This window comes from Protopterus annectens, chromosome 17.part0 (assembly GCF_019279795.1).
Source record: "Protopterus annectens isolate FY-2018-M chromosome 17.part0, PAN1.0, whole genome shotgun sequence".
Lineage (NCBI taxonomy): Eukaryota > Metazoa > Chordata > Ceratodontiformes > Protopteridae > Protopterus > Protopterus annectens.
The window spans coordinates 210,956,049-211,028,137 of record NC_056751.1 but is presented as its reverse complement, the minus strand read 5'-3'; positions in this window follow the sequence as shown (position 1 = coordinate 211,028,137).

Genomic DNA, 72,089 nt, shown 5'->3' with positions numbered 1-72,089 from the left:
CACTATTTGTCTTCCAGCCAGGATGCATCATATCTGGAATCCCCCATAGAGCACAGCAGAAACCACTGAAATTGTAGAATTCTTAATACAGCACTACAACATGATGTTTGCATGCAGCCAGGAACATCTGTGTGAGTGGACCACCCTGTGGAATGGCCTAGTCCACAGGGTAAATAATGTCGGCCTGCACACAAGAACGTATGAGCAGGTCTGGCATCATGCAAACGACCACCTATGTAATGCCCAGTGGTGGGCTGCTGCCATAGCCAGGGAAGTAACAGCCACAGGTGGGGGCCCACTCATGTAGCCCACACTTACAGCAGAAAAACAGCTCCTTGCCAACCTTGGGGAACCCCCCCCCCAGAGCAGAACATCTCCATGAAGCAGCAGTGTGGATGTGGGTGCCCCCGACACAATGGATGAGGAGCATGCAGGTGAGGCCCTAGTGTACATTACTAGATTACTTTAGCATACATAACCTGTATCTGTAGAGTATCTACAGGCATATGTCAGATAAGATAGTAGTTGTGGATGGGGTTTGGTAATGCACATAAGTGCACATCTATGGTGATGTGCAGCATATTTTGTATTATTGGGGGTTGTATTGTTAATGTGCAGAAATGCTGCTACCCCCCCTGTACCAAGGCCACATGCTGACAGTACCTCTCTCCCACATGTATTTAGCTTCCTCTGGTCTACTGGGACAGCAGCCTGTAGCTGGTGAGTATGTAATTTTTGTTTGTGCTTTGCCAATACATACCTAGCCATATTGCCTGATGTCCATGTTCACTTGTAGTGGTGTTAAATACAGTGGATCACAGTGGTCACCATATGGGCCTATCTGAGGGGTAATGCAACATCCCAGTAGTGTACCTCACAACCTGTCAGTGCAAAACATGTGGACACAGACCAACAAACTAGGGGGACAAATGGGCTAGGGTAGGGATATGTCTGAAACATTAATCCTATACAGTGGATACCACAGTGTACACACCCCTGTAAGGATGCTAAGTGTTTCTGATATATACAATGAGAGATCATAATATTACATTCCACACCTTTTCCAACCTGTAATGTGACCATAACATGAACAATTAACTTGTAAAACCAAACAATATATCCACGATTGGATTGCACAGTTCATATGTCACATTTAAGGTGGATAATGTTTTTGAATACAGTATTGTGGTCTCATTTTATATGCTGCAAGAATCTGCCATGTTAACAGGGGTGTGTACACTTATCATATGCAGATTAAGCTTAGAAGGTTGTTGGTGCAACAGGATTTGTTTGAACATACATTCACTGCTGGTGATGTGTGCAAATTGAATGTATGTCATTAATTAGTGACATCAATCCTCATATGATCCCAATTATGTATCAGACAAACACATAGAGGTTGTGAGGGACAGGCCAAACATATGTGTCAGACATCTACATGTTCTTCAATGATTTGTATAGTTGTGAGGTATGGTCTATAGTAGTTGCTGCTGTGCTATACAGGTGAACAGCAATTATGTGTACATGGGTGCAGTGTGTGATAGGTAAATGGATGTCACCTACTAACAGTACTCATGCATCCCAGACATGTACATTGTTAGTAAAAAGTATTGAGAATGGCTGCAATGCATGATGATGAGGGCTCTGTGTCTCATGCATGTCACGTTTTGGGTAATGTGAGGCTTGTGTAGCTTTGTGCCAAGTCACCTGTAAGTGTCTGTGTGTGTCTGTATGCATGGCAGCCAACCATAATGTACAGCTATTAATTTACATTTATTGACTTCCGCTCACAGGTGGTAATGGAGGTCTGGGTCTCTCCCACTTGGGAACTGATGTCTGTATCTGCAGACTCTGAAAATGATGATAGCCATAGTGCAGCACAGGCTGGATTGTCAGGGGCTGAATCTGTGCCATTGGTTGGCATCCCATTCTTGTCCACCTCATCCCCACACACAGACACAATGCCCACACATACCCAATCACCAGTGGCCATAGATGATGGACAGTTGGTGGGTAGTGGCATGGGGCAGGCAAGTGTGGTGACTATGGCAAGTGTGTCTGTAGATACCAGCCATAGCCAGAGAACAGGCGAGGTCCCACACAGGTGGATGAGCAGGGGTGCTTGAAGGAGGCCTGCTGCCCAACATACCCGTGTCAAAAGTGCCACAGCAAGTATCACCAGACAAATGTTTTGGACCATCATGGAGGCAAGGGCACATAGTGAACATAACACCAGACAGCTTCTTAGGGCTGTGAATGCTACTATTCCTGCTATGCATGACAACCTCCATAATCTTGCTGATGCCCACTGTTATTATGCTGAGGTCATGGATAGATGGTTGGGTGAGATGGTGTGAATCCTCGACTGTAGCATGTCAATCCTTGAACATGAAATGTCTGTGATAGAGCATGTGCTAGGAGTTGGCTGTTGGCCACGTGGACATGGGAAAGCACCACAAACAGCTGAGTGTCCACATGGTCATGCAACTTCTCATCCCCATAGTGGCAGTACCTGCAGCACAACTGCAGGGGGGGTCGCTGTCCACACCATGATGCAGCAGGCCATGGGCACTTGGTTCTGTTTGGTCCCAACAGGGACAGAGATCCAGAGATAACAGTCACCATCGGAGAGAAGTAGTGCATCTGGCCTTGGGCCTGGTGGTGCCCGTGGGTCCCCTGGCAGGCACAGTTCCCATGTCTGTGGCCAGAGATGGTGAACTGTACACCCTGCCATGTATGGTCCACAGATGTCCAACATACCCCTGTGTAGGGCAGCCACATGGCGTGACTGTGTGCATCCATGCACACACACATCATTATAACAGCAAGGTAACCTCCAGACTTACAGACACCACCTCTGCATGGCCAATCTTACATACAACCCCCAAACACACACACATGATTTCAACCAAATGGCCCAGCCTAGGCCTCTGGCAAACCCACACCACACCCTGTGCATATGATGATACCTGTGCAACATCCCTGTCATCCATACCATTGATGCAGGGACATGCTAATATGGTTCTGATGTACAGGGAGAACTTAGAACTTAATACAGTTTAGCAATGTAATGCTGCGTAATGTTGACAGCCAGCATGTTTAATGGTTACACATCAGAGTATGTAGCTGTCAGCCATGATGCATTATTGTTATTAATGATGACTGCATATGGTCTCCATAATGTATTCTGTTTATCTTCTAGGTGTCTGTGTATCAGCAGGATGTGTTCATGCAGACTACAAGGGGTATGGCAGTGTGGTAACACATTGAGTGTGTCATATCCAGGGTACAGATGTACACAATTGACAGGTCTGTATAACAGTTTTTGTATGTGCTATGTAGCTTTTGGGCTGAGGGGTGTACACAGATGAGTGTATGGTGGCTGACATCAGCACCTCTTGAACAGTGGACTATGGTAAGTGTAGTGGGTGGAACACACCTCAGATTTGTAATTTACACACACACAGAGGGTATTGTGTTCATCCAACACACATAGAATACTGTTCACGGACACAGAAACACACAATCACAATTGCCAGTGTTGGGTTTGAAATCTCTACTCATCTAGTTAGTGGTAGTACAGTATTATGCAGTCATCACAGGAGGCACGTAGCTCATAGTGTGAGTTTCCATAGTACGTGTATAGTGAGTAACATGACATGCCCTCTGTGATACTGTTGTTCACACATCTCCATGAAGTCCCCCTCACAGGCAAGGTAAAGGGGCTACACCCACATGAAGGACCTAGTTATAGCAGTGTGCTGCCATGCCATTGTCTATAGGAATAATGACACAGCTGTTCTGCATGTAATTAGCAAGTGTGGGACAATAATTGGTGCACAGGCCATCAGCTGCTCATGAGCATTACCTACAAAAGGCAAGCTGCTGCCTATGCAAAACAGATGTACACCCTACATGTGTGGAAGAGGGAGAGTGAGAAACTGAGGAAAAGAAAACAAATAACAGCATATAACCACCTACACTTGGAAAAATACAAAGACAGGTATGTCAAACAAGTAAACATGTAATGGACTGCAGTAGAGAGTATGTACAAATAGGAAAGAGGAAGTTTAACATACATGTCTCAACAAAGCTTGCTGTATTAATATATTGCTGATCAGAACCTATGGCTATAGCATCTGGGTCTGTCTGCAGTGACATAGATCATAGGTAAAGCCCCAGGAAAGGATGGCTCACATATGGCTAATACTGGAATGTGTATTGAACAATACTGATTTTGACAATGCTAGACCAGCTACTGGGATGTTGTACATATCCATATCTTACTTGTGAATACAACTAGGATATACTTGTTTGTCTCAGAAATGTGAGACATCTATACATGGTATTTGCATAGCAATGTCCTGCTGCAGATGTGTGTGTTGAACTGCATGTTATATACTGAGCTCATACCATTCAAATGTCCAGTGTTCTGCACACTGACCATCTGTGTGCATCATATTTGTAGACATTTACCCACAGAGTTGTGTTATGTCTGTCAAATCCTTGCCAAATCTGTGAAGACTGAGATTACAGTATACCCCTTCATTTTACTCTGGCTTTTCCCATTCGGGATTGCCGCAGTAGATCATCTGTTGCCATTTCTGCCTGTCCTCTGAATCTTGCTCTCTCACACCAACTACCTGCATGTCTTCTCTCACCACATCCAGAAACTTTATTTGAGGCCTTCCTCTCTGCCTGTTACCTGGCAGCTACATCATTACCATCCTTTTCCCAATATACTCAGCACCTCTCCTCAGCACATGTCCAAACTGATGTAATGCTGCCTCTCCAACTTTGTTTCATATCCATCCAACATGGCCTGAGCATATCATATACATATTGCTAAACCTGTGCACCCATGTCACACCCAGTGCAAATCATAACATCTGTAACTCTACCATGTGCATCTCTGACTCCTGCCTTTTTGTCAGTGTCACTGTCTCCAACCCATATAACATAGGTTATCTCACTACCCTCTTGTAGACCTTACATATCATGTTTACTGGTACTCTTCTATCACATATCACTCCTGACACTCTTCTCCACCTTCTACATCCTACCTGTACTCTCTTCTTCACCTGTTCTCTATAGTCCTCATTACTCTGAAATGTTGATCCCAATTATTTGAACACATCCACCTTTGCCAACTGTACTCCATGTATCCTCAACATTCCACTATCCTCCATCACATTCACACACAGATATTCTGTCCTAGTGCTGCTGACCTTCATTCTTCTCCTCTCTAGAGCATATGTCCATCACTCCAGGGTCTCCAAAAGCTGTTCTTTGCTTTCAATACAGATCACAATGTCATCTGCAAACAACATAGTCAACAGGGACTCCCGTATGATCTTGTCTGTCAACCTGTCCAACACCATTGCAATTCAGAAAGTGCTCACAGCTGATTTCTGATGTCATCCCACCTCCTCCTTAAACACATCCATCAATCCCAATGCAGACCTCGATGCTCTCACACCACCCTTGTACATATCCTGTACCACTCTTACATATATCTCTTCCACTCATGACTTCATCATACAATACCACAACTCCTGTCTAGGCACCCTGTCATATGCTTTCTGTAAGTCGAGAGAGACACAGAGCAACTCCTGACCTTCTCTGTATTCCACCAGTAACAGTCTCAGAGCAAACATCACATCAGTAGTGCCCTTTCTACACATGAAACCATGCTGCTGACCAGTACTCCTCACCTTCCTGTGCAACCTAGATTCCACTACTCTTACCCATAACTTCATGCTGTTAGTGTTCAGTGTTATCCCTCTGTAGTTATCACAGCTCTGCACATCAACCTCATTCTTAACACCCGTACCAAAGCACTTTCTCTCCACTCCTCATGCAACCTCACACTTCCCAAGATATCAGTAAACAGTCTGGCTAAAACACCACTGTCATTTCCCCTAAACAACCCCATGCTTCCACAGGTGTGTAATGTGGACTAACAGGCTTGCCAGTATTCATCCTCTTCATAGCTATCCTTACATCCTCCTTGTTAATCCATTGCACTTCCTGATTCACCATAACCACATCATCCAACCTTTTGTCTCATTCTTTTCATTCATTAGCCTCTCAAAGTACACTGCCCATGTGCTCAACACACTCTCCTCACTTGTGAGTACATATACCTCATCATCCTTTATTACCCTTATCTGCTGCACATCTTTCCTAGCTCAGAGCATCTGTCAAGCCAATTGGTATAATTCCTTTCATCCCTCCTTAGTGTCCATCATGTCATAGAACTCTTCATATGCCCATCCTCAGCTTTTGCCACCTCTCTTTTTGCCATGCACATCATCTCCTCATATTCCTGCCTACTTTCCTCATCTCTCTGACAATCCCACTCCTTCTTCCCCAACCTCTGTCTCTGGATACTGTCTAGTACTTCCTCAGTCCACCAACAGGTGTCCATGTACTGCTTCCTCCATCCACATGTCACCTCAAGCACCTTTCTAGCTGTCTCCATTAGCAGTTCTGCTGTACTTAACCAGATATTTGTTAGATTGTTACTGCCATTCAGTGCCTGTCTCAACTCTTCCCTGAAATCCTCCTCACAATCACCCTTTACCAATTCATACCATTTGATCCTTAGGTGCTGCCCCCACACTTCTCCTCTTCTCGATCACCATCATCTTACATACCAGCATTCTCTGCTGCCTAAATACACTTTCCCCTGTCACCGCTTTACAGTCTCCAATCTTCTTCAAACTGCCCCTCCTACATTGGATATATTCCACCTGTGTGCATCTTACTCCACTCTTGTATGTCACCCTATGCTCCTCCCTCATGTTATAGTACATATTCACCACAGCCATGTCCAGCTTTTTTGCAAAATCCACTACCATCTCACCGTCTCCATTCCTTTTAATACCATGCATACATATCTATCAATTCCACATCCCCTTTGTTCCCTTCACCAACATGCCCATTGACATCTGTTGCAATGACCAGTCTGTCACGCTTGGGTACAGTCATCACCACATCATCCAACTGACGTCACATTTCTCTTTCTCATCCATCGCACAACCAACTTGCATAGCGTATGCACAAATAACAGTCATCATTACACCATAAGCTTACAGCTTCATCCTCCAAAAACACTCTTGGCATACTGTTCCTTCAGCAGAAGCTCTACCTCCTTCCTCCTCCAGTCCACACCATGATGGTACAATTGTGACCTGCCTACCATATACCCAGCCATAATCCCCTTCCATGTGGTCTCTTGCACACACATACAATATATCAACCATCCCTGGCCATCATATCAGATAGCCTGGTCCCTATACAAGTCATAATGCCAACATTAACAATTCCTACCATCAATACCACCCTCCTAGCCTTTCTCCTCTCTTCCTGCCATATGACTGTTGGACATCCTCCAGGGGATGCCTGTCAGTGCAAAGGCTACTGTGCTATTGAATGACTCAAGTATGTTACAGCAATATTGAGACACTGTCACTGATTTTGTCCCATTGAACCCATGCATGCATAGCATCCTACAGATATCTTGCTGTAACAGGTTGAGAGGGATGACTGCGCAACAAGAGTGTGAATACAGTGTGCCATACTGACATAGAACAGACATGTATGTGAGGTATTACCTATGCACATGTCAGTATGAGTAGGTGTTTGTGTCCACCTCATGAAAACAGACATGGGACGCAAAATGTCAGTTAAAAAAGTTGTACATGTGTGCAATCATAGTTACTGTGCACCCAAAACAGTGACATTTCTACAGCTACTGGTTGTTGCATTGCCCTGACACAGCCATGGTTACTACAATAAGCATTATTATCATTACTAAATTGGAGAGGTGTCCACCTGTGTTATGACTTTGTGGCCATGCTCACTACAAACAACTGATTGAGCACATACATAGCTGTATGGACTTAGCAATACCTTACTTGTCATACCTGCCTCCACCAAAGTAGAGTAATCCCCTTTGCTGGATAGCAGCATTACACAAACCACAGACTTGGTCCCTATAGTGGCTGTACAGGGCAAAATAGGGGCAGGAACCAACCTGGCATCAAGTCAGCCATTGTCTGAATAAGCATATAAGGTCACAGGTGGATTACTGTAAGGCCAACTATGAGTACAAATTGGAGACATCCACCAAGGACAATCACAAGGCCATTTTCCCATATGTCTGCAATCACAAAGGCAACAAACCAACCCGATCTGTAATGGTGGGCAATCAGATCACATACACATGCAACATAGTTACGGGCAACCTGCTGCAGATAGGATTAGGGCAAACATCACACCCTGGCTCAGCATTGCCATAGGTGGATATGTACTGCACCCACACCCCTCCCCTCATCACCAGTAAGCAGGTACATACTGCCTACTGAAAGGCAACAAATGTAAGTATCCATGGGATGTTATATCATCCCTGTCTGCATCAGACATGAACTCAGGCATGTGCTCCCAGCTGCATTACACACTGGAGTCACACCAAGCCGCAGCACCATCAGCACACCATCCACATGGAAGATGGCTAATGTCATCCATTTACACAGACCTGAATGAGGAATGACAGATTATGCAATCAACTTGGCCTTACTGCGGGCAAAATGACTCATCAGGACCAGGAGTGTAATGCAAACTGATACTGTGCTGATAGATTACAGGGATATGGTGTGGTTGTGAGTGTTAGCTACTGGTATTCAAGGTACATGTGTGGGTACTGGACATACTGTTGCCAAATGTATGGAGTCCTGTGATGTGTTTCCCTGTTAGTGTCTACCAGGTGCAATGTCATATCACCATCAGGAAACCTTTTCACCAGCGAAATACAACCTGATAAGGGAAGCCATAATACAGAACCACACAGTACTGTTGGGCCTAAGGCAGCAACATCTGCGGGAGAGAACGGGATGACCCTGTCCACAGGGTAAATGAGGTGGGCCTGCATACATATACATATGAACAGGTGCGGCATACATACACCATGCCTGGAACGGGCTGCTGCTGTGGCCAGGGACCCCACAACCACAGGTGGGGGTCCAGCCATGCAGCCCCTACTGACACCAGTTGAGGAGCTCCTTGCCAAGCTTGGGCCACCCCTCACAGTACAACACCAGGGTACAAAGCCCCACTTGCTGGAGGTGGGTGGCACCCATACAATGGACAAGGAATGTGCAGGTAAGGTCCCAGTGGGGATTAGTAGACTACTGTATGAGACATACTTGTATCTGTACAATATCTACATGCATGTGCCAGGTCAGATTGCAGTTGTGGATGGGGATTTCTAATGCACAGAAGTGCAAATCTATGGTGAAGGACAGCAAATTGTGTAGTATTGGGTGTTGTACTGTAAATGTGCAGACATGCTGCATCCATCCTTTACCAAGGGCACATGTGAGTCTGCTGACAATACCTCTCTCCCACAACTACATAGGTCACTCTGGTCTGCATATGGGACAGCAGCCCAAAGCTGGTGAGTATGGAATTGTTCAGTTGTGCTTTGGCAATACCCCAGGCATGTGGAGGGCATGCAAGTTGCCATGCACACAACTATGACTAATAGCCATATTGCTTTATGTGCATGTTCACTTGTGATGGGGTTAATTGCATTCATCACAGTGGTCACCACAGGGGCCTATCTGAAGAGAATATAACCTTCTTGTAGCATACCTCACAACTTGTCAGTGCAAGACATCTGGACAGGCACCAGGAACATGTGTTGGACAAACTGACTAAGGTAGGGACATGTGTGAAACATTACTGCTTTACAATGGATATAAAATGTATACACACACCTGTTAAGATGCCATTTGTTTCTGATATATACTGATTGAGACCACAATATGTCAGTCCACACCTTTCCCAACCTTTAATGTAACCCATGACATGAACAATTCACTTGTGAAACCAAGGATCTGGACTCATGTATTGCACCTACAAGCCTGGACAAGTGTGAGGGTAGCAGATGCTGTATCAGTATGCTGTTTCAGTCAGGTATGATACCTGATGCTGCCATATGTGTCAGTACACTCACTGTGGCCTATTTGGCAACAATATCACATACATGGGCATTGTTAAGGCAGACAGAGCACTAATAGGTTCCAAACATCTGGATGTTCCAGACATATCTGTACAGAGGACTGGTATGGCCTAAACAATGGTTTCACATGCTGCATGTGAGGCAGATGCCATTACCACGCTATATAAAGTAATGGCATCAGGAGGTGGTCACCTGTCAGAAAGTTTGTGGTCTGCACTGTAGTGCAATACCTGTGGATCCCTAGTGATATCTGCATTGCTTACTGTACTTATTTCCTTGTTTCATAAAAGTTAAAAGTTGTTGTTTTGTTTTTCATTAAGTTGTTACCTGTAACACATTGCATAAGATTACCTGGTACTACTTCACTAAACAATTATATATATCAGCACTAAAAAAAAAAAGCACTACACTCTAAACTCCCTGAGTACATTGTTCCCACCCACCCTTTTTTCAATTATAAAAGGAATTCCCAATACTATCCTAGCATGTCCAAGGTCAGTCCAGTTGTCAGTCTCTGGTGCTGGTGAATCTGGGAATCTTGAGGCAATGTTACAACTGCCTCATGTACACAGACAACCTCTCCTCCTCCCCAAAAAATTCCAACATATATAATAGCCAAAGCTCTCTCTAACTCATCTCAACTCCATGTAATGTCAGTCCAGTCAGGAGGAGAAACACACACCACAATTCCCAGACTCTATCGTCAGGCACTGATGATGTCGCTCACAGGCTGAAACAGGAGAGGTCACCCAAGGCAAGTACAAATATGGCTCAGTCATTGTCCATGCTGGTGTGTGACCTGACTAGACGACTACCTCCCTGGAAACATGCAAAAAGGACATGAGCGACTGTGGCCCCAGGCGATTATGACTCCCTGACCTTGAGTATCTTTACCCTCACCAAGAATGATGCCATGATATGAAGACAAGACAAGATTTCAAATATTGGCTTAAAGTATTTAGTTCAAATTTGATTCAATCAATGTCAGAACAACATGACATGGTCAACAAGCCAGATGGCTTGCACCTGTCACCCTGGGCTTTCAGATCTACCCCATAGTGCCTTTTTAGGCAGGGGCTCAAAGACAACCCCACCTCCATAGGTATCACAAGGATAAGAGAAGAGGAAGTAATGCTAATGCCAGCCAGAGTCTAAACCTCAAGATGCCTCAGAAACTCTCCTCTTAGCATGTAGTGGCAGAAACCTGGTTCCAGAAAGCACCCACACACCCAGGTTATACCTCATTCCATGCTTTTATTTAAACTTGGACGAACCACAAACAAAAAGGAGGGAATATTAATCAAAAATAAAACACCACAAGGTTGGGTTGGTGGCACAAAACATCAGAGAGAGACTATCCATGTGCAACAGTGGGTGGCACTGACCACAGTTTATAGCCTGCTACAGACCACCAGAGCCTGCTACAGACCCCCCTCCCCCTTTCAGGAAACCCTGGAGAATACTCTTTCTGATCCAAACACCATTATATGATTGGACTTCAAACACAAACATAGACTGGGAGCATTACTCTGGCTCAACACCTAGCCAAAGGTTTAAAGTAGATAAACTCAAAAGCTATGGAGGTTCTTGTTGCCACTCCACTCCACTGAAAACAAACTGGACCTGATGGATCACAAACATGGGAACTCTATGCTCCAGACAGAGTGCATCTCTCACTGGACAGATCAGACCATATACTATAATCACTTCTCATTCACATCCCAGCCCAACCCCATGAAAGCCTACAGTGGCGTCTCTAAACCATTCCACCTCCTCAAAACCGAGGTGAAAAACAAATCAGCCCCGGACACCACACGGGCCCAAGCCTCCACAGAAAAACTGTTGATAACACCAATCCTTTATAAAATATGAATAAATGGACAGAATCATTCCTCCAAAGACGTCCTGTCTGGACCCAACCATAAATCAACTATATAAATGAAGGAGAAGCTACTAAATGATGAGACAAAAGGCCAAGGAAGGCGGGTGTGAGGGCCATTAGCAAAAAAAATATATGCACTCATAAAATCATCTAACTGGAACCGATAAATCAAATCCCACTAAAAATAATCACAAGGCTTTCTAGCAGTTATGTTAGGATGTGCACACTCAATTCCCAGATATGCTCAGGTGGTGGGAAATGACAAAAATACACACCAAACCTGGGAATGACCTAAAATCTGAATTAACCCACAGACATTTCCATAATTCACAGCTGAAACATTTCATACAAAAATTCACCCAAGGCTGCCAAAAACATCTCAGATGCAGCACTGGTCCTGCTACCCTCTCCAAAGCAAAACACAACATCCTCTCCAAGCAAAAAACAGCCCTTCCTAGATCCTACATGAACTCAGACAGAGCTAAACCCTCTCCAAAAAGCTAAAACAGAAGCTCAAAAACTGACAGAAAAAACCAAAAAGAAACTGTCCTAGATTGGACCGAAAAAAAACACCCAAACCACTCCAACGATCATAAAATCACCTCTACTTATGAGGACATGATCAAGAGAAACTAAGCTTCTGATCGCCATATTCATAGTGATATGTAATAGAAAGCGCGGTATACTCTTATCTACGATATCATGGTGTAAGGCATTATTCTCTCCTTAAATTTTTGCTCAGTTTTCCATGTAATAGTATATGGACAGGGCATTGTGCTAAATTGACCTTTTGATTGCATAGGTGGTTAGCACTGTAATGGCAAATTATCTTTTAAGGATTAGTTTGTGCAATTACATTTGCTGAGGCATATTGTGTTGCAGCTACCACCATGGAAACTGCCCAATTTGCGATGTAAAAAATCAAGATGTTTTTACCACATGTAAATTCTTTAATTTGCACCCCTCCTATAAACAATTAATGGTTAGATTTACCAAATTTAATAATCCACTGAATAAAGAATAAAATGTTTTAATTTAAATAAGTGGAATTTTCTCTAGACCAATCCATTGTGTACATAAATGAGATTTTGAAAGTTCCTTGTTTTCTCCTATACTAAAAGCATTACTGAATCACAGGGTTGAAATAAAATGGAAATCATCAATCTTCCTATCATCCCTATTACATACAAGAAGTATTAGGGAAAGTGTTGGAATGTCTTTTATCATTGTAAGATGTTTTGATGCATTGACTTCTGTAATAAGATGTAATTAACGATCAACTTTGGGTAATCACTTAGTAAAACTTAAAGGTTTGAAAAGAAGTGTACATTCCTTATCAAAAAGTTCCAAGGGTCAAGGGTCAATTGATCCGAGCAGCCAGAATGTGGCACGCGGAACGTTTTTGATTCACTATTTGACTGTTTTTTTATGTTTTACAGACCTTCAGATCTTTAACCAATTGGAGAACAAGAGCTTTGTACTGTAACGCAAAAACATTCGAAGACATATTCAAGAGTTGACATTTAATTTCTTAAAAACTGGTACTATATCCTAGCCCACAGTTGATTAGAGAAAGCTGGGGAAAACCATTAATTTTGGTAGGAATAGGAATTTAATCTTGATAATTTGTCATACAAGTTTATTGCGTAAATACTCAAATCCCCTTGGTCTGTTTGTCACATGTGTCTGCTGTACCACATTACTAATACTGGAAAAAATGAGCACCTATGCAATCAAAAAAGGCAAAGATGACAATGCGCTCTCTAAACATATTACTATGAATAAAGATCATAGCTTTCTCTTTTCTGCTATTGATCATGTCCCTCATAATATCAGAGGTGGTAGATTCATATCACTGAGTGGACTAGTGGCTTTCCGATTTTTCTGATCCAAACATAAAACTACTGTTCAATCTCAGCCTTACTACAGGATATGTACCCAAAGAGTGGCGTACAGCAACAGTGGTCCCTCTCCACAAAGGTGGTTCCTCAACGGATCCTGGAAACTATTGCCCCATAAGCCTGACTAGCTTGGTCTGCAAAGCTATGGAAAGGATCATCATGGACCTCATAAATAAAGATATTGGGGACCTACAGACACTGGATCCTACCCAGTTCGGCTTTGTTAAGGGCAGATCCTGCCTCTTAAACCTGGTTGATTTCTTTGAAACAGTCACCAAGGCCATTGATGAGGAAGGTGGTCCACACAGCCTACCTGGACCTCGCAAAAAGCCTTCGATACAATACCCCACTCGGGCATTATAGATAAGCTCACCAGCTTAAATATAAACCCCTATGTCACTAGATGGGTAGCAAACTGGCTCAAGGACAGAACCCACATGGTTAGAATTGCTGGAGCCATGTCAGACTCCAAACCAGTTACAAGTGGCGTCCCACAAGGCTCAGTCCTGGGACCTCTCTTGTTCGGTATATATTTCTCGGAGGTACAGGCCAACACGGAAGGACTGTGGCTGACCAAGTTTGCAGATGTCTGCAAACTGGGCACCATATTAGACTCTCCAGCCAACACAAGCATCATCCAAAAGGGCCTCATAGAAACAGACAACTGGTGCCAGAGCCATGGCCTCAAGCTAAACGCCAAAAAGTGTATAGTCATCCCCTTTGGCAAAAACAAAGTGCCCACAAATTACCACATAGGTGGTAATCCATTAAGTACAGAAGAAGTAATTAGGGACCTGGGACCCAAGTTGATAGCAGTTTCTCATTTGACAACCACATGGCCAAAGTTGTTAAAAAAACATTTTATATAGCCCACCTAATCATGAAGGGATTCACATCTAGATCAGGGGAGATCATCGCTCCTCTTTACTCATCCCTCATCAGGCCCATAATTGAGTACAATGCCCCTTTTGGGATGTACCTTATCAGACACCTGCAGCAACTGGAAATACCCCAAAAGTACCTCACCAAGAGGATCAAAGGGCTCAAACAGATACCATATGCTGCCCGGTTAAAGAAACTCCAGCTCTACTCAGTGGCATACTGCCTGTTCAGGGGCGATCTGTGCCTGATGTATAAAGCCATGTCCAACCCGGAATTAATGGACATGCTGCACATCAGAAAATCCAAATCCCATCGAGCTATGCGCTCATGAGACTTGAACCTCAGCACTGAAATAAATAGGACATGCTGGAGGGACAGATTCATAACCCAGGGGCTCCCTTCACTCTGGAATAAAATCCCAGTCCAGGTTAGGCAGAGTCCCTCATTGACTCTCTTCAAGAGGAATCTTGATGAGTGGATGGGAGATCGTAGGTTTAACCCGGGTATCACTTCTGTGTCACTGTTAGACAGAGGCACATTATACTAACCTCGAAAAAGGGCATAGCAAAATTAATTTAAAATGGGTGGCTAATAAACACATTCTGGCTAGGCTTATAAATGCCCTGGGGCAGATAGCCTAGTATGAACCTATGAACCTATGAACCTATGAAAATGGTATCAGCCACACAAAATATGACACACACACACACACACACACACACACACACACACACACACACACACACACACGCACACACACACACACACACTTGCCGATATTGAGATTAGAACTCCTGCCTATCTATTTATTTGCATTATGGCATTACACAGTTAGCAGATGCACCACGAAGCATACACAATTTGACCTTGTACAAATGTACTTCTAAGGTGAATGACAACACCAGCAGTAGTGAAGTAGGGTGGGGAAGTGTAAAGGGTGGTACGTAAGTCAAAAATGGCATAACCCACACAGTACATGATTCTCTCTCTCTCTCTCTCTCTCTCTCTCTCACACACACACACACACACACACACACACACACACACACACACACACACACACACACACACACAGCAGTATTGAGATTAGAACCTCTGCCTATTCAGTCATTTATAATAAAGTGTTATGCAGTTACTGCATGCACTGCAAAGGTTACTGGACTTACACCTGGCCAAAGGTGCTGATAACTACACAGCTGAGGTAAAATATTACAAGTGGCAGTAAGTCTGCCTTCAGTTTCTCTCTTACATCTTGCTAGTTCTTTCTGTCTTGCACTTCAAATAGCATTATAGCTTTGCACTTCAACAGGTTATTGTATCAATAAGTGTATCACACCTCTGAGCCATCAGCAGTACTCGTTCATCATGGAATTAGCCCCAGTACTCTACTTATGACCACCCCTCCTGGCATGTTTGAAGTGCGGTTTTCTGTGCTTTCACCCATTAACCTGGTGCACTTGTCCATTCTGAGGCACTGTTGCAACTGTCTCATGTACATAAGTCAACCCTCTCCTCTAAACTCCAAACACTCAGACCAGTGAGAGTTACCCCTATATCACCAAGTGTGGAAATATGCACTCTCCAGCAAAGACTGGACTAGCTGGTCAAGAGGGTAAGATCAACACCTGCACCACACCATCTGGAACACATAGCTCACCACAACACCTACTATGTCAGCCCGGACAGACACTGAAAAGCCACACACCCACCTTCACAGAGGCACTCACTGGACATCTACACAAACAGCACAGACCAGTAAGACAGACACCCACTCAGACACCACGACATAGCACATGCCAAAGGACACATATGTCACCTACACAGTGTGCCACTCAAGCTAAGCTCCTAAGGCTAACCACCTTGCACAATACAGTGATCATGGGTGACTCAGTACTGCTGCACACAGATGTCCTACCCACTAAGTTGATTATGGAGGAGGTAACAGCCAACTGTCTATCACATGCCACCATCCAACACATGACACATCCAGTCAGGCCACTCTACAACAACTAGAAGTATCACTCTGTCATCATCCATGTGGGTGTAAATGACCTGAGATACACCTCCCTGGACTACATAACAAGAGACATGGTTGAACTCTTGGATTATGTGGTCCAGGTAGGTGTGACAGTAGCCCTGAGCAGTATACTCCTTAAATATTATGGCTCATTTACCATGTACCTCACCAGACACCTGCTACAGCTGGAGAGGCCACAGAAGCACCTCACAATGGGGTTCCTAGGCATTAAACACACATCCTACGCAGACAGACTCAGAAGACCCAAGCTATTCTCTGTGTCGCATCACCTAATTAGCAGCTATCTGTGCTTGACTTACAAAGCCATGTCTGACCCAGCTGTTTTAGAAATGCTACATATAAATCCATCCACGCCACACACTGCAGAGACCTCTACCTCAGTATCACAATCACCTCAACATGCTGGTGGGACAGATCCCTCATGAAGAGACTTCACATACCCATGGGGAAGGGCCACACAGCCCCCCACTCTGTGCCTGCAGAGGCCTTGGCAATGGTGGGGGGCTATGTGGCCCTTCCCCATTTTGTTCCTGCTGGAGCTGTTTCCACATGATCATATTGTGTAGCATGACACATACTATGAACATGTGTGCACATGTGGCTGGAGAGTACTGCAAGGGTCCACCGGATATGTCAAGGCAGCGGAACCATGATTTGAGCATCCCAAACACATGCTCTATAATGATCCTGGTTTGTGAGTGTGCCTCATTATGGCATTCTTGTGTGGGTGCATGTGTATTTCTGATGGGTGTCATCAGCCATGGCTCCAGTGCATAGCCAGCATCCCCCATCAACTGGCCATATGGGATGTCCTCACTGGCAAATGCCAGGTACAGCTGTGATGAATGCTAGATGTGGGAGTCATGATAGCTTCCAGGCCTGCCAGCACACACGTTCATGATAATGCCTGGGCAGCCCACATGACCTGGCAGTTGATGGAGGAGAAGCCCTTGTAGTTTATGTAGACCCTACCCTGTTCACCAGGTGGTGCTTTGATGTAGATGTGCATGCAGTCTATGGCACCCAGTACCTCTGGGTAGTCTGCTACATGGTGCAAAAGATGCATATTGCTGGTCCTCTCCTCATGGGTGCTGGGGATGTGAATGTGCTCAGTGGCATGTTGTCCCATGGCATCCAGGAACTGGTAGAGTATCCTGGGCACAGATGCCTGTGAGACCCCAATGATATCCTCAGTTGGTCTTTGGAAAGTACCTGTAGCTAGTATTCTTAAGGCTACACATACCTTGGAATCACTGGGATGGGTTCCCCTCTGTTGGTTCTGGCTCTGAGGCGAGGCCGGCACAGCTCAACATGTTGCTGAAGTATGTCCCTGTCCACCCTGTATCACTCTACTATCTCCAGATCATGTAGCCCCTGGTAGGTTACCCTGGGTCTGAACACTCTTCTCCTCCTCCTCAGTCTGTGTTGGTTGTCAGCATTTTCCTCCTCACCACCCTCAGTCTCTAGCACATGCTGATAGATCAGAGCAACAGCAGCCCCTAACATGTTTTGTTAGATTTATCATTTTAGATTTCCCCTGAATGTGTACACCAGTGGTGTAGAGTTTGTGGGAAAAAACAGACTGAAAGGGGTTTGCATAGTTTATAGTAGTGTGCTGGGCTGGACTGCTGCCTGTGTAATTGTCTGATTCTGATACATTCCACCTGCCAGCTATGGTAGTTCTCCTTGATTGCCTTCCTTCTGCAGTTTCCCTTTCCCATTTCCTCCCTGTTGAATCCCTGATATGCGCTGCACATTCCCATTGCTCAAATGTCAACAGTTCTGCTATCCCCTGTGTGTTTTTTTTGTTTTTGGTGTTTTAGGCCTGGTGCACACCGCGCACACCAGTTTAGCTAAAGTAAATAGTTTTCAGCAGAAATGGCCCTTCCTAGATGTGAACACGCTCTGCATTTCATGGAATGGGGAAATACAGCCTCAGACACCCCCCCCCCGCCTTAGCTGTGCTTAGCTAAGGGCAAACACTGGCGACTGAGCTCCAATGTGCTTGCAGCAATCATGACATACCTACTTTTCAAGTTAACTGCTACTCCTGTCTACACCATGGTTTTGGAGCACCTACATGGTTAGGTGCAGCCTGACACTTAGAAGAAATTTGTCATTCAGTATAAATCCCCTCATTTGTATACCCCACTTCCTTACTCCTTAGTTACCACACTTACACTGAGCCTTTCCCCTTAGCAGCCACTATTTCCTGGTATTGTTTTCATTCTGCATGCCATTGACTATTATGGCAAAAATATACATTTCTCTCAAGCTTGATTTTTTTCCCTTTTTTTGTATTTTCGGCACGATCCCATTTGCTTAAACCACCAAGATCAGCCAAAAAAAAAATCTTTTATTTTACAAAAAATAAACAATTTTTCATGTCAATGGCCATATATTTGGCCATTGGCATGCCTAATTAAGGGACTACATGCTTTCTTTGAGGCTGTCATGCCTCTGTTTTCTATTTTGCAGAAATGTATTTGGCTTGTAGCCGAATACATTTCTGCACCCTACACTGTTCCTACATGGAGACCTGCCTACTTCCTGAATCACTAATTCAGCTCATTTGCATGTTTTTCACAAGCAAATGATCTGATTTGCATATTATAGGGCTTTCCATGCAGGAACAGTGTGCACGTCAAAACGGCACGTTCCTGGATCACTCAGTGGCCATATTCTGTGCAGGAGCACCTTAGAAATAGCATATCTAGTTCTTTAGGACAGCAGCGGAAAGGGATACCAGTACATGTAACTTGTACAACACTGCAAGCCTACCTGAAGTACTTGAAATCATAAATTGCAGACATGATGCAATAACGAACCCACCTAGCCTCAGCTCACAGATATATATGAACAGGAAAGGCTATCCTTTTTTAAGCTGCTAGATAGTCTGCACTGCAGACATTATCATCACCAAAATGTGTGTGTGTGTGTGTGTGTGTGTGTGTGTGTGTGTGTGTGTGTGTGTGTGTGTGTGTGTGTATGTGCGTGTGTCTGCATCACCAAGGCAGTTCACATGTTTCCCATATATGGCATATGTGTGATTTCTATTGGCACTTCCAGCAAACTGACTTCCCCAGAGTCATTTAGGTGGTAAGTGCAGGCTCATTGTGCAAAATAAATGTTTACTAATACAAAAAAAATTACATATAGTTGTGATCACGCCTCAAAAAAATTTTTTTTGTGTGTTACAGGAGATGCTGGATACCCCCTTGTTGCCTGGGTAGTGTCTTCTCGCTACCATCCTGAAACTGTGCCTAAAATGACAATACAGTATTGCACATGCTGAGGCAAGGAATGTCACAGAACATGACTTTGCTATCCTCAACACAGACAACACACATTACTGCTGCCTTGACACATCTGGTGGGGCATTACAACACTCTCCAATATATCTCAGCAAACTAATTGCTGTCAGTGCAAAACATAATTGTGTAGCAAAATCTAGCAGCCCTCTGACATGCCTTTTTTAGGTCATGCTCTTAACACCACTACAACAGCAACAGCAGCAGCAGAAAAGAGCAGTGAAGTGAACTATGAAGATGAGCGTGCAGAAATGATACCCCCTTCCCAAGTCAGCTAAGGATGCAGAACGCTGGGCATCTCAATAACACAGAAAGAGAAGCGGAGCTGACTCACTGACAGTACATTTATCAAAACTGAAGCCCTTGATAACAATTCATTATTAATAGCTTTGTTTAGAAAACTTAGTAATATATTATAAAATAATATATTGGAGACCCCCTATCCCTAAACTAACATGTTGGTGGGCTTTATTCAACATCATCTTTTATTATAATTATTAACTCCATGTACTTATACTTTTGAAGAAACTGTAAATTTATCTAATATAAAACCTGTTAATTAAATAATTTTGATGATGAAATTTCCTTTTACAGAACTTTTACTGATTGAATGAACACCATGCAATCTGTAATGTCTGGTACTGCTAGCAGTACAGATGTCTTGTCTTTGTTTTGTATGTGAAATGAAATGAGCATGACATGCCACAATGGGGCCATATGATTTGTTCATAATTCCAGCTATATTCAGAACAAAGAAAAAGCAGCATTAAAGGGTTCATGCTGATCTGCAAGAGTATCCTCTTCAAATATTTAATGTTTTTGACAGGTTCTGATACAGTTCTGACAGAGGAAATGGATATCAAATGAAAACAAAAGAAGTTCAGATAATTTATCATTTATGATATAAGATCAAAAGCTGATGAAATTTTTCACTGTGGATAATAAATGGATTTATATACTTTGAAATAAAAATTATATAGTAAGAGATTTTATCTTAATAGTATAAACTAAGTGAAGAGATGGGGATTGCTGTGACAATAATTAAATTCACATTAAGCATACCAATTAATTAGGTGTAGAGCTGTTATGCATGATTTTTTATAACAGCTTTTCTGCAAGGGGTTATGCTGTAATGTGTCACTGTGCTGAGGGAAACATACTGTCATCTTCACACACCGTCACATTTACTATTTACACAGGATCATTGCTCTTCTACTTATGATAATAATGCTTTTGAACAGTGTTTCTGTAGACATTTGTGTCCTGTGATATGTTTCTGGCCATTATTTACTTGGGTGTTCTTATAATGTGCATGGACAGATGTATCTGATATAGCTTATTTTCCTGCATATGGCTGTGCAATCTTAGCAAAGTAGTCTGTGGCAGCATTAAGCATACTGTAATCACCATGGTACCCTATATGCAGTTTCCTGTGCATTAAGTGTGGTCTATGAGATGGATATGTTATGTTCTGGTATGCACCACATTACATATTGTCTGGGCAGTGCATTGTTTTGCTATTGCAATTAATACTGTCTGTACTGATCACTTTTCTGCATGTACTGCAATGTTTGAATGATGCACTGACATGACAATGATCCATTATTTAACTGGCTTGACTCACATTACATCATTGTCTCTGAATCTCATTTTTACCAATAGCCTGTCTAGTGCTATATGACAAAGAGCTATCTCTAATACTGACTGACAGAGGAATATATTCTTTGTTTCTAAGAAAAATAACTATACATGTTAAATTGTATCTCTTGATCAGAGTTGAAAATTATTATGAGTTTTCTAGATAAGAAAGTATTGAGTATGACAATGCTATTATTTTTTCAAGCAATTGATAGAATTAAAAAAAAAAGATGCAAATGAAAATTATCATGTGGAAGTGAGAGAAATAAAACAGGTTATGAATCATTTCAGAAAATGCAAAGCAAAAAAACAAAAACTAATACTAAGATTGAATAGTAAACAGTTATGCAATCAGGTTATGGCTAAAAGATCATATGCAAAAATATTGCACACAAGTTTTACAGTTATATTCATGCCTTATGATTAGTGTTTCCTGAAAGATTCATACTGATCAGTTCTGGAGTTTTCTCTCAGCTTGTATTTGCTAGCTTACTCTAAAGTGTCTAAAATCAGTGAAGATACTTCTGTCATTGTTAATCAAGGCTAGAGAAAGGAATCATCATTACAGGAACACTTTAACTTTCTGTTTCAGATTCCTAATCAAAGCACATTACAGTCAAGTGTTTGCTGCAGACATCTGATGCAGAAGGAGAACTTTTCTTGAAGTTTTTGGAAAGGCTCAGCATCAAATCGTTGTCTATAGTACTAGATGGTGATATTCTTCTTACTTTTGCTCAAAGATGTTTTTTTCATACACTGAGTTCTAGTTTTGCCGCACTTTCCTTTTCTATTCAGCTGCTATTGCGCTCGGTCCATCGGGAGTCAGCAAAGGTCAAAGAAATGTTTTGCACTGAAGTGTAGTGCTGTTGTGTCAGTCTTCAAGTGACAATACTGTCACTGAAAACATATTCTGTGCTGTATTCCTGTAATGTCTTGCTAGGACTGCACTCTTTCAAAATTAAATACTCTCATACCTCTCAGCCTCTTAACTCAAGAAATCTGGAGAAAGCCAAAAATAATGGGGGGGCAAAGGTTTACAAATAGGGACAGAATGTAAATATTGTTCCTATAAATTTAAGGCAGTTGCAAAAATAACAAGATTTGTGTTAGTATGCGTTTCTCAAGGAAGTGAAGTCTGAAACTCAAATCTATGTAATTATTTAGTGATATCAGTCCTCAAATTATATGCCACAAAACCATACATTTTATGGGGAACAGAACAAAAATATGAGGCAAAAATCTGGACAGTTGAGAGGTATGACTACTGTGCATATTTGTCTGTTCTTTAACAAAGAATCATTTCTGTCCTTGCAACAGAGGTAACAAAATCATCAATGGTAGGAGTCTTTTCCTAGAATTTTCTCTATATTGTCCTGACTTTGTCTTTATACTTAATAACTATAATTTTAAAGTAGAATAAAGATAGTAAAGGAGCAAACAAAGGCTGCAAATACTCAACAGCATATAGATTCCTTCCACACAAGTACTGAACAGTCCAAACTGGAATAAAACCTCAGTTTATTCGTGCACTGGTAAGCGATTTCACCCCTTCGGGCCTCCTCAGGCCATTAAAACGTGGAAGACAAGAACTATTCTGCTTTTATACTTCCATAGTATACCAATTAAACAACTGATTGATCCAACCTGTAGCTAATTCATTCAATTTCATTAAAGTGGTATTCTCACTAAAAGAATCTCACACTAAAAGACTAAAAATATAGCCTACTACTTACAAATATATGATAACTGAAAAACATAAAATACATTAACTACATAGTTTAAAAATAATTATTCATGATAAATTTGTAGAACATAACAAAAACCCAAATATACAATGGAACAGTGCTCTTTCAAGACATATAGTAACACAAAAATGCTCATAAAAATATGTTCTATAATGAGGAATATATAATGCATGCAAACAAACTACACACATCAATTCTCATACTGAAAAATGATATGCATGTGTCAAAACATAAAGTAACACAAAAAGGCTCATAAAAACATGTTCCATAATGAGGAATATATAATGCATGCAAACAGACTACACACATTAATTCTCATGCTGAAAAATTATACACATGTGTCGGCACAGAGGCATTACTCTATCAATTACTTGGCTACAAGCCTACATGCTTTCAATAAGGGTTTCAGGGGTACCTTATCATTCAGGCCAGGGCTTTTGTTGGCCCTAAGTCTAATAATCCACTTAGACTCACATCTTTCAGTGAAGTTTCTAAGGTCCCCTCCTCGACTACTGGGACTAATAGTCTGGATCACCATAAACTTAAAGCTATGCTGGTGGCCACACTCTTGGACATGTTTGGAAAGTGCATTGGTATCTGAGACTATACGAATCTGATAGACATGTTCTCTTATCCTGTCCCTTAACTTTCTGTCAGTTTTCCCAACGTAAAATGCAGGGCACATTATACAGCTTGCCAAATAGACAACATGTTCTGTCAAACAATCTGCACTAACACTAAATTTGAACTCATGTGGTAGATGCAATTTTTGTGATTACATCGATGATAGCGTGATGTTTATACATCCAGTCACGAAGCATGAGTTCAAATTTAGTGTTAGTACAGACTATTTGACAGAGCATGTTGTCTATTTGGTGTGTTCTAAGTTGCTGCAGCCAATTGTTACATTATTTGCAGATGTCCCCTGTAGTCACAGCTTTTGGGTTCTACTCCCATGCCTGCCAACTAAGGCATGATGGCTGTCTAGTTCACTTAATGTACATAAACATACCTTTCAACTGTCACAATTTTTTGTAATGTAATTACAACTGCCTAATCTGTCTGTTTCATGATTACCAGATAAATGATTACCTGGAATACAATATATTTTCAAAATTGTTTACAGAACACCTTGGTGGTTATGTAAATTCACATTATGTGAAACTGTTCTGTGTAGTTGTGTACTTGCACTTGTTAGTGCTTGGCCCATACTGTCCCATGCTAACAGCTTGAGAGGTATGCACGTGCTACATCAGCTATAGAAGAAATGTAGTCATTGTACTCACAACTGACACTGCACACCTGTAGAAGTATGTACTAGTACTATGTGCAGTAATATTACCTGTGAGGTAACTAATGGGATGTTTTTATCTCTTCCCTTACTCCTTATCTTCTTTAATTTATTATTGTTATATTTTATTATGATTTAATATTAACATATTTTGTTAAACTAACTGTTTTATTGGCCTTTTGGTTTAATTCATACTGGCTTGCTGTTAACATACTTACTGTTATGTTACTTAATATTGTGTTACACATAATATGCCTTAATATGTATTTGGATTAATAAATAATATGTTCCATTCTGTTAATACCAAGATTGGTTTGGTTATTACTAACCTTAACTTATTGTTATAGCTACTTTACTACAGCGTGCTAAGGATGGCCAGTTCCTTGTGATCCCCCTACCTTGCCTCCTTCGGCCATGGCACCAGGTCTCAGCACATCTGGAACCCAGTCTGGTGGTGCCCCCTCTGCTGCTCCTGTACTACCTGCGGCATCAGGTAGTACAGCCCCATGGCATAGGGATGGGCGCCACTCTGAAAATGGTGGTGGAGGGGCAGTTGTCACCAATGATGACTTACCGGGTTTGATGTGCGGGATCGTATACAGTGGGTTTGGACAATGCCTGCATTGGATGGAGAGCATGCTGGTCACCTCGGTGAGGCAGGCTCACCCCGGAGCCTAGCCTCCACCCCGGCCACGCTCAGGGCAGTGCTGAAGCAGTGCCAACAGTCCAATGGGTGGAGATGTGAGTCACTCTGCTACCATGTGGAGGCACATTGGACTGAGATTCCACAGCAAGGTGTTTACCCCCCTCTTGTGTCACACACCACCACTGACTGCTGTCTTGTCTGTCTTGTCTGTGTGCAAAAGCTTCCTCACCTACCAAACTTACCTCCTCCACACGTACCTATGTCCCTCCTCCAACATTGCACTCTCACCTTAAAAAAAAATGGGCACCTGTCCAAATAAAAAAAATATTGTCCCATACGTAACTCTCCATTTAACACACATGATTCTTTATGCTGCACAGGGAACCATTTGTTCATGATCTGACTCTGTTGACTCTGTAGATGTTTGCTGTAACAATACAGAATTATTAGCCATTCAGGTCGGTCACACCTACAATGAGTGATGTCAGAAGGGATAGCTATTCATGATGACAGAGAAGACATAGGGAGGTCAAAAATGAGCTTTAGATATCCTGCAAGCATGTAAGACCACGCAAAAAAAGTATTCTATTGATATTTCTGATTTTATATGATTTGTGGGAGGTTGAATAAAAAATGCTGCAAGCATTTATATTGTTTGCAATTATTTTGCTTTATTCATTGCACTAAAGAAGTAATTAATTAATAGGTGGGATTGTGTAATACAATTTAACTATGTTGCATTTTAGTAATATATTTTTGCAGTACTTTTCTTACAGCTTCTGGCAACTGCAAAGGGATTGACATTTTCCATGTCATATAATCCAAATTATTTGGAGTGATGATCAGAACACTCTGATCTTCAGCATCTGTTATGTAGGCATTGTTGCATATTACTTTGATACAGTCTTCTTTACATGATGGAATTGGTAAGGATTTCTGCATTTAATTAAAACTGATAATCTGACAGTAAGTGCAGTTGGCTAAAGCTCCAACTTGTTCATGAGGTCTTCCTGTGGTAAGGGTGCAGGATTTGAATATTTCCACCTTCATTTACCAACTGTGTGACATTGAGCAAGTCATTTATCTAGACAGTGCTTTGGAACAAATTGGAAATTTGTGTGAGTCTCCTTAATGGTCTACTGGACTGCATACCTACAAGCAATGAACATGTTGTTGCTGTTTGACAACTATCCCTACTGCATAGCTGATATAGTTCAAGAAATGTTATGGCAATATCACCAGCACACCATTTCTTTGATACAATGTTGGCAATTTATTCTTCAAGGACAATTTGTAGTTGAAGAAATGAAATGCAAATTTGTTTGCCAGCAGGAACGTCTGCATTAGTAATAGTCCTCTTTAATATAGAATTATTCAGATGACTTTTACTTTTGCAGAGGTTGTGCATGATGAGTTAGCATATATTGTCAGGTGGTTAATACTTCTTGTGATCTCATAAATACTCTTCTATTTAAACTGTGCTATATCTGGCTGGATCTTATGGTGCAATACAGTCTAATGTAGTTCATCCAAAGCTACTAATAAAGTAAATGTAATTTATTCCTTCATAACAATAAGGGGTGTACTCAACAAAGTGGCTACAACTGCTGGGTATGGGTGGCTCTCTATGGCTGAAAATATCTTATCTAGTAATTTTTACACAACCTTTAATCTGGCTTTGCAGGACTAGTGTGAATATATGTATGTGTGTGTGTGTGTGTGTGTGTGTGTGTGTGTGTGTGTGTGCACATGTGTGTGAATTAAGTAGGAATAATTTGGCTACTGTGTGCTTGTGTGAAACAAATTTGAAATATGTGACTTTAGTCATTATTATTAATTTTTTGACAAAGACGTCTAAGGGAGATGCACTCATCAATGTAGCTATAATTGCTGGGTTTGGGGATGTCTGTAGATACAAATAACTGATCCTGCTAAGTTGATAAAGTTAAAAGGTCATTAGTATGACTTTGAAGGACTAGTGTAAATTTGTGTAAAGCAAATTGGAATACTTTACTGTGGACATTTATTTTTTTAATCAGAATCACACATGATGTGTACATAGTTGATTTAGTGGATGTAACTGTTAAGTATCGATATTGGTGGATTATAATGACAACAATTTGAGTGGTGTTTTATGGCTGAAATGTTCCTAAAATGGGTCCTTTTTGTCATTATTCGTTCATTTTCTTTTGCTGCTTACTGGAAAAAGTGTTCAAAGTTACAAATTTAAAATGCACTGTATTAAACAAGAGATACAATTTAAAACAATCAGGAAGGTGAAATAAAGAACACATGCATTTATGCATGGTCCTAAAAATGCATGTAGGTAGCCCATGGTTTTAAAACAGCCCAGGGACCAAGGTATCTGCCACTGGGCAGATGCATTTTCAAAGAATGTGAGCTTCAAGGGAAGAGAAGTTTACTATTGCTCATGTTATATCTGTTTTCAAAAGATGTTTTCTGTTGCTGTTGCTAAATCGGTTTTCCATGTGCAAGTGTTTGTTTTGTTTAGCAAATGGCCATAAGTGTAGTGCTATAAAATTTGAAATATAAGTTTTAAATTTAAATCCACATCTCCATAATGATTGCAAAAGTAAATAAGAAAATAATATGTTCATGGACAATTTTGAACAGTGTTTATGGCTATGGGGGATAGGGCAGCCAAGTAAGGAGACATTGGGGGTGACTGTGGGGGAGGGTAACCTGATCCATTACCCTGCCTACGGCCCCATTTGACTATGATCTGGCTCTGATTAGCATCATTATTTTTAACAGTTATTCATTAAGCTTGCTAATCCTGATATAATGTGTTTTGTGTTTAGGGACAATAACACAGTAGGGGCACTTGTTACTGCTAATTACTTACCTGTATTAAATACATAGACTTATGCTGACATCATCTTCAATTCAAAGCAATACAGGACATCTGAAACAGCTCAGCCAAGAGCATATGAGAGTAATCCTAGGAAACTTGACAAAGATACCTAGGTAGAGCAGTGTAACTGCAGATGTTAGAATGAGTATTCTAGCATGAAGAAGGAAGTGTGTTTGCTCTATAATCATGGAAATGATGGAGAAGTTGGATTCTGACTTTTACAGAATGAGTATCCAGTTATTAGTGGAATTTTCGGTATTCCGAAAATACATAAAGGCTTGGACAATCTACAATTTAGACCTATAGTGGATGGTAAACGCAGTAAAACACATTTTATCAGCCAATTTCTGGATTATCATTTAAAGCCTGGTATTGAATTTTTTCCACATATACTCAAGGATTCTTGGGATTTCTTGGCAAAAATTAAAGCCATAGAATTTAATCATGGAGATACATTTATTACTATGGACGTGTGTAATTTATTTACTGTTATACCCCATGATAGAGGGCTTGACTGGCTTGAAGAACAACTATATTACACCAACCTATATGATCAAAATAAAGTAAATGTATTAACAAAACTAATGGATATTGTTTTAAAAAATAATTTTATATTTTTTGAAGGGGCTCATTACAAACAGAATAGTGGAGTAGCCATGGGGGCAGCGTGTGCCCCAGGTTTTGTGAATTTTGTATTGACATACTGGGAGTTAAATTATGTGTTCAATTTTGAATATTTTAAACATGTTAAATTCTATGGTCGGTTTTTAGATGATTTATTTATGATATGGAATGGGGAACAGGCAGTATTAAAAGCTTTTTTAGAGTATATTAATAGTAGTGTATGGTTTTTAAATTTCACACATATTATTAGTCAGGAAAGCATTAGTTATTTGGACATCAAGTTGACTTACGACAAAAATAAGAACAAGCTCGTGTCTAACATTTACAGGAAGTCCACATTCTCAAATTCTTATTTACATTTTGATAGTTGGCACCCTCACCATCAGAAAAAAGCGGTGGTAAAAGGCCAGATGGTGAGGGAGCTAGAATGGTTAGTGAGGAGGTGGATTTTGAACACGAAATAAATGTTATCATTACCTTATTCTTGAATAGAGGTTACCCAAAGCATTTTTGTAGTAATATTGCCACAGAAGTGAGAGGCAAAAGGCAAAACGGGTTTTACAAGGCTTTATTAAACAGTAATGAGGTTTTGTTTAGTAATAGTAACAAAAGTCAATTTGTTGACGTTAGGAAATTTATTTGCAACAATATTCCATTGTATATTACTACATTCAATGATATTTCTTGGAGAATTAAAAATATTATTAATAAGAATTGGAATTTTATAAGTATGGACAAGACATTGGGGGATCTTTTTAAAGGGCAAGTAACTTACGTATTTAGGAAGGACACATCGTTTAAGGATTTGTTCGAAAGCTTGAATGTAAAAGTTGACAACATTTCTCATAAACCCATGGGTAATTTCAAATGTGGCAGGTGTTCAACGTGTAAACATTTCATCAGTACTGGTACAGCTGTGACGGTTAACAATCATAGTATTAAAATTTATGAGCATATCAATTGCTATACTATTAATGTTGTTTATATTGCTGTTTGCCAACAGTGTGAAGGTTTTTATGTTGGGAAAACCAGTAGGCATTTGAGGGATAGGATTAAAGAACATCTACTGGACATCAAAAATAATAAATTAACCAATGCCCTGGCTAGACATATAAACCAACATGAAAATCATCATTTTAAGTTTTTTGGTGTATTGCATCAGAACACTGATTTACAGGGTAAAATCACTAAATACAATTTAGACATTCTAGAACTGAGGATGCAAATATTTCTAAATGCTCACCAGTACCCTGGACTTAATGAATATATTAGTATTAAGCCCATTTTATGGTTAAATAATATTAAGGGTTACTAGCTTAGGTCTAGTTTTTGGAATTTACGTTCGTATAAATTATATGTACATAAATTTTAGTTAACCATGGGTCCAACACTACACATGTACAGTAGTATATATATGTAGACTATAGGTGTGGATAACTTTCATGTAAAATATTTACACATATATATATATATATATATATATATATATATATATACATACATTTTTTACATGTTGGGGGACTTGACCCCAGACCGACATTACACAATTTTATTTAATGATAATTTTTTAGCAACAATTTTATACTTATTTATTTACATATCTATTTTGATTATTATATATTTATTTATTTATTTGTAAATAATTATGGTTAGTATTTGAATTTCACACATGAAATCATTTTATGGGTTATATATATATATATACATCATAACATAATTTTTATAAATGGATTTAAATATATATACTTAGATCATTACAATTTTGCACGGTATTGGGTCAGATATTACATGTGTATCAAACAATCACATTTCTAATTCATTATGGTTATTTTGCACTAAACGACTATTTTAGCATTATTTTACAAGTTATACACAACAAGAGGTCTTAAGGGAGTTTTTTAATATATTTTAACAATCTACACACATTTAGGTAAAGAACGTATTTTAACTGTCAAGCAGTATTCATTTTTACTGACAGTTTTTTATACATAGTGGTGAATTTGCTGCCTACAAATTCTGTTTCTGTTTTAGCTTTAGAACTTTATTATTCATTACGTAATTGATTGGATAATTGGTTCATTAATTGGAAACGTGAGAAGTATTTAAGTGGTTTGTTTTGAACTATTTGTTGTTCTGAAGAAGTCCGTGGAGACGGACGAAACCTAGGTCGACGCATTTTACTTGTATTGTATCAAAATCAAATAAACTTTGTTGGAGCATTTATGGGCCTTGGATTTTTCTTTCGTATTTGTGGCAGCAGTACATCACACGCTACAGCATTTCTACTTCGGCTGTAGTGCTTTCTCTTCCTGTTATTCGTAACCTGGTCCATTACCCTGCCTACGGCCCCATTTGACTATGATCTGGCTCTGATTAGCATCATTATTTTTAACAGTTATTCATTAAGCTTGCTAATCCTGATATAATGTGTTTTGTGTTTAGGGACAATAACACAGTAGGGGCACTTGTTACTGCTAATTACTTACCTGTATTAAATACATAGACTTATGCTGACATCATCTTCAATTCAAAGCAATACAGGACATCTGAAACAGCTTAGCCAAGAGCATATGAGAGTAATCCTAGGAAACTTGACAAAGATACTTAGGTAGGGCAGTGTAACTGCAGATGTTAGAATGAGTATTCTAGCATGAAGAAGGAAGTGTGTTTGCTCTATAATCATGGAAATGATGGAGAAGTTGGATTCTGACTTAAAGCAAGTAGCCTGTTGTTATCATAAATTTAGAAAGTTGGTTGTTGCTCATACCATAAATGTGGTTGTTGCTCATACTGCAAATATATTTTGGATGAAAAAATAATCTGTTTACCAAATAGGGCTCACCCGGTGGTTTTTAAACCAGGGAATTGTACAGCAAAAGGTTTAGCTTACTTGCCTATATGTGATTCATGTAAACATTTTTATGTATGGAAAACAGAGACAGCTTTGTAAACGTATTTATGAACATGTTTATGCAATCCACATAAAAATGACAAAAATGCTCTGTTTAGACACTCATTGGAATGTGTAAATTTTAAAAAGTTCAGATTTGGTATTTTAGAAATTGTACATAGATCTTCAAGAGGGGGTTGGCGGGAAATGGATATTGAATTATGTGAATTAAAATGGCAATTTTTACTTTGTTCATTCCTTGAACCTGGTCTTAATGAAACCTTGTCTGTAGCCCCCATTTTAAAGTATAGGGCTTTGACCAGATGAATTTATAGGATAAAATTGACGTCTGTCTTTTTAAAAGAACATATTTTTTTCTAATTATTTAATTGATTAAGTGATTAATTGATCAAGCATATTTAAGCTCTTTCTTGGTGTGTTTTTTTATTCTGATGAAGTCTTGGTATTAACCGAGATGAAAGTGCTAAATAAATTTGTTTTCTGTGGTGCAGACTGGCTGATTTGGATTTATTTCTTGAAAAACCTTGGTTTTGTGGACACTGCTTATCCTGTTGTGTTTTATAAATTTAGAAAGGGCAGAAGAATCTGATTGCATAAGCTGTAATGGCTTTTGTACTGTTATCCTGTGCAATTTAACTTAATGTAAGCACTCTTAGTTTTTTTAACTGCATTGTGCCACATACTGGAACCTTGAATCAAAATTAACAATGATGTGAATATGCCTTGCTTTGGTTTAGCCCTCCTCAAGTTTAAAGGTAGGGAATTTCTTCTTTTCTCTTGATTTTGTAAAATAAGCCCAACAACTGTCATAATAATTGGCTCAAGATAATGTTTTTTATTGCTAGTACCAGTCTATCTTTGTCACTATGTAATATATGTGTGTGTGTGTGTGTGTGTGTGTGTGTGTGTGTGTGTGTGTGTGTGTGTGTGTGTGTGTGTGTGTGTGTGTGTGTGTGTGTGTGTGCGTGTGCTAAATAAATATACCAACTCTGGCATCGCACTACAGTGAGGAAAATGGTAAATTTCCCATTCCACTCTGTACAGCGATCTCCATTCAAAACGTTCGATCTTATGGTCTTATGGTCTTGACCATTTGCAGTTTGAAGTTTTGAAACTTTGAGCTTGTAAATAGAATCTATATATATATATATATATATATATATATATATATATATATATATATATATATATCAAATGTTACAAAATTAACAGTGAAAGGAATAAGCTTGTTTCAGATAGTAAAAACAAATTCTACCTATAAGAGAGAAAAGATCCTGGACGTCTACAAGGAATGTTATTTTTTTGCCAAATTCCTATCAATACGGTGGATGTTGCTATTTATGAAACAAGGTTTGACAGACCTCTGGACTGTTTTCCAAAATAAACAAACAGACCTCCTAATGTATGGGACACTAGATCCACATGTATGAAGACTGCTTTACCTTATTTATAACTATATAACACTATTATTTATTTATTTCTTAAGGATTGCATTAATATATTCCATTCAAGTAACAGATATGTGGATTTCTAATAAATGCATAATAAGGTATTGCATGCAAAAGTCTTGACAACACTGCATATGACAGCTGCCTTTAATCTTACCTTATTATTTATCTTGATATAATAGGCTTCAGAAGAGGGCAATGGTATTTACTGAGCCAAACTTGTTTTTTTCTCAGGTTGTGTATTAGTGTTTTGGTACTGTGCTGTAGGACCAGTGGTTTTGGTCACTAATAACAGAGTTTTATAATATATCCCTGCCTATTGTCATGACAACACCAGGATGCAGTTGGCATCTGCCAGGGTGTTAAGGTCACAAACATACAGTTCCAGCTAGACATAAATTATATACATACTGTTGTTGGTAACATTTATATACATGGATATTGTGGTGTGCCTATATTAAGAGCATTCTTACACTGATTATTAGTTTTCCCTGGCAGAAGAGACACTATTATGACTTCATCTTTAGTGGGGATGAGCTGTGTAGAAGATCTCAGACCAACAGCTTCTGAAGTTTTATCTCCTTTGCATTTTTCATTGTATAATTATGCATATCACTGATATGATGCTGGGACAATCTGATGTCTTTCCACTCTTCTCACTCCATGTTACTATCTGCTGTAACTCTGTTCCAGTGTTATCAGCATTCCCCCATGTTGTCACCCCATCCTAATAGCAATGCACCATTTACCCATACTGTATTCATTAGGACAATGTTTTCTTTGGCCAAACATATGTCTTCTTTGAGATTTTCAGATGTTTCCCTTTGTTACTAAAAACACATATCTAAGCTATGATGATTAGTACCATCTATTGAACAGCATCAATCGTACATGATATAACTATTAAATAAACAGCTTCCTTTAATCATTAGAATTTGCACAATTCTGTAAAGTATTAAATTGGGCCAAAACTTCCAAACAATGATGCAAAAATGCAGTTAGTGATATTTAATCAATCACTGTTATATAGGCACATGTATTAAGTAATCTGCAAGACTGATTTTTTGAATTGTGTCCCTCATTTGATTGCATTGTCACTCTTATGATCATAAAAGGCATTTCTGACTGCATGCCATAACAGTGATTGATGTGAGTGCATATGTATGTGCAGTGGGCACATGTTGCACTATACAAATTGTGTTGTAGAGATGACAGTGATGCGTGCATCACATATGTATCATGACAGTTAAGTATGCATGCTCTTGTGATTCAGAGGCCCAGATATGTACACATGGGGGCAAGGTGTACAAACCTATAACTCACATAATGTGATACATAACTTCCAAGGACTGCCACTTACCCATGATGCTAGCTGAACAAAGGCCACATATATTACTGACGCAGTGTCCTGGATAAAGTGATATATTACGTCATTGTACACTTCCCAACATCAGCCATGCCTCCTTGTTAATGAGGACACATTGCATAGACGATGTTCATTTTAAAGTGACTTTCAATAGCAGCCATGCTAAATGTCTTATATGAGGTGCAACATTGCAGCCAGACAGTATTATACAAAAAAGTAAGTATTCCTATTAAAAAGTGAGATTCCCATATACCAGCCTCAGAGAGGAGTTAGACATATTTTGGTCAGCTGGTACATGCATTGATACACTTGTTTCATAAAAAAATATTTTTGCCTTTACTATTTATGTCTACATAATATAACATAAATCTGGTGATGTAACATTTATGTTATAATGAGCTCTGGTCGGTGATTCTTCACAGTCGCAGTGGAAAATATGCAAAGCAACTATGTTTAAATCTGGGTGGATAATACTGGCTTCCAGATGGTGAAAATGCATGGCACTGGGTAATCATACTGCAGGAAATGATCTAACATGCTGAACAATTACACTGAATGCATGTGCATTCTGAAGGAGGGTCAGATGGTCCATCATGGCATGTGATAAACACAGGCAAGATATTATCGTTAGCATTCAGAGATATTTTTTATCTATCCATCTATATATCGGTACAGTACCTTTCTGATAATGCTCAGAACTGTGAGGTTGCTTTGCAGAGATGGAATGTACTGGTTTGGTTACAGTTTTTGTTTCTGAACAATCTCACTTTGCTCTTGCCCAGGGATGACTGCAGTAGAGCAGTAGGTACTGTGTCTAATTCAGTAGGAGATGTAACATACAGCAGAGTGTACTGCAGCTCATGAGGCTGGAAGCAGATAGTGTGAGCAGATTTGCATATCATACTCAATAAAAAGATATCAGAAACTTGCAGAGTTCCATTATTATGGCCATATTTAGTAGGCTGTCATGCAGAGCTGAGGGAATGTAATTACATCCTTGAAGCTATGGTAACATTGCAACAAATTGTAGTTTTAGGAGGGGGGATGGATTGTTGCAGGACAGCTATTTTTGGCCTGAACCCATAGGGAATTGCTGTGATCAAGCTGGACCAAGGATCAGCTAGTGCCCTTTGGTGACTGGGTCTCACACCATGAGCCCAAACCATCAAGACATGACATGTATATGAGGAAGGGCAGCACCATAGCTTCAACAGCCATGCAGCATGCCAAGGTGAGTAAGCCATGCCATGGTGATCCACCTTCCCTTTCACTGTTATGTGCTGAAGGAATAGGAAGGCCCTTACTGGCTGTGTAAACTCTGTCCCTGTCTGGAGCTATAGGGGTTCCTTGTTGAAATAATGGCATTCAGAATACAGAATGCCAACACATTAAAAAAAAGACTGACAATGCAGAAGAGCGAATATTGAATGTCACTCTTCTCCTTCAGATTTGCTTTTTGTAGGGGGTAAGCCACACTAGACCCATCAATAACCCCCAAACTTGTATACACCAACTCCAAACTTGCCATATCTCACAGAAAAGAGAAAATTCCCAGAAATGGCCATCTGAGACTTGATATGTACAAATCCATTTTTTCAGCCATACAGTCTCCATACTTTGGGACTTGCATAAGTGTGCTCTGACATTTCAGTGGTTACTGCTATAGCCCTATTTCCTTTGCTTATTGATTTTCACTTAAAGAAAGAAAAGTAAAAACTCCAGAGGACAGGCTTTAAATATAAGAAGTCACTGAGCTGTGAATATTTCTTCCATGAATGTAAAGTGAATTTTAATTTGAAATTTGTATATGTTTTCAGTTTTTGTTGCATGGTTCTCTGCATGCATTGAGATACTTATTTCATAAAAATAGTTTTTGCCGTTACTATTTATGTCTAAATAATATAACATAAATCTGGTAATATAACATTAATGTTATAATAGTCTCTGGTGGGTGATAGGGCAGCAGCGGTGGTGCAGTGGTTAGCATTGCCACCTCACAGCAAGAGGCTCTCTGGTTCGATCCTCAGCTGGGGTGCCTTCTGTGCGGAGTCTGCATGTCCTCCCTGTGGTCATGTGGGTTTCCTCCAGGTGGTCCGATTTCCTCCCAAAGACATGCTGTAGGTGGATTGGGCACTGTAAATTGGCCTTAGGCATGAGTGCGTGCATGTGTGTACCTTCTTTGGAAGGCTGGGCAGCAGGCTGGCAACTCAACACCATAAAACTCAACTGCCAATCACGAGCGGACAGGTGATATATATATATATATATATATATATATGTATATATATATATATATATATATATATATATATATATATATATACACACACACACACACACACACACTGCAACAACTTCCTTGACTACAGAAGCCTGCATCCAGGCTTCATGAAAAAGAATATAGTCAAAGGACAGTTCATGTGGCTCAACCGACTAGTAAGCAGGGACGAACAGTTCACTGATGAAAGCAATAAGCTGTGTAGTCTGTTCATTGGGAAACATTACCCTGTAGAACTAGTCAACACTGCCATAGAGGATGTAATGAATCACAGATACAGTAGGCACCTCCTGATCCTACTACATGGGTTTAACAAACCCCACCATAAAAATGACTCATACATCCCTAGGTTCCCAATCCCCATTTCTAACGATGCTACTGCTATCAAAAATGTTAGCAGCAGCAATTGGGACATTCTGGACAGCAATCCAGAACTACTTAAGATACTAGGAAGCAAACCTGAGTTTACTTACAAAAGGACAAACTCTCTTAAAAAAATGTTCGAATTCAGGGCCCCCAGCGCAGGCATCCGAACGACCCATGCAGGAACACACCCCTGCAATGATTGCAATTGCTGCAAATACATTTTAACAGGAGACAAATGTAAGATAGGCAACAGAAAAAATGCAATCAACTTTAAAGAAGAGTACGACTGTAACAGCAAAAACCTAGTATACCTAAGTAAATGTGCCCATTGTGAATGCTTCTATAGCAGAATGACCACTCGCAGACAAAAAGATAGGATTAGGGAACACTATCAAGCGGTAAGAAGAGGCGACAATACAAACGCCCTAGCAAGACATGCACCACTCTGCACACAACCATCCAAATTCCTCTTCCTAGTCTTAGAAAAAATAGTCACCTTCAGTGGGGAATCAAGCACCCCACTTGAAGTAAAAGAATTAAAATGGCAAATAGAATTAGGGGCAGATTCCCCACCAGGACTTAATGGTAGTTTCAACATTAAGTGCTTACTGAAATGGATCAGGTAGCCCTACGTAAGCACTCACATCATAGAATGATGATTTGCATGTTAAGAAAAAGTACTTAACTGTTGCTGGAATGCAATTCAATAGATTTCTGAAGAAGTTCGAGTTTATTATAAAAATAAAGGCGAACAAAAGCGTTTAAATCTAGCTCCATCTCAGAGTTTTCTTTCCCTGAAAGATTTACCAGGTTTCAATATCCTGTATATATATATATATATATATATATATATATATATATATATATATATATATATATATACACACACACACACACACACACACACACACACACACACACACACACACACACACACACACAGGGTCTATATTGAATGATCGACCTTTCAAAAGTTCGAGTGTCATATGGTCGACACCATATGATTGAACTTTTAAAAGTTTGAAAATCTAATAAAAAAAATAAACTACACAAAAAACCTACCTGAATGTTTTAAGCAGGGGAGCAAGCCCCCCCAGCACCCCCCACACCCCCCTCTCTTCAAATATACCAACTCCAAGATCGCACTATAATGTAGAAAAGGGAAATCTTTCCAATCTGCGCTGTAAGGAAATCTCTGTTAAAACATTCAAACTTTCAGAAATTCGATCATATGGTATCGACCATATGTCAGTCGAACTTTTGAAAGTTCGATCATTCAATATAGACCCTGTATATATATATATATATATATATATATATATATATATATATATAAACATCAAACTTTTAAAAGGTCGAATGTCATATGGTCGAGACCATATGATCGACCTTTCATAAGATTGATGTTTTCAAGTGGAAGAAAAAGATAAGTAAACACGGAGAAAAGTAGTGTTTCTGCAGGGCAGTAAGGTGCCCTGCAGACTGTGACTGTGAATTTGCCATCTCTGTGATAGCACTGCAGACAGGGTACGGGAAATCTCCTGTTTAGCGCTTCTGCATATAGCGCTAAATGTGAGATCTCCCTTTACCCCACTGTAGTGCGATCTCGGAGTTGGAATATTAAAGTGGGGGGGTGTGGGGGACACAGCCCCCCACATGGGGAGTGCATACACTTCTTTTTAAACCTTTTTTTTTTTGGTTGCACTTGAAATGTTCGATATTTCAAAATATCAATCATATTCGATATTTTGAAATTTCGATGTTTTTAAGTAGAGCCACACACACACACACACACAAAACTTGCTTGATCCACTTTGATTCACAGTGTACTATTACTTGCTTTGTGTGTATTTCTTACCTTTCAGAAAAGGTATTTCCCTTGGACAGAGCTCAATTAAATCAATCCACTGTAACATTACATTTTTTCTTTCTTTTTAAGCGACGCAACTTCCAGAAAAACGCAGTGCTGAAACTTTGGTATGCAAAGTTAATTGAAATTAGAATAATCCAAAATTCAGACAATATAATTTCTATCTTCACAAAGTTCATGTATGTTGCTTAATAAAAAGGTTGGTGCAAACAATGGTACAGCAGTTTTATGCAACCTTTCCTCAAACTCTTCAGCGGTTTTACTGTTGTCTATTTCAAATGTCATATGCAAACATTAATAATCAGATTTAACTTGAAGTGCATACCCACTAGCAATCTGAAGGACTGTGACAGGTGAGTGATAAAAGCAAGAATAATTTAACAATAATTTTAAACTTGTAATTTTTGTTTTCCTGGGCAGACAGGTGTGAGCCCTTCTGCATGCAAGTTTATAATGTCATGAGACTGGGCAATTAATAATACCATTAGTTGTACAACACCATTATTTATACACAAAGACTTTTGAAAAATGTGCTCCTCCTGGTATTCTGGTTAATGTCTGTGAACATTTGTGTTACATATTTAAATCTGGAATGTAGTCTCACTCCAGTACATCCTTTGAAAAGCGACACATACATCGCTGATCTCCAGCCCCCTGACATCGTGAATGATGTGAGAGAGGAAGCAAAACCATCGTGCAGAAGAAGCAGACTTGTACATTTCACACATAGAACTGTAGCACAAAACATAGACGTGGAACAATAATCATGGCATAAGAACTGAGTGAATGGTACACCAGACTTGGTTTAAAATTGACATCAGTCTGTAAAATACTACTTGCATAAACTGTGTACAGGAACCTATTGGTCATATATCTGTGGAAAGTACATACGTACTTGGAAGTCTACCTAAATGCAATACACAATGGGGTTGAATATCCACACAAGGAACAAGAAACTTCAGACGTATAAAAGATGCCAATTTTCATGACAGTTTTAAAACGGTTTCATATTGAAATGTTGACACTCAACAAGTGCTGACAGAAGAAACAACAAAAAAAGATTGAAAATCCACAAAAACATCAAATCTCAAACATTGCACTTCTCTTTTAAACTCCTTTTTTTGCAGGGAGGCAATCCTCTCTACATCCCCCAATGTAGGGGGTAATCCCCTCACATGAACTTTTATTATACCAACTCCAAGATCATAATATCTTGGAGAAAAGGGAATATTCTGGGAAGTGGTCATCATGCACTTAATATATGCAAGTCTGGTTTTTTCAGGACTCGCTCTAGTGGGTCCTGACATTTGAAATGGTTACCTCTAAAACTGTATTTGTTTATGTGTAGTTTTATAAAGTACAGACTATTATATATTACAATTATAGACTGGATTTCAGTGATATCAGCTGGACATGCAGTTTTATTATCATCTGCCAGTAAGCTTTTGAACATGGTCTTTAAAGCCACAGACAACACAGCTGTGAGAAATGCATTCAGTGGTCTGATGTATTTCATAATTCATCAGATACAGATAACCTGTATTAAGAAGCCCATGTAAGTAGCATTATCTTTAGTTTACGAACACTACAAGGATCAATAACGGGTGAGCAACTAATATCTGCACTGATGGTATGGAGAAAAAACTCTGACTATGGCCCAGGTAACCTGAGTTTGAATAGTACCTCAGGTGCTTGATAACACAGGCAGGAAGGCTGTGTGAACCCATCTGGGGGGGGGGGTATGTGCACCTGGAGCATACTATCTTCATTTGATTTCCCTGGCAGAGACTGAGAAAACAGCTGTGATGTGCTTCTTGAGGGTGTATGGGACTTTCTGCTATTATCCTACTGGTGAAGTCAGGGACAGTTCATTTCTGACACTCATTGCATGTCCTACACTCAGGGTGTAACTAGGCACATGCAGACATGGATAAAATAGTAGAGAAATGCTCCCAACAGCAGTGTGATGTTGCCTCTGTGTCCTCAATCTCTTCACTGGCCCCAGATGTGGGTGAGGTATACTTCAGGTGAGGCCAAGTTGGGTCCAGTAGATCAAGGAAACAAGGACAGAAACTACAAGCAGCTAATAATTAGCTGAGAGAAGCTAAAAAGGTACAAACCTAGCTGTACACAAAACGTCCAAGTTATATTTTATCAAACCTTACAAATTAAAGTGCCACTTGAAATCCATGTGATAATGTAAACACTAATCAGTGTCATCAAATTTTATTAAGAATAACAAGGTTGTAAACATTTTCTTTTCATAAAGTGTTTCAGAAATATATCTCTTACTGACATGATTAAAACAGAAAAAATAAAAATGAGCCTTGAAACAAAAATAATGTGAGAGATATTTAGAGGCAGTTTACCAACATGATCCATCAAATAGGTTTAGGATACAATTGGTTTATTTCAGTTGCTCCTTACTCTACTAAATCAGTTATTTTTAATTTCTATTCTATAATATATAAATAATTACATTAGATCATGACCAAAGAATTTTCAAGGATTTGAATTTGAGCCAATCTTTTGGGGAGAAAGTAAACAGAGAGGCATGATCAGATGCTAACTTTTTTACTACCTGTGATTACCATCAGTCTTAAGATGTGCCAGCACCTGATCTGGAACCAGTGTGTTCCTAGTCTTGAGATGTGCCAGCTCCTGATTAGGAACCAGTGTGTTCCTAGTCATAAGATGTTCCAGCACCTGATCAGGAACCAGTGTATCAGGGACAGTGTGTTCCTAGTCTTAAGATGTGCCAGCAGTTGATCAGGAACCAGTATGTTCCTAGTCTTGCGATGTGCCGACACCTGATCAGGAACCAGTGTGTTCCTAGTCTTAAGATGTGCCAGTTCCTGATCAGGAACCAGTGTGTTCCTAGTCTTAAGATGTGCCAGCACCTGATCAGGAACCAGTGTATCAGGAACCAGTGTGTTCCTAGTCTTAAGATGTGCCAGCACCTGATCAGGAACCAGTCTGTTCCTAGTCTTGAGATGTGCCAACTCCTGATCAGGAACTAGTATGTTCCTAGTCTTAAGATGTGCCAGCTCCTGATCTAGGACCCAGTGTGTTCCTGGTGATTCTATTCTATACTTGGACTGTCAATATCTAGGGTCTTCAGGGGTGCAGCCACAAATTTACAAATTGTGCTTATTGGAGTCAAACTTCACCCTCAGCTTCCTACTCACTGCATGGTTTGAGCCCCCTGCATTATCATTAAGATAACTAGTACTGGCTTCTTTGTTACAGTGTATTAACTCTGGACATTACATCATTCAGACTGGCTTTTGGCTGCAGTACTGTGTTTGAACAATCTCTGTATGACGTACCTGCACTTGTTCTGCTTACTAAATCAAGTATCTGAACCACATCGGACTAGCTAGCTCTACAGAAGTCCATTCACATGATTGAAAGCATTCATGCTTTGCACGCACGAAGAATAAAAAGTTATGTTAACAACATCAGAGAACACTTATTATCATCATTACTGCTAGGGCTGTATCATGTTGGTCTTATTGTGGTGTTGTGGTTTAAAGTTACCCAGAGTATGTATACTTTGATATTATCACAGGCACTTTTTTAGAACTACACAAGTTTTAATTTTAGCACATAACCAATCAAAGAACTTGTAGCTCTACAGATATGATTTAGTTTGGAAGCTTTTCATGCATTTTAATCTGTTGCATATGCTATGAAACATAAACAAAATGAAGTTTTGTCATGTTCAGCTTTTTGTGCAATAAAAATGTGTTCTGTGTTTTTATCTTTTACTATGCTTCAGTTCACATCATACTGTTTTTACAGGGTCCAAAGTATCATGATAAGTTGGAAAATGAATCATGTCTCAAAAAGTAAGAATAAATTCACAAAGTATGCATTAAAAGAAAACATTTTCCATTATATGGTTAGCAATAGAAATGCACTTGTGCATGTGTGTGTCTGTCTGTGTGTCTGTATACATGCACTTTGAAACATTGAAGTACCTAAATGTCAAACTAAACATTGATCTTGAAAGATTAAAATTCAAAACACTGAAAAAAACCCCCCAAAACACTTATGTTTTTTGTGGGATAGGGGGATAAGCCCCCCACCACATTCTCTGGCAATTATATATACCAATTCTGAGATTGCTCTACAGTGGGGAAAGGGCAAATTCCCCACTCCTCACTGTTCATAATCTTGTATGCACTTAATGCCGGCATAAGTTATTAAATGAGTTTCAGTCACTTCTGCCAGCATCAAAAGCATTCAACATTATAAACAGTCAATTATATGTATGATTTCCTTTTATATAATAAACACATATTATATTAGGCATACATTCATTTGATCGGCCGGTGGATGGACGATTGGAAAATGTTCGAAATCAGTGCAGCAGGTTCTCACAATTGCAAACCGGAGATATGCGAAACACACAATATCCCCCTTTTTGACCCATGGTAGTGCTTGTTTAGGTGGTAGAGTGGTCGGAAATGTCACATTCGGTGTTTTGTACAACATTCCGACCGTTCTCTACTTTGAAATTCAACATTGTGATTCGTCGTTACACCCATTCAAGGTTGGTGTGGATGCTCAAATGAATGTATACCATTATATTATACTATATTATATGTTTTATTTTTCCATTTAAAGACAATATATATATTTTTCAAACACCAAAAAAAATTTAATACAATTTACAGTTCAGTGAATATTACAAATAAACAAAAAAAAAATCCTCCACCACTCCACAACCCACCTTCTTCTTTCTAAAGGAATTCAAGGATAATTTCCAAAGGTTTACTCCACAATTCGAGTATTAATCTTTTAGTAACTAAAATTGCCAATAGTATGAGTTGTGAAATCTCTGCATATAGCTTTTCTTCACTTTCTCTTTCCCTTACAGTCAACTGAAAGAAAATATCAGGTATATACGCTTTAAATGAGGCCCACAACTGATGAGCCACGTCTCAGTCTGAATTTTCATACATTCTCCAAAATTATCATAGCATTATTATTTATAAAAAGTAAATACTTCTTCACTGATATTAAAGCATGACAATGATTTTTTTTCTTCCATGGAGGGAGAAACTTAATTTGTGATGGTGTACAGTCTGATAAAACCCATGGAAAACCTCAATTTCAGTGAAAATTTTTACAAAATTGCCACAGAACTAAAAAGAATCTAACATACCTAATTTTTAAACCAATAATCTAAATGGGTACAACCTCTCTGAGTAGGAAAATTAAGCTTCCACAAGAATACAAAATTCTGTTTGCAACATTCTTGAAAATGCTCTTTTTTGAATTTCTGTTTCTCGTGAAAAATCTATATTGAGGTCAACTGATAGATTTATCAAGCGTGCATTCATTTGAAAAATGTTTTCTACATCCTAAAAGAGATAATTGTAGTAAACAAAAATAATGATAAATATAGCCAAGAATAAGTATTAAATGTTGGTATTTGAGTTAAACTAACCAAATTCTATCATTACCAACTTGATAAGTAAGCAAACTTACATAATCACATAATCATCTGACGTTGAAATACTTGCAACTCTTCTTGCCTTTTTATCAGTTAAAGAAAATGTTTTTAAAAGATGGTATTACACAACACATTGATGGGGATTTAATAAACTCAGTGTAAGTATATTGGGAAGCCTACATGAGGTGTATTGTGGCCGTGTCTGCGGCTCCCCCTCAGCAGCCCCCCTTGCATATTAATGAATGCATGCTACTGAGAAAGAGCTCTGTAACATGGTTACAGAATCAGCGTAGGGGTGTGTTACAGTGTCTGGAGATGAGTAACACAGTGTGTTACAGTGTCTGGAGATGAGTAACACACCCCATGCACTGGTAAAGTGCCCCGATGGCACTGAAATATAAATGTGAAATGTGATTTCCTCCTTTTTTTGTGTGTTTGTGCAGTGCAGCGCTTAATAATGAACATGTGGCAGACATCTAAAAATAGAAACTGGATACTTTTAATTTTAATGTAAAAGGTCACGTTTAAGCATAGCTGAGTGGGTTTGTGTGGTGTGGTGCAGTGCTCAGTAGTGCTTAAATGTAACTGAGAGCTATATAGAAATCTGTAACCCTCTGTCCCTGGAACTGAATGGGTAAAGTCATGGCCTTGTGTACAGTAGGTGCACAGTTCGAATGCACAGACAGACCATTCAGCTTTTACATGTGATAGCAAATTGTTATGACAATACATTTTTTTAACTATGTATATATTGACATTTGCTAACCGGGTTAGTCCAGCTGGGACAAAAGCCCGTTTTTAGTGGAGACCTGAGGAGAAAAGCCTCAGTTACACAAGTGTCCAATATATTAAAGTCACACTCCAAGATAACATAATTAAAATACATAAGGTTAGGTGATACAGAGGGCAGCCACGGTTGTGCAGCAGTTAGCGTTGTTGCCTCACAGCAAGAGGTTCTCTGGTTCGATCCTCAGCTGGGGTGCCTTCTGCGTGGAGTCTGTATGTCCTCCTTGTGGTTGCATGGGTTTCCTCTGGGTGCTCCGGTTTCCTCCCACATCCCAAAGACATGCAGTAGGTCGATTCGACACTCTAAATTGGCCCTAGGTGTGAGTGTGTGTGTGTGTGCCTTCTGTGGAAGGTTGGGCACCAGGCTGGCAACTCGACACTATAAAACTCCACTGCCAATTATGAGTGGACAGGTGATCCACTGTGGCGACCCCTAACCGGGAAAAGTCGAAAGAAGAAGAAGAAGAAGAAGAAGAAGGTTGGATGATACAGAGTAAAATAGATACACATAATAATAAAGTATCATTAATGAGCAAATAGTTGCAATATATTTTTTTATATTTTTCATAAAGTGTGGTTTGCTCTTAGCTAAGCTCTGTTAAGCACTGCTAAGCAAAGCCAAGAAATGCTTAAACAGGACCCATTATAGCAGTACGCAGCATCACACAGCTCTGCTTAGCTGGTTTGACCACTGCTAAGCAATGCCAGTTTAAGCACTGCTCATCTAAGCTGGCTTGTGCAGTGTTAAGCTTTGCTTAGCATTTTTAAAAATGCTCCAATGGTGGTAAAGGGCAGAAAAACAGCCCTATATAAGCTGAACAGGTCAGAACATAGTCAGAACCTGTTGGAGTTTGACCCGTGCAGGAAATATAGCAGGAGTTGGAGAGGGTGTGCTCTTCCTGGTGCAGTGGTGGGGCATGTTGGAGTCCAGGGTCATAGTTGGGTTCCTCTTGAAAGAACATGTCATCCAGCTGCTGCAGGGCCAGTTCCATGGGTCAGAATACAAATCAGACGCCTGGGGCCAGCTGGCACGTGACCTCACCAGTGCAACTGGTATCCCCTGCACAGGTGAGCAGGTGTGTCACCACTATGATGACCTGAAGTGTAGGAAGGAGGAACTCTTGGCCCAGTGGATCCAAGATGCTCAGATGACAATGACCCGCAGGTTTATAAGTATAGGAGGTATTGATTTATCAAAGTCTAGTATGAATATCTGATATACAGGTACACATAATGGTGTATTTATCTCCCCACAGCTGCAGAGGAGAGAGCTCTCAACCTGGAGGCCCATGCAGGGTGCCTGGCCAGGTTGCACTGAGAGTGTGGTGAGTACAGATATATCCTGCAATATATACTAATATAATTAAGAAAGAGTACAGTAGTAACTGCCAGAAGGTATATTCTGTTTTGACTGTACTGCAATGAATGTGTTCATAGACCTGGACTGATATAAGTGAGTAATGCCAGGTACAGTACAATATAGATGAAAGCATGAAACCTGCTAATGTGAAGGAAAGAAAGTTACTACTGCATTACTAATGTTAAGGAATAATAAGTGTATACTGCATTATTAATAATGTTCTGGTAATAAAGTGCAACTGCATTCATAATATGAAGGGAATAAATCAACTGCATTCATAATTTTCAGGAAACAAAGTACAATTGCAGTCAGAATTGTTAAAGAAATAAAGTTAGTACTGCATACATGGTGGAATAACGACTGTCTTTCAATGCCTGCATTATTTAAAGTGTTCAACAATAAAGATGATTAGATGTATGTCAGTCACTGTTTCATGTCACCCCAAATAAAGGTGTGTTGTGCCATTATGTGTGTATTTGGGCTACTGGTCAAGAAATTGATTATTACAATGGCTGCAAATTAAACATGGGTATAATACCATGAAGTGACTCAAGGTTGGCCGATGAAGAACTGTTTTGCTAAGGTGTAGATGTTAATCTGTACTACAAGATATAATGCATTATTATATTTGTTCTGCACTAAAATCTGAAGCTAGAATAGTAATGTGTAAGGTATTATAGTGTTTTTTCTCTCAGGATTGTCTTGTGTTAACCTTTGCATTTCAGTTATATGCATTCCTGAATGTAGTTACGCTGATGCAGGCAAGTATGAAACTGTAATAGCTATAGATTGCAAATATACCATCTGTAACTGTATATGGGTCAGGTATGCAACCCAGAAGCCCGATATGGTCCGTAAACATCACACATAATCCCATCCACTAGGGGTTAAATGTGTGCACCTACATTTTAAGTATTAATACACAGTTCACCACTATCTCTGTCATGCATGAATGTCATGCATGTGTGTTCAACTGTCACTGCAGTCTTGTGTGACACTCTACCTATATTACCAGGTCAGACTTTGTCACCAGGTGAATTCTAGGCACATATCAATCAACAAACAGCAGTGGCTCAGTAGCTCAATTTGATAAACAATATGTATGTTGTTCATCTTGCCGCACACAGACTGGGGTTCAAATCCAGGGATAAGTACTACTATTTATATTTATAGAAACACACAAGTACTACTGAATATTTATAGAAACAGTTACGTATTGTTAACAGATTTTCTCCCCACAGGACTTACAGGTAAATAAATGTCTGTAGTAGCTGTATGAATGGTATAGTAATTTCTATGTCCAGATGTATTAGTGTGTAAACAGCATTGTTCAGCAAAGTGATAAGACTTCATTAAATAAACCATCAACAAGTACACTACTATTCCTAGTTAATATGACAAATAAAATGGTTTATTGTTGGTACAGCTGTATGCCTGGTGTGTCTGTGAATGTCTGTTCATAGTATAACTCCATGCCTGCCAAGGACAGCAGGATAAGTGTAAACTGTCTGTACTGTGCACAATACATGTCTCTCAAGTGTCACACTGTCACGGATAGTGACCACTGTTGCCAAAACCCTTGGATACACATATAACATCCAGTCAAAGTATGTCAGTAGCACACTTACACAACAACAGTGTGCAGTACGTCTTAGTAGTCATATATGTTCCATGTAATAGTATCCTGTAGTTTTGTACCTGTAGGTGTTACAGCTTGGCCCATACTGTCCCATGCGGATAGCTTGAGTGGTATGTACATGCTACAAAAGCTATAGGGTACTTATATACATAAAGCAAGGGCAGACCTGTAGAGTATAGAACAGTACTGTTGCAAACAATATAGCCTATACTGTTGTTAATGGAATTGCTCTCTCTCCTCCCACCCCTTATCTGCATCACAAATTATTATTGTTATACTACGGGTATGGTTTCCTTTTCACATATGTTGTTCTCAAAACCTAGTGCTGGGACTTGTGTTTTATTATTGTTAAATATTACAATGGTTGCATACTAACATACCTTGTTGAAATACCAATGATGTTGACCTTTTGCCATAACTGTTACTGGCATGCTGTTACAAACTGACTGTTATTCAATTTATTCTTGTTATCTGTATACTATGCAATATTATCATTCTGAGTTAACTGGAGCACCCTTGCATGCTGTTATAACTAACATTTAAATGTGCTGTACATGACTAACCTATGCACTTTGAAAAAACCTCATTACCATAGCATGAGTGAGTAGGCCGGTTCCTGTGTATCCACCCACCCCACTTCAACTGGCCATGGCATCGGGTCCCAGCATGTCTGGGACCCAACCTGGAGCTGCTCCCTCAGCTGGCCCTGCACCACCAATGGATGGAACCACCCAAGGGGCTGGGGCCCGTCCCACCTGAAAGTGGGCACAGAGAGGGAGTGGTCACCTAGTGACAGCTCCCAGGGATGGTGCACAAGATTGTACAGCATGATTTGGACAATCAACTCTGCCAGATTGAAGGCAGACTGTTGCACCTGGAGGGGCAGGCCAGCCCCAGTGCCCAATCCCCAGCACAGCCACCTTTAGGGATGTGAAAGAGCAGTGGTGACTGCACATGGGTGGGGAGCTCAGTCCCACTGCTGCCATCTGGGGGGACTTGGTTCTCCGATTCCACAACACCCTCCCCATCCAAGGTGTTTACTCACCTCATGTGTCATACACTGCCCCTGTCTGCTGTCTTGTCTGTTTGTAAATGCTACCTCTTTTACCCAACTTACCTCTCCACCCGTACCTATATCCCTTCCCCAACATTCCACTCTCTCCTTAAAAAAAATAAAAGGGCATCTGTCCCACAAAAAATATCATGCCATACATAGCTCTCTATTTTGCTCACACCTACACTACCCACAATCAATCATTACAGCAATTAATCAACAAAGTTATGTCACCCACAACCCTCTCTCTGGGATGTGAGGCTACACATTTCAAATTGTCCGCAACCTGCACAGCTGTTGCTGTAGAAGAAATAGAGAGCTATGGTTCTTTCCTACACCTGTCCTGACATCCCTATCTGCTTTTTACAGTGTTTTTCTCCTGCTTGCCCCCATTTCACCACTTTCCTATTACACTTTTTTTCTTTTCTTTTTTTTTTAAATTAGCAAGTGTTTAAGTGGAGCTGAGCGGTGCTGCACGTTGCACTACGCCATGCAAACCTGCTTAAAACTGCTTAAAGCATCATCACCATATCTGTTTTTGACACTGTTCTGCACATCAGTAAAATAATCACCCCTACCAAGTCTTGGACTCAGGACCCTGTCAACTACAACATAGTGCATTAGCCCACTAAGCCACTCAGCTGTGAAGAATAACTGGTGTTTCCATAAACATATCATGAATTCTACTGATGAACATCAGCAAAAATAATCACATCTACCATGTTTTGAACACAGGACCCTATCAACTACTGCATAGTACATTAGGCCACTCAGCTCTGAAGAATAAATGGTGCTTCTTAAACATATCCTGATTGCCACACTACTTCTACATATAATGAGATAAATGACAGTGTACTTGGGCCTGTAATACAGACACCAAACCAGTACACAGCTAAATACATGTTGATGGATGTATGGGAGGCCTACAATATCAAGTAGAGCTGACAACTGCACAGACTATTGCAGAATGTCCACAGTTGTACCACCTACTTATGGCATGTTTGTCATAAAACCTATTCTGTGTGCTGAACTACTGGCAAGTCAGAGCAGATTGAGGTTACAAAATCATGACAGACAGGAAAGTGTCACACGTCATACCCATCTGAACACACATGTCCATGGGAATCCTGTGTAACACACTGTATGTATGCACATATGTCTTGCAACTACACCTACCATAATAATGAGTCAGTAGCTCTATCTGTTAAATTCCTAGCATGTGTGACATTTGGACACCCATGGTCCTGGCCTACAGTCCAGTGTATTGCACAACAAGTACATGCTTGTCAATACAACATATAAATAGCTGAGCCTTGCAATGTACAGCAGAACTGGTTGCTGCTACCGCAGTCACTGCCACCCACATTAGCATGTCAAAGGCCTGTAGGGTGGGACACGTCACAAATATGAATAGGTGTCCTAAATGTCACCTACAACTCTCTGGATGGCACTATTACTTAACATATGTACCAGAGGCACATGCCTCACCTTGGACTGTTATGGGTACCCTCACCCTGGCTATGCTGTAACAACAGAGTGGACACTGTTCCCTCACTGACATATAAAGCTTGCTGCCCCCCCCCCAATGTGTTCACAATCCCCGGTATGACTCCTGGCCAAAATGCAGCAGCTGCAGCCTGTAACACATGCAGCAGTATGTTCAGCTACCTGCTACAGACCTACCATCCCTCCCAAATACCTAGAACAGGGCATCCACACAACACCCATGCATAAAGGTGGGGGAGTGTCAAGTGACAGGGACATGTGTCACAGTCTTCCCCTACAACATACACAGCTGATAGACCAGCAGCAACTGCAGCAGCATGCACATTCAGATAAAAATTACTTATGATGCTCACATCTGTCTGTCTCCTTACTGACCCCAGTACACATTGTTAAACAGTAAACTGCCGCAGAATCAAAAAGTCTGTTAATGGCCAAACATAGCATGCAAAACTGTGGAAATACCACATCAGTCCAAACAGTGGACAGTATTTCTACCTACCCTCTGTGATGCTGTAGTCCCCACACCTCAACAATATCCTCTTCATAGGCCAGGAAATGGGCCAAGGCCTACATGAAGGCCTTAATTACACCACTGTGTTGCTATGCAATTGGCTAATGAAAATGCAACCCAGATGTTCTAGATGAAATTAGCAACTGTGAGTCACAAATTGCTGCACAGGCAATCACCTCTCCATGAACATTACCTATAAATGAAAAGCTGCTGCCTATGGTAAACAGGTCTGTGACTTTCCTCATGAAGACAGACTGCACTATCCAAGGAATATATCACTGGATTTCTGCACACAAAGGAGTACAGCACTATACCAGGAATGTAATAAAATTCTCCATGTAATGGAATGCAGATGGAGGGATGCAGCCATGGGAAATAGAGATTACAACACTAGGGTCTGTAGAACATACCTTAGAATGACATGTTGCTGTTACCAGCTGTCCAGTACCTACAGTCTTCCCTTTTGTCTCTGTCTGCTGTGACATAGATCACAGCTCTGGCTCCTGTGTCCCCCTAGCAATGGTAAGCTCATGTATGAATGCTACTGGATTGCGTATTACACAATAGTGAGAGGAAGTACTGGTTGATACAAATGGCATATCACATGATGTACTGCCAGTCAGCTTCTCTCAGTCTGTGAATGTCACACAGGCATAGTTCACACATTGTCCAGGTGTCCCTGACTGTTCCTGATATACACTGCTTAGGTCACTGTGTACTCCACACATATATCTCATTGCCTGAGACCAGGTTATAGGCAGTAGTAGTGGGGGGGGCAGGCTCTGCCTCAGCAGCAGAGTGTACATATCAAGCATAAAATGTAAGGGAATGAATGCAGTACCATTTATTAATGTACCATAACTGTTTTCTGAGGGGTCTGTCATGTGACAGCCAGATTCCCCACAGTCTGCGAGCAACTATTACCTATTGTTCAACTGTTTTCCAGACATTCACATTTGTCTGGTGAAGGGTCCACATATATCAGGCACAAGTACACATTTTGCAAACATCTGTGTACTGCAGATGTCAGACACCTGCAAGGAAGATAACCTACACCACAGTTGCAGTGTTGTCTGTAATTGTGTGGCACAGATGTTGCTGGAATGTCCCCATACACTTGTAGTGCCACTCACCTATTTGTTGGATGGTGGCTGCATGAAATGGTACTGGGATGTCACCCATAGGGGACACACCACAGTTGATGGCAGTGATGGGTGTGGACACATAATAACACAGTCTGTCACAGCACATGGGCCAGAACAGGTATATTTAGGATCATACAAGGTTACTAGGCCACTAGCCCTGAGACCCTCATAAGCCTAGCCCAGAGTTTAGCCCATCTGTATGCAAGTCAGAACCCAATACCCCAGACCAACAGGGACACAGGTGGTATCCCAAGTGTGTATGTCCTGTTAACCACCCAGTTATCCAGGTCTCACTTGAAAAGGTGTAAATAGCTATCCTGGCTGATGTGAATAGGGTGCCCATTCCACAGCTTGGTGAGTGTGTGTGGGACACGCATATGACCCACAAAAAAGTCCTGTTGATGTCACACCAGGTTGAGGGTGTGTGTGCAGGTTAATAGAGTGGAGCCTGAGTTGCATTTGTGCAGCATTCCCATCAAGGTGAAGTTTGTGATCTCCTTGTATGACAAACAGAGGTCACCTCTGAGGAGTATCTATGAAGCTGGATAGAAGGATGGGCTAATCTGTGTATGGTAGATGTGTAAGGCCCTGGTATTCCCTGCTAGGGAAACTGCGACCTCCACAGCTGCTGCTGCATGTGCTTTGTGAGGTAAATGACCATGGGGCAGTATACTCAATAATGGTCCTTATTAGAGGGGAATACAGGGATGTTGTGACCCCCATATCCCTGTATGACATACCATTATGTATGATGTGGGCCATGTAGAAGGTTTTCCTTGCAACAAAAGCAATATGGTGGGCAAATGTCATGTTACCATCAACCTGGTGTACATGACCCTCTTGATTGATTGCATGCTTAGGATGTTGCTAGTACTGTGATAATATGTGGGGATTTCACTCCCCCAAAGGGGAAGACACTGCATGTCATGGTATGCAGCTGGAGGCCACGTTACTGGCACCAGTCATGTGCCTGCATGGGACCCTCTTGGCAGATGTCCACATCACTAGGAAATCTGATGACAGCACCCAGCATGCTGTCTGCAAACATGGTCAACCATAGCCCAATGGCTGTGCCCTGCATCTCAAAAGAGTACATCACACATAACAGAGGCACAAACACAGAATACCAGGTTACGCTGCTAGTTATGGTTCTACCACTTGAGGGTATTCCCCTATGTGGACTAGGTGGATCCTGTCAGTGTGCCAGTGTGCTACTCATCTGGTGACATATGGACTAATGCCTAGGTGGGTGCGTATATCTATTATGGTCAAGCGGGGAATACTGTCAAGGTCTTTGGCCAGGTCAAGGTAGGCAGTGTGCACTGTCACCCTCCGTCCATGGCTTTGGTGACTGTGTCAAACAGGTCAACCAATTGTAACAGACATGATTTCACCTTGAGAAAGCCTAACTGTGTGTGATGGAGTGTGTGGAGGTCACCAATGTCCATGTTAATGAGGTTCACTATAAACTGTGCTATGGCTCTGCAGATCAGCCTACTTAGGCTGATGGGTCTATAATGTGTCGGATTGGTGGATGTCCCACCTTAGTGTAAAGGGGTGACAGTGAGTGTCCTCCACTCGGCTGGGATAAAGGCAGTAGTCAGGCCTTGGTGGAATACAGTGCTTTATGGTGCTGCATGATCATGCTTAGGGTCATGTAGGATGCATCCTGTGATGTGGTAGGCTCCCATGGTGGCTGTATACTATGACTTTGAGGTGGCATTGGTGACCTGTTCCCTACATATAAGGGGAAGCGGGCAGGTACTGGGGATGTCCTGATGTACTGATGGGTGGACAGGGGGTGAAGCCTACAGTGAATCTGTCAGGCATCACGTATGCTATACCTACAGCACTTATATCTGGTGTCTGTGACCACCACTACTGAGCAGATCTGAGTTTGATGTTGCAGACATATGTGAAGAAGGGGAGATGATTGCCTGTATTGGATGCCTTCAGTGTGGGCTTGGGGTTTGCTTTGCAGGATTCCAGTAGTAATATTGTTAGCTAATTCAGACTTAGGTGACATTGCATCAAATGGGCACCTGCTTCTAGTTTGTCTCAGACAGCAGTATGCCATCCCTGTTATAGACATTATTTATTGAAGATGTCCACCAGACAGGTGTATGTATCCTTGCAGAGGATGATGTAGTCCTGTCGGGTATACCTGACTCCATGCATCTATACAAATGCACATATAGCACTCTTATGCATGTGTAGATATTGGTGCCAGTTCCAAAAAAGGAGGTGGGGGCTGCAAAACTGTGTATACCACCCCTCAGGAGGCTGTATTCAACTTTGGAGTTGTATGTATGTCTGACTCTAGCTAGATGAGTGGGAAACGGTGACTGCAAATGTGACAGCTTTATGGTTGCTTTGACCATAGAGGATGACACTGTTGGGATGCTGCAGTGGTTTTGTCTAGTATCAAATCCAATAGACCTTCACCTTGTGTGGGGGTAGAACCTACGTGCTCCAAGGTGTTTGCATTTCCACTGTTTATGGATCTCTAGGCATTTGTGTGCTGGCATGAGTACATCTTCCAATGCATGTTTGGGTAGTTCAAGTAACCCAAGATCAGGTTGTGGACCTGAATCCTGATACAGTCGATCAGGTCCATATAGGCAGAATGGGCTTTCTGGTCACATTTGGGGGCCAGTAGCTAGCTATGATTTGGATAGGTGTCTTGGCAATGGTGATCTGCCCATGCAGTGTCCCCTGTGCATATTACTGCCTGTACAGCCTGGAGGTGTGTATGTCTTTCATTTATAGTGAAACCCCACATCCCATAGCTTTAATGCCCACACTTTGGGGTCTGACTGTATGATGGGATGGGTTACCATGTAAGGGTGGGGTGCTCTCTGCAGCTTTCAACCATGTGTCTGTGACTGTACAGTTGTCAGCATTTTCTAGGGTTATGATCATATCATCCCAGCCTCTCATCATTCTGGGTGACAGAGGAATGCTGCATAAGGCTAGCCACATACCTGCCTGGGACACATGATCAGCATGGTCAATCATGTTGCACTGCATACAGTCCAGGGAGGTACGTGTCAGGTCAGGCATGCCAACATGGACTGTGACACACTCAAGACAGTACCTATTATTGAGAGACAGCAGTGCGTATGTGATATGGCAGATTCTGTAGACAAGTAACTGAGACTTTCCATATATACAGCCTGGTGAGAGGCACATCTGTTTGTTTCACAATGGAGACTCCTATGGCTAATATGTTTTATTTATGGTGATGCTTTCATGGATGTGGGACACAGGTGTGTGGCTATGTGTGGTATGTGCTGTGGAGGGCTATGGAGTTTACGTATGTCTTTGCATCAGAGGTCTCTTTTGCTAGTGGATGTGTATGCTGAGAACCTATGCATATGTGAGTGTGTGTTGTATAGTTGTGGGTGGTGTGTGTGGTGTGCTGATTGTGTTGACAACTTGTTTGGTGCCAGATATGCAGTCTTAACAGGGAGAGAGCATGGACTGTAGGTTCCTAATTTCATTGCATCTCTCACAAATTGTGTTCCTTGCTGGTGTTTGCAGACGGTTGTTTGTGTACATAAGGCAGTTGCTACACTGTGCCAAGATGCCCATGTCAACAAGACTGGCAGGGGAAACTGCAGGACATTGTGCAGGCATATATTCCAGACTCTGAGGGACAAAGGCCAGGGAGACCTAAGGGGTGGGCTTGCAGCCCAGGTGCTTAAACAGGAGTAAGAGGCTAACACCACTGCATAGAATGTAGACAGGATATAACAATCAGTAATGGGTGCAACAGTAAAATGCAGTGGAATACCTAAGAGAACATGTAGCAAGTAGTAGAAAACAGCAAGATCAGGAGGGCTGCACTTGATGTATTGGCACTATGTTGCTGATAGCCACATACATACTGTGGTGATAGATGGCAGGGTATGATGTGGAGTTAGTGAAGGATGATAGATGGTGGGGTATGATGTTGGAGTTAACAGAGGTTAGTGCTGGAAAATGTGAATGTGCAGGGTGTGTACATAATGGAGAGCAATGTATGTGGTCCTGTTATGTGTTCCCCACTTCTTGTCTTTCAGGAGTTATGTACTGATGTAGGACGCACAATTTTCAGACACAGAGAATGCTACCATACTCCATGGACTAAGACTCCATCACCAGATCCTACTGTTGAGGAATCATCATAATCAGCAACAAGGTGCTGCACTGTGGGTAGACCTTGTGGCATTGGTGAATCATGCCAGGCAACAGGAAAGGAGCTATGAGCAGGTCCAGCACCGTGCCACAGACATGATAAATAATGCATGGCAAAGGGCTGCAGCTGTGGCCAGGGACCGTGCTGGCACCATTGGAGGGCCTGAAACACTACAACCACTCTTGTCCACAGAGGCATTCCTGGCAAACCTGAGTCCAGCCACTAGCTCACAAAAATCCATCACACTATATGTCATGGGGGTGGGTGGCACAGCTTCCACAGCAAAGGAACATCCAGGTAAGCCTCCTGTGGTCATCGCATTAATACTGTAGTAGTCATAGTGGCAGCCTCTGCATACCTGTACATGGATGTCAGGTTATTCTACATTTGTGGGGGGGGGGGTGTTGTTTGTAACACACATGTGTGCACACATATTGAGAATGTCAGCAATGTGGGTGGAATCACAGTTCGTACTGTACGTGTTGATATATGCACATATTGTCCTGTTCCAATACCACATTTGTGTTTGCTGACAGCACCTCTCCCCCACAATTCCATAGATAACTCTATTGTGTTCTGTGTCCATCATACTGTAGCCGGTGAGTGTGCTACTGTATTGTCATGGCTCATCTATACCCTAGGCATGTTAAGGGCTGCCAGTTTGCCATGGACACAACTGTTAAGCTTAGCCATATTGCAATACTTGTATGTTCAGTTGTGGAGGGGTTCACTGCAGTGCATTACATTGGTAATCACAGTAGCATATTTGCAGGAGCTGTAACATATTTGCATATAGTTTTTTGAAGGTCTAGACAGTCTGCCATATGGGGGGGGGCATTAGTATGGTGGAAAAGGGTGCACTGTGTTAATGTTGAAGGTCCATCACATACACTGACATGTCACATTTATTATAGGTGTATAGTACTAGAAACATTAACTGGACTTAGCTGCACTGCATTTGTTAAGGGTCTGTCTTGTCTGTTGTGGTCTACTTGTGTATTATGAATGGGATCAGTAATAAGGTGTGGTATGTATAATGCAGTTGTGGCACCTCACCTGTATGTGTGTGTGTGTTTGTGTGTGTGGAGCAGCAGACATAATAATAATGCAGGGAGTATTGTAGTCATGTTGTCTTCCTCCTGACAGGTGACCATGGGGGTTGGAGCGTGTTCCCCTCACAACTTGATATCAGTGTCTCATCGGACTCTGATAATGATGTTGGCCATAGTGAGGCACAGGTGTTGTTGTTGGGGGCTGAATCTGTTCCATGTGTTGACATCCCACTTTATCCCCCAATGTCCTCACATGCAGTCAGTATGCCCACACATACTTAGTCCCCTGCACTCACAGACCTACAGATATTGGGCAGTCTGAGGGTGGTGCCATTAAACCAGAGAATGTGGCGACTATGGCATTTGTGACCATGGACAGTAGCCATTGCCAGGAATCTGGTGAAGTCCCACACAGGCAGATTGACAGGGGTACTTGAAGGAGGACTGCTGGACATCCACCACCTGTCAAAGATCTTATAGCACGTGCCACTTGATGCATTTTTCCATCCATCCTGGAGGCACAGGCATGTTCTGAATGCAACACCAGACAGATGCTCAGGATCATGGATGTATCACTGCCTGGCATCCATGACTCCATCCACGGCATTGGTGATTCCCTGCATCATTTCACCAATGTAGTGGATAGATGGTGGGGTGAGACATTGTCACTCCTTAATCATGTAATGTCCATGCTGGAAATGAAATGGAAGTAGTGTGTCAGACATGTGAACGTAGGTCAGCAACGACATCAGCTGAGAGCCCACATGGCTGTGCGCAGTCACTCTCCTGTAGTGGGAGTACCCCCAGCAGTACTGAAGGGGGTAGCTGTACACACCACAATGTGGAAGGCCATTGACACATGGTCATGGGTGGTCCCATGAGGGACATAGACCCAGCAGACTCCAGTCACCATCAGCAAGTAGTACCACACCTGACCCTGGGCATGGTGGTGCCAGTGCCACTCCTGGTGGGACCAGTTCCTGTGTTCATGGCCAGAGATGGTGAACTGTAGATTCTGCCATGTACAGGACACAGCTGTCCAACATAGCCTCATGTAGGGTTAGCATGTGTCTTGACTGCGTACACACACACACTTACACATCACTGTCACATTCAGGTCACCACCAAACACACACAGCTTCTCTCCATGGCCCAGTTGATCAGCAGCATCCCTCCAGACACACACACACACACACACACACACACACACACACACACACACACACACACATGATGTTCACTGTGTGGCACAGCCTCAGCCTCTGGCAACTTCAGACCACACCCTGTTCACTCTTGTGTGGGGTCATTTACTGCACTGTTATAACTTGATATTACTTGTGAACCTCTGCTATCTCTGTAAAAAACAAAAACAAAAAAAATCTTGCTTTTTCCCACTTTTCTGAGAGTTAAAAGTTCAGTTACAGGCTTGCTGTTCCTGAACTGTTTGAAAGTTTCTGTGAGGCCATTTTTGCTTGGGCTGAAGGAGGGTCTCTGTGTTCATCAGTGGCAGTGACTAACATTGAGCAGCTTCCCTGCCCCCCGTAGAGGTGGTTACTGACTTGAAACTGTAGTTTTATTGGCCACTAGGGGTCATTTCCATAACTCCTTCATTTGTCCTCAGAGGAGTGGTTTAAGGCAGTAACTTGTAGTTTATTGGCCATTTTGGGTCATTTCCTGTCTTTTCCAGCCCCTGCTATAAAGACGCTTTAGCCAAGATTAGCGATTTAGCTGAGTTGCCACTGTTGCACACTAGGGCAGCTCCGGTTAAGCAGGTTTAAACTATTCGGGCTACCTAAAGTCCACTCTTCAAATTTTCCCTTAAAACTACCTTCCTCGAACTATACTACTGATCTAATCAGCGTATCTTATAATTAAAAAGATCATCTCTACTTGACTCCAAATAGACTATTCTCTATCTGTCAAACGTAGCACTTGCTCCTACAGTACTTATTACCTTGATACGGCACTCTTGTCATAGATAGTACCCCAAAAAGGCAACCCCCCATTTCTCGGTCACCCACGTCCCCCGGAATATTTTTTAAAGTTTTTTTGTCTATTCCTTCTAGCATGTCGAGGGATCAATTGCTAGTGTCCTCTCCTGCTCAGCTGGTGAACCTGGGAATATTGAGGCAATGTTACAATTGCCTCATGTACACAGACAACCCTCTCCTCCTCCCACAAAACACAAATACATGCGAGAGATGCAACTATACGGCCAAACTGGAGGCTGAGCTCTCTCAACATAGGACTGGCAAGACCAGTCAGGAGGAGAAGGTTACCACACACACTATAGACCCAGTCTCACATAGTACCATTACAACCTCAAATCATACACATAAACACACAAAGACATACTGGAGGCTCTGATCAAAAATCTACCAAAACAGCAGAGGCCACCAAAGCAGACACCCAAACAACCACCACCTCAGAACACAACACCTGCAACACATAGACCTCACAGTCAGAGTGTCAAACAGTCACAGCCCTTAAGGCCAAACACAATGCCAGACACACTAGTCATTGGTGACTCCATAGTCAGACACACTGACGCCCCGCCACCAGACTGAATAAGGAGAAGGTCACAGTAAGCTGCCTGTCAGGCTAGAATCCGCCACATAACGCAAGCACTCAGGTCTCTCAACAGCAGGTACAAATATGACTCAGTCATTGTCCAAGCTGGTGTAAACGACCTGAGACGTACCTCCTTGGACTACATGAAAAGAGACATTGAGGAGCTCTCTGATTATGCAGCCCAGGCAGGTATGACCCTGACCTTGAGCAGTATCCTACCTTCACCAAGAATGATGCCACAATACAGAGATAAGATGATCAGCTTTAACAATTGGCTTAAACACTGGTGTCATTCAAAGGGGATCCAGTGTCTGTCTGCCTGGGATGACATGCTGGACAAGCCACGCTGCTTCGCAAGGGACGGCTTGCACCTGTCACCCCTGGGATTCCGTATATTGGCAAAGGCTCTTGCCACTCCCATAGTGCCTTTTTTAGGCAAGGCTCAAATTCTAAACCTACCACCCTAGAACACAAAAAGGAAAAACTAAGGGTAATGCTGCTCAATGCCAGAAGTCTAAATCTCAAAATGCACGCACTCGAGGCCCTTCTCAGTATGGAGAACATCGATGTCTGTGCTGTGACAGAAACCTGGTTCAAGGCTCCTGAGAGCACCCCAGCTATCAGGTTTTACCTCATATCATGCTCCGCCCCAAAATCGGACAATACCAAGAAAGGAGGGGGTATCCATATTCATCAAGGACACCCACACCTCAAGACTGGTGGCAACGCACGATGCATCGGAGACCATCCAGGTGCAATTAACCATAGGCAAGACTGCTCTGCAAATTGTAGCATGTTACAGGCCACCCTCACAAACTCAGGAACCTCACATGGCCTTCCTGAAAACACTAGAGGGGATAAATGTATCACCAAACACCATCATACTAGGTGACTTCAATTACCCTAATATAGACTGGGAACACTACTCAAGCCCAAACACCCTAGCCCAAAAGTTCCTGGAATTCATAAACTCAAATGCCATGGAACAACTAGTCACCATCCCCACAAGAGGAGATAACATACTTGATCTCATCATCACAAACATGGGAGCACAATGTTCAACACCGGAGGTGTACCCTCACTGGTGAGATCAGACCACAAACTAATCTCGCTGGAGGTCCTCATCCCACCCCCACCTGAAATAAAAAAGACCACAGTAAAGAACTTCTCAAAAGCCGACTTCACACTTCTAAAGACTAGTGTGGTCTCCTTTAAGGCCCCCGAGCTGGCGGAAAACAGTACTCAAGCCGCTGAATCACTTACAAATGCCTTCTACCAGCACCTGCAGGACTGCATGGATAAGGCAATCCCAAGCAAAACAAAGACTCTTTGTACCAAAGGCAAGCATCCAGTCTGGTGGACCCCAGCCATAAACAAACTCTCCAACAAAAGGAGGAAGCTACTACAAGATAGAGCAAAATCCTTAAAAGGTAAGACACCCTTGATCACTATAAGTAAAAACTAAGAGCTCTCATAAAATCATCCAAAGCAAATTTCGAGAGAAAAATAGCTAAAGACTCAAAAGACAATCATAAGGCCTTCTTTAGCTATGTTAGAAACCTGGGAGGAAACTCCCAGATATGCTCAGAGCTAGTTCAAAATGATGTGAAGATTACTGATCCTACAGACATTGCCAACATACTGGCTGACAGGTTCAGTGCAAACTCCCTCCCCAAAAGGAGATATATCTATACCAAACGATTGCAGTGCCCCAAACATCTCCGGCGCCCAAGTGAGAACTGCTCTCTCCAAAGCAAAAAACACAGCATCCATGGGACCTGATGGTGTCCCCGGCTGTGTGCTCCATGAACTCAATGAGGAATTAAACCCACAGCTAGGACAGCTGTTTAATCAAAGTCTTACCTCTGGATACGCACTCCAGGGAGTGGCGCACTGCAACTGTGGTACCACTTCACAAAGGCGGTGCCTCCACCGACCCTGGAAATTACCGACCCATTAGCTTGACAAGCCTTATCTGCAAAGCCATGGAGAGGATCATAATGGACCTCATAAATAAAGACATAGGGAATTTGCAGACTTTGGATCCAACCCAGTTTGGCTTTGTCAAAGGCAGATCATGCCTTTTAAACTTGGTTGACTTTTTCGAAACAGTCACCAAAGCCATTGATGAGGGAAAGGCAGTCCATACAGCCTACCTCGATCTGGCTAAGGCCTTCGATACAATACCCCACTCGGTATCATTGAAAAACTCATCAGCTTAAATGTCAACCCATACATCACAAGATGGGTTGCAAACTGGCTGAATGACAGAACCCACAGGGTCAGAGTTGCTGGCGCCATGTCAGACTCAAAGCCTGTCACAAGTGGTGTCCCACAGGGCTCAGTCCTGGGCCCACTCTTGTTTGGCATCTACTTTTCCAAGTACAAGCAAACACAGGAGGGTTATGGCTGACAAAGTTTGCAGATGACTGCAAACTGGGCGCCATAGTAGAAAACACATCTGACACAGATATCCTTCAGAAGGGTCTCACAGAAACGGATGACTGGTGCCAGAGCCACGGCCTAAAGTTAAATGCCAAAATGCATAGTCATACCCTTCGGGAAAAACAAGGTTACCCCTAGCTACCAAATAGGTGGCAATCCACTGAGCACAGAAGAAGTTATCAGGGACCTGGGGACCCAGGTTGATAGTAGTCTGTCATTCGACACCCATGTAGCTAAAGTAGTTAGGAAGACCTTCTACATTGCCGACCTTATCATGAAGGGATTCTCATCTAGATCAAGGGAGGTCATAGTCTCCCTTTACTCATCACTCATCAGACCAATGATTGAGTACAATGCCCTATTCGGAATGTACCTGACCCGACACTTGCAGCAGCTGGAGAGGCCACAAAAGTTCCTCACCAAAAGGATAAAGGGTCTCAAAAATCTGTCCTATGCTGCCCGACTGAAAGAACTCCAGCTCTATTCAGTCGCCACCGCTTGCTCAGAGGTGACCTTTGCCTAACATACAAGGCCATGTCAAACCCAGATTTGATGAATATGCTTCACCTCAAAAAATCTAGATCCATCAGAGCCACAAGGGCGGGAGACTTAAACCTTGACACGGCTATTAATAGGACGTGCTGGAGGGATAGATTCATCACCCAAAGACTCCCTATGCTGTGGAACAAAATCCCGGTACATGTGAGGCAGAGCACCTCGCTGGCCTTGTTCAAGAGAAATCTTGACCAATGGATGGGAGATCGCAGATATACCCCAGGGATTACCTCAGTGTCACTGCTCGACAGAGGCACAGCAAAATAATGGGTATAGTTCCCCATACTAAAGGGGTGGCGTAAGCCACAAAACGATGGGCTAGGCTTGTAAATGCCCTCGGGCAGATAGCCTAGTATGAACCTATGAACCTATGAACCTATGCATGGCATCCAGGAACTGGTGGAGTACCCTGGATGCAGATGCCTGTGAGACCTCCATTATGTCCCCAGTTGGTCTTTGAAAAGTACCTGTAGCTAATATTCTAAGGGCTACACATACCTTTGTTTCCACTGGGTGGGTTCCCCTCTGTTGGCTCTGGGTCTGAGATGAGGGTGGCAGAGCACAGTGAGTTCTTGTAGTATGTCTCTCTCCACCCTGTTGCTGTCTACAATCTCCAGCTCCTGTAACACCTGAAAGGTTACCCTGGGCCTGAACACTCTTTTCCTTCTCAGTCTGGGCCTATTGTCAGCATCAGCATCAGCACTGACCTCACCCTCTAACACATACAGTTGTAGCAGAGCAGCAGGAGCCCCTAGCATTTTGTCAATTAGAATTCCCAAGTGTGTATTCCAATGGTGCAGAGTATGTGCAGAAATCAGATTGCAGGGTGTATGCATACTTTATAGTGGTGTGCTGCAGATGCAGCCTGTGTGATTGGCTCATTATGCTGCATTCCACCTGATAGGTATAGCATTGGGGGTTTGAATGGGCCAGTGTCTGTTGAACTGGGTTTATCAGTCATTTCTATCTGATTGGCTTCCCCAGACAATTATCTTTTTTTTTCTTTTTTTCCTAATTATTTCACTGATATGCAGTGTGGTGCACCACCCAAACCCACGGTGCTAGTATAAACAGTGCTCAGCAGTTTTGACACTCCCCCAAGCACGGGTACATTCAGCATTTCTTAAACTGGCTAAAACATGTGCCATGGGGCTAAACACAGCTCAGCAGCATCATGCACCCCCCCTGCTTAACTGTGCTTAGCTGAATGCAAACCAGCACTGCTGAGCGCCAATCTACTTACACATACAGTGACACACCCCTTTTGATGTCAGCAATCTGTTGCACTATTACCTAAAATATTCTAGCCCTACCATGGGTTGGATCAGCTAACACTGTAACCCTTTTTACCATTCAGTAATCCCAGCTTATTTACATACAGCTAATTGCATATACCCTGGATACTTCCCTACTCCAGGGCCTGCCTCCTTAGCAACCACTGACACCTGCCATTGTAAGACTCTGCATGCTGGGCACTATAATGCAATATTTTTGCAAATGTCTAATTTTCATTTTTTTACATTTTTTATTTTTATTTTTGCCATAATGGCCTGTTTGTATGTAGCTGCATGCCATGCAAATGTAATATATGTATTAAAAATGTATATGTTTTACTTATTTGCATTGCTTTCTGGACTCACTGGCTATAGTTTTGGCCATTTGCATGCCCACAGTGCCATATCCACCCTTTTTGGGGCTTTTACAGCCCAGGTTTAAATTTTATAGTCTGGTAAACAGTTTCTATCTATGTACATTTCTTACACCAACACGGCACCTACACGGGTGCTTTTCTGCTTATTGTATTGTAAATCAACCTCATTTGCATGGATTTCACCAGCTTATGAGGTGATTTGCATTCTGCATACACTACTGTGTCCGCACACTCATGCACGTCTCTCCTCCCTGTTTACTGATCGCTTGGTGGCTATATTCCATGTTGGGGTCATGCCACTATGCCTGCATGGAAAATCGCTCCATGTAGGCTTTATTGAATTCCCCCCATTATGTTTAGATACCTTGAGACATATTTCTTGAACACCAATCAATTCACTTTTGGATTTCCACAAAAACATCCAAAAATTAATTTTCTTTGTCTGATGGTAATATTCAATGAAATAATATAATAATATGCATATGCATTGAAAAGCATTATGAATTTAACAGCTTCCAGCATGAAGGAATTTATCAAAAAAAAACTGAATAATTAACATAAAAAGTCTGAGTCAATATTAACTTAGTCTTCCATATCCATGAAGGTCTGAGACAGAATATTTAAAACATGGATTTTTTAAATGCTTCTTCAGGTGAAGCAAAGGATATTGATAAGCCTTGGTAGCTGGTTTTCATCATTGCCAGAAAAACAAATCTGGTTAAGATCTGTTTTGCCACAACTGCTTCCTTAGTTTTGCAAATAATTTTTAGTATTTTGTCTGAAAGATGTCAATATCTATATTTATATCTATATATATATATATATATATATATATATATATATATATATATATATATATATGGCTTCACTTCATAAAACTGAAAACTCAAAACACTGAAAATGAGAAAACTTCATAATATAGAAGACCAAAACATTGAAACTTCAAAACACTGAAAACTCAAAACACTAAAACTCAAAACACTGAAACCAAAACACTGAAACTTCAAAATCGTGAAAACTCAAAACACTGAAACTCAAACCACTGAAAACACATATCATACATATACTGAGCTTAAACAACATAAATCATAGCATTTTCCACCAAGTGTAAGCAGGGGGCAACCTACCCTGCACCCCCCATGTGGGGGGGTGCAATCTTTGAGTTAATATATATATATATATATATATATATATATATATATATATATATATATATATATATATATAAGTAGCAAGGGGTGTGGTGGGCGCAGCCCCACACATGGGGGGTGCAGGGTGGCTTGCCCCCCTGCGTACACTTGGTGGAAAGTGCTATGATTTATGTTTAAACTCAGTATATGTATGATATGTGTTTTCAGTGTTTTGAGTCTTCACGATTTTGAAGTTTCAGTGTTTTGGTTTCAGTGTTTTGAGCTTTCAGTGTTATGAAGTGAATCTATATATATATCTGTGTGCGTGTATATATATATATATATATATATATATATATATATATATATATATATATGAGTGTGTGTGTGTGTGTGTATGTGTGTGTGTGTGTGTGTGTGTGTGTGTGTGTGTGTGTGTGTGTGTGTGTGTGTGTGTGTGTGTATAAATATATATATATATATATATATATATATATATATATATATATATATATATATATATGGGTCTACTTTGACCCATCGAAATTACATTTCAATGAAACATAATAAGGTGAGCTGCTTTTCGTGAAAGTGCACTTTTGCTGAAATGCACTTTCGCGAAAAACAAATTAAATGAAAACAAAAAAAAAACCGAACAAAAAAACACAATGCTAACCATATTTATGCAGTGGGCAAATCTCCCTTCACCACCAAGTGGGGGGCTGTGCCCCCCACACCCCACTACTTTTATATTCTCACTCCGAGATCGTACCACTGTGGGTGGAGAAATGGGAATATTCCCTTATCCCCAATGTGCCGCGATCTAAGCAACAGCCCCCATTGCTGTTCGCTTAGGTGCCTTTTCGGCAAAAATGCACTTTCGCAAAATAGACGTAATTTTGTTGGGACGAGGTAGACCCTATACATATATATATATATATATATATATATATATATATATATATATATTGGAAACTGATTAAATTAAAAAGTTCTTACTTTGAGGGTGGCAGAAAAAAATGATACATGTCAGATATGGAAAAATCCAACAATAATAGCACAATTGTAACCTTATTAAGTTGGGCTAATACGATGAGCAATATAATTTTTTTCATGACAAGTGGGCTAAACTTTGGTAGGTCACGCAAACTTTTAAATATCTTTTTAATTCTTACTGGGGATGGTTGTGAATTGTATAAATGCCCTGAAATACCACTTATAGGTTGATTTAATTTGCATGCTCACATTTCTAAATTTAATAATCTTAAACTTATGTTTGGCAGAACAGGATTGAAATGCATGAGTTTCATTAGAATGTGCAGGAAGTGAATAGTAAGGTAAAATAAGTCAACCTCTAATTTGACTTGGGATTCCTGTAATTAATATAACTTTTCTCTCTGCGCTAACAGAAGTCACTTGACTTCATTAATTCCATATTTTAAAGAAACAAGTCAAAACAGTGCTGTAGTGAGAGAATCTAATTTTGCTACTATAGCATTTTCCCATGAAGAAATGATTTCATTTATGTTTTTTGCTTCTAACTGGAAAATTGCTTAGTTGCAATATCCAGCAGGCTTATGTTGTACTGTATCTCAGAGGAGTCCAAAAATAGTGTCTTCTTTGTCTGAACGTTTTTGGCTAAGTTGATTTGCTCATTGTTTAATATGTCTTTCAGATAATTTCTGTCTCAGATAATTTCTGTCTATCCACACAACATTGGATGGTAATATGAAAATCAGAGGTTAAAAGGATTTCTCATGCTCTATATTGATGCTTCACTGAGTGCCACAGGATGATGACTGTGAATAACTCAAACCCCCCCCCCAAAAAAAAAATAAAAAAGGTTCTGATGCACTCTGGGCAGCAGTGCTTCTAAATCAGTATCTTCTGCTTATGATATAGTTGTGGAAATAACTTTGCTGCTCTATGCCCTTTGCTTTTGGAGGCACTTGTGGCACTTGAGTTGATTTCTCTCCCTGTGCTGCATTGGTGGACAAATACAATTATTTATATACTATCCTGCTATGTACATCATACTGTCAATTTGTTTCTCTTTTCTTTGATAAAAACAGAGAATAGATATAAAATTACTGCTTTCTCCTGAGAATCATTAACGTCTTCTGCCCAGCCTCAGCAAAGTAAAGCTATAGTGAACCATTTGGTACCTCTTTCACCTTGATAGGTAAAATCCCTCAACACATTTCTCATCATTTATATGTGTGCTTGTGTATTCTGTCTCCCACTTACAGATGGCCACCATATGAAATCAGTGAGACAATGTGTGTCAAGCTGATCATGATTTATTCCACAGTGTATACAAACATGAGCGTATATGCACCTTTTAAACATATGCTTTACAGGCTGTAAGGTTTAATATTAATATACTTTCTGTTTACAGGATTTTGATGACTTGTATAATTTAATCTAAGAAATTACCTTGATTCAGCTACTAAAATATTCTAATGACATAATACTAGCTACTTAAATAGCATTCTAAAATGAATATTACATCCATCATTTTAAAGCATCACACAACTTGATCAAATATCAGTTTGTGTCTATGCTATCGCTCCCTTTTGTAATGCCTCTATACACCAGCTAAAATTAATCTTCCTCAACACTGCTAGCAGCTTGAATAGTTATATCCTTTGTTAGTCTTTCTGTAGAATTGCTGCCAGCATGTGTGTATACATTCTTAGGAAAGAATTCTGATTTCTTTTTTTTGGAATTCATACTTAAAGAAAAAGAAAACAATAATATGCATGCTAGCTACTAGAAAATTAAAAGAAAATAAATGGAGTGGTCTTGTGTGGAGTCTGCATATCCTCTCTGTTATTATATGGGTATCCTTCAGGTGCTATGGTGTCTTCCCACATTCCATAGACAAGCTGCAGGTGGATTGGACACTCTAAATTGAGTGTAACTGTGTGGTATGGATGAACAGCCATGGCAGGCAGCAGTTGGTGTTAGGCTGTAGATGATTGTCACTGTTTAAGCGACATCCCAGCCGTATGTGCAAAAGTGGGAAAAATGGGTTGTGATTTATACACAATAGGAGCAGTTAACTGTTGCACATTGTCTTTGCTGTTCTCTGACAGAACTAATGGAATCTGTTAATGAGTGTGCTATATCCCACACTAACATGTTTAACTTCTCGCTGAACAGCCTTTACCATGTATGCAGTGAAATACAATCACTTGTATACACTATATTAGGAGGATATGTCTGAAATTTAAATTGTGATTCCAGAACATATTTTGCATTATCACAGCATTGCCTGGTTATGTATATTAAGTTTTATTGTGAGCAATCTAAAAATATGATTTTATCCATGCATTTGTAAGTGCTTCATTAAGTACCCCATTGTAAGACATAGTCTTTCCAGATCACTCCCTATGTTGCCATTTTGGATATGAAGGATATGGCTGGAATAATCTGACACTTAGAAAGGTATAAGACCTGTTAAATGTAAAACTTGTTTTGTAAATAGGAATACTAATTATTCTGAAATCATAATCATACTAGTGCAGGCATTATCATTACTGATTTTATAACAATAACATGTTTTTGCATTAATAACACAGAGAAATGTTTTTCCTTTTAAAATTAGTTGAATGTCAGAAACAGTAACAATAATAGTTTGGTTTGTAACAGAGCTGGAGCAACTTTGTTTAACAGAAAAATCTTCCAGAAATATATGATGAGGTGGTTAATGGTTATGCCAATTTAAATATCTTTGTTACTTGTGTTAAAAGAGATTTTATTACAGTTTCTAATAACAAGACATTCAATACCTTTTAAACTAACTGTCTTTTGACATTAACAATACTTTTAAGATTATTTTAATAAAAGCTGTGTTCATTTCAACTGGATAAAAAGAGAGTGGCAAGCTCTGAAACAATTGCAAATAGCTATGATCTTATTATCAAACCCTATTATAAAAGCAATGATATTGTCATTTTAAATATTGAACAATACCTAGGTTTGTGTGAATGTTGTTGTTTTTCTTTCAGCTTTTCCCAGTTAGGGGTTGCCACAGCGGAACTCCGGTCCGCTAAAGATTGGCAGTAGATTTTTTACGGGTACCGAGGTGTCAACTCAACACCCAACCTTCAATGAAGGCACGCCCATTCTATGCATGTCTTTCTAATGCCACTCGACCGGGGGGGGGGACATGCAGACTCCGCACAGAAGGTTTGTGTGAATACATATGGAAAATGCATTAACAAATTTTATGGTAGATGAAGTCATGAATACCACTGCTTTAGAAGAATGTGGAGACTTTCTTTAGAAGTATGAACATTTAGATTATGTTTAATAGAAAGCCTACGCAGAGGAGGGGTAGCTGCCATGGGTGCAAGCTGATAGGGGAAATGATTGGCCTTGTAGAAATGGCTCCAACTGATCCTTTAATTCAGTAGTATGATCACTGTTGTTTAGCAAGAATGCCAATAGATGTGCAGGCAGTATCATTAATCATTTCAGCAGCAATGGTTATGACTGCTTAAATGATCGAATAATTTTACTGTTTGGGTACAGTGGGTTTGAAACTTTGCTATAGTATGGACAGCTATTGCATCAAAGACCTGTTATATATAAATGTAGAGATTTTGTTTGTTTGTGTTTTTTTTTTGCTGTTAACTGGTGTTCCAACTGCCATCTGTGAGATGGTTTCCACTCACTGCTCTGAAAATATAGAGTACATGTCACTGAAATGTAGACCTTTCTACTTGTCTAGAGAATTTAATGGGGTTAGTATCACGGCTATATACATTCCTCCTAGTGCTAATATAAATGAAGCACTGGCACCATTATACCAGCTGATTAGTGAAATGGTAATCCAACAAAATGGTGAATGACCAGCAGAAAAAGCAGCAGTAAGTCCAGCATGGATAAGTTCCTCTACAAGATTTATTAACAAACTCAGACTTAAAACAATAAAAAGTATCATTAAATAAAGTGAGATACTAACTTTTTCATCCTGGTAGTTTCCAGAACTTCCTCAGATAAAGCTAAACAGACTATACCCACCTTAGCCCTTAGATATCCTCTGTTGAAGCCACAATGTTTCATCTTCTCCAGGTTTAAAGAGACAGTGTTCAAAAACATTACATATTATGTGGGGAATTCAGTAAAGCCTACATGGAATGATTTTCCATGTAGGCAAAGTGGCATGCAATCCAGTATACAGAGCAGAGGGACGTGCATAAGCATACGGACACGGAAGTGTCTGTGGCATGCAAATCACCTCATAAGCAGGTTAAATTCATACAAATGAGGGTGTTTTGCGATCCAGGAAGCAGATAGGTATCCATGCAGAACCCGTGTTGGTGTCAGAAGTGTACATGGAATATAACAGTGTACAGAAGTGTAAAAATTGAACAGAGGCTATAAAACCACAATTAGAAGGTCAGAAATGTCATGGTAGGCACAGAAATGTTCAAAACTATGCCTTGTGAGTCCAAAAACTAATGAAAAGTAATATAAAATAATGTTTTTTTAATACTCATATTACATTTGCTTGGTGCGCAACAATGAGCAAAAACACTGTAAGCAAAAAAAAAAATATTAAAATGTTTAAAAACTAAACATAAGACATATGTGAGAATAATGTATTATAGTGCCCTGCATGCAGTATGTACAATGGTAAATGTCAGTGTTTGCTAAGTTTGCAAGCCCTGGAATAGTGAAGTATCCAGGTTATGGGCAAGGATCTGTACGTAAATGAGCTGGGGTTACTGAATAGCAAAAATGGGCCACTGTGTCTGCAGATAAAACCCATGTAGCCCCACAACTGTGTTGTTGTCTGAAGAACAGGTAGCTGACATCAAAAGGGAGTGTGCTACTATATGTTTAAGCTGATTGGAGTTCACGGCACCTGTTTGTGTGCCGCTCAGCTCAGCTAAGCGGGGGGGGTGTCTAGTGCTGCTAAGCTTTGTTT